Source organism: Gadus chalcogrammus, chromosome 3 (assembly GCF_026213295.1).
Source record: "Gadus chalcogrammus isolate NIFS_2021 chromosome 3, NIFS_Gcha_1.0, whole genome shotgun sequence".
Taxonomy (NCBI): Eukaryota; Metazoa; Chordata; class Actinopteri; order Gadiformes; family Gadidae; genus Gadus; species Gadus chalcogrammus.
Window position 1 is genome coordinate 18,686,307 of NC_079414.1, and position 69,050 is coordinate 18,755,356.

Consider the following 69,050-nt stretch of genomic DNA (forward strand, 5'->3'; position numbering starts at 1 on the left):
CCACACACATACATAAACACACTCACAAACGTCTACCATTGCGTCATATGTAGAGTTAATCTACATTGTTACGTTCTGCCACTTATAAGCTTTTACATTGAGTGGCTACACTGACATTTTTTGTCAAAGAGATTTGAGCAGAATTGAAAAACAATTTGATCTGTTCCTCACATGCAATAAAACCTGATGGCATGTTCCTCTTTCCTCCTAACATATTGTCAAGACACATAGTGTCTTCAGATCAGAAAGGGACTATGGAGTGGATGGCTCCACGATAGACATCGATTGACATCAACGCTTTTTAAAAATAATTATTGTAAAAGCACATTTTAACATTGCTACACTTTATCGACATTAAGTACAATGTCATCAAAATGAACAAACATATTACCTTATTTAAGAAAGGGACGATTGAGTGATTAGCTCAACAATAACTGCAAATACACTTGTATTGCTGTACTATTTTGAACTGAATTAATAATAAGAATATTGATAATAAAGAATTGAGTTAAACACTGAAGTTGCACTGGAGTCCCTGTTTTATCTATAAATCATATAAAACCCATCATGACAATATGTATGTAGAAAGATGCTGAAGATGAAGATGCTGACCATACTACTTTGTTGTGCAATTTGAGGTCCCCCTTTTTGCCTTGTCTGTTCATGAGTAGAAAGTAGATCAAGGGCTAGGGTTCGGAACACCACGTTCCTTTTGACTTCTAAATGTCTCTAAGCCCAACAGTAAGGCAACACATTTTACATGGAAGATTCTTAAGGAGTTAGGATCAAGATTAAGATTGCTTTTTATGAAGTCATTACAGTATTTCCTCTCCACAACAGGCTTCGGGTCGTCTCTCACGTCTCTTGCTTCTCCCAATAAGTCCTTTTTAGCAAATGTCACCTATCCACTGCTCAGATGGGTTCTAAGATACATAATACGCCCAGTTAAAATTAAACATTCTTTCAAAAAGTCAGATTCTTGTACATGAACAATCGAACCACATTAAATGCTTTTAAATGAATTTGTTAATAACATTGAACCATCAATGGAACTCGATTAAATCCAATTTCACAGTAATTGTTTCATCTGGACAATGCAACCTTTTACATGATAAAAAATTACTGATTCGAATCCCCTTCTAACATTGCCACTTCGTTCCCATATGTCCAGCTTGTAATGGTATTTTGGTGTCGGCCAACAGAGGGTGCTAGAGCCTTTATTTCAGTGCCTGTTGTATCAATCGTGAACGCAGTGGCGGATTATGTTGGTCATTGGCCCCTATGCTCTATTTGTGTGAGGCCCCCTTACTGATCGCGCAAAATAACTTAAACTTCAAACAAAAAAATTATAAATGTGCAAAAGCGTTCTAGGAATATTTCATGGCCCACACGCACGCACTTGGGGCGCACTGGCACACACACACCCATTGAGACAGACTGTACTAAAACAATTATACAGAATGATACAGAAAATAGTGTGAATTTGCTATAGTGCAGCGACCGACATTCACAGCGCAACTGCAAGCTGGTAACAGCTTTTAGCATTCTAATGGTGTTTTCGAGATGCCTCGTACACCACCCACACAAGTTGCTCTTGTGACTGAATTTCCTGGCTTTTAGCACTCATAGCTTTCCCGTTTGTCTTTGTTAGGCATTGGGTAGTCATTGTAATTGTTAGCTACATTAGCCTCTTTACTTTGTATTTAACACACAGCAATTTGTTAATAAAAAAACCAACATTAAAATGACCAGCATGGTAGAAATACAAAGAAATACATCTCTTTACGGGCGCAGCCATTTTTGTTTGTCGAATCGTACGGTCAACCTCACTGAACTCTGTTGACTCTCAGAATCCCGAGTGGGACGGACCTAAAGGGGGTGTGCCTCGGTGAAATGCCGCAAAAAAGCTGGGAGATTTCCCACTTTTTGCAACTTGTGCGGGTGGTGTATGAGGCATCTCGAACAAACCATGAATGGGAAATTTACTTTCGGAACCAGAGCTGTTCAAAAAGGGGGCGGTCACTGTTGCGCTCTATTGCTGTTGCCGGCAATCGAGACAGTCATACCGTTGGAATTTTGAACGGATGCATAAAATGGTCGAAGCACCTGAAATAGTTTTTCTTCCCAAATAGCTGTCAGGTTCAGTTCAGCCATTAACCATGAATCAAGAGTTGCGTGCTAGCCCAATATATTTAAATATTATTAGAAAAAGATTCCACAGTGGATTGTTTTGGTTTTTTGTTTAAACAAGTTATTATAGCCTTTCAGTGTAGACATTGCAACATTGCAAAAAAAAAATTTTACCCATTTCTTATCCATTTATGTCTGGATCTCAATTTCTGGGAGCCAGTAAAACAAAAAGACAAAGAAAACGCATTTGAAAGTTTTTACGGTTTAAATAAGCATTTGGGATATGTATAAATATCTTAGTTTCTTTATCCTTTTAATTCAATTTATATTGGAATGGTTGAAGGGTACTCAAATATATTAAAGGATGCGCCCTATTCAATGGTCTGCCTTCGATTTCAAGGGTACCATTCTTTATAGACAGCCAACCAGCTAATATAATTATAGGCCTACCACCTTCACATGCAAAGCCACTTATTCTTTTAATCAATGCATATTATCTGTTGTCTGTAGAAGAATAGAAAGCAAGAGACACAGCTGTGGCTTCAATGTCCCCTGCTTTATATGAATCCCGGAGGAACGAAGGCAGCAAGCAAAATAAATGAAATTACTTATTTCCATAAAACAATTAAAGGAGAACCTTTATGACAGCTTGTCAATCTTTGTATTGATTTATTGGAGTCTTCTGGAACTATATGGAACTCACTTTGGATTTAGATGAAAAAACAATTTGAAATCTGCTCATGCGCACACCAAGGTATCCCCGGTCACAAACTGTTCCCAAGATTTACTATTTATTCATTCAGCAAATGTTTTTTTCTCTAATGAATTTAGGCAAGGCAACTTTATTTATGTAGCAATTTTCATACACAAGGTAGAGTCAGAGTGCTTCACATAGAAGCATCGTCATACAATAAAATTAAATAAAATAAAATAGATAAGTAATAGAAAACAAAGGCAAAGTAAAAGAAAAATGCATTGTAGAATGTCCAATGTATTTAAGATTTGGCAGAAAGCTTAAGCAAACATAAAAGTCTTAATTTAGATACATGTCATTATGGAGCAGGTGTCACAGATTGTACAGGGAGGTGAACCCAAGTGCAGCGATCAGACTGGGGGTAGGTGCAGAAGGAACCTTTACTTTGTCAAAACACGCAGACAGAAACAAATCTACAACCAACAAGGAACCAAGAAAATGAGCAGAACCTAGGTTACTAATACATGGCACACAGGTGACTAATTAACACAGGGGGCCAACATTAGACTTACAACACTAAGCAACAAGAGTTAGCAATAGGTATTGAGTGTGGTTGGGTCAGGCTGGTTACAGGAGGTATTGGAATCTTGCTCAATGATGCCGAAAGGGTAGGCTGTGGTCATTGGAGATTGAACCAAGGACCTTTCAGCTGGGAGTCAAACACCTCAGAATATCCTTAAGCTTTAAAACGCTTTTTAGTAAACATAGTATATGTATATATGTATAGTATTGATTCTTTAATAAAATAACATTTATTTTAATTTAGGCAACAGGATTTTTCATATTATTTACTTACTATTACTTACCACCACACCATTTAGTAGATAAGGTTCACACAACTTGCATAAATACATCTTACACTAATCCGCCACTTGTTCACATTGTACATGTATGCCTCGTTTCCACCTAGTGGTGCGGTACTAAACAGGCCGTCCGTTGATTGGTCGACCGAATTGTCACTTCCGTGGGACAGAAGAAGAACAAAAACGAAACAGCACCCGCAAGGTATTTCTGCAAAGGCTATACCTTCGTTTATTGAAGAAAATGTCCCAAAAAAAATTTTTTTGCCGTCCTTCTTGGACGTCCTCCATTGTTGCTCTTTGTTTAATGTGTCGCGTTCTTCTCATTTAATTGATTTTAGCAGGCTTCACTGTATCACGCTGCTATGGTGCCAAAATGCTTACGTAGCTACCCGCGGCTATCGCCATCTGGCTTAAACCCCGCCCTACCATAACAAAGTGTACTGTCAGCAGTTGAAACGTGAGGCAGATTTAGCATAACCGAGCTGTCCCGCTCCGAGCCGCAAGGTACCGCCCCATTTTGCATGTTCACCCAAAGAGGGTAAGGTGTCCCAATTCTTGTTTGGATAGAGGGGTACGAACAAGTGGTAGGCCTCAATGTCCCTCAAAATGAAGGTTTCTCCGAGTGGCACACTCCAAGTGGCCTGGTGAATGATGCGTGTTCTTTAGTATTTTATGACTTTATGATGTTATTATGTATGATAGATTGATAGAGTGAAACACATGAGTTATGAACGATTTGCATGATAATACCACTATTTCCATAGTAGGCAATTTGATGATTTGCTGTTGAGAACCGCGAAAGGATGCCTACAGCCCACGCAACAGAAACCACCTCTTCTGAAGACGGCATTGTGAGATTCAAAATGTCCTGAAACAAACTTGTTGCATGTCTATGTAAACGCCACTAGTGTCTACTGCTGACGTAGCAGGCTCTTAAAGGGTTGTCCTATTTCACTAGCCTGGTGTTGCCAGGCTAACCTCTCTGTTTATTCACACTTTGACCAACGGGCCAGACCAAAATGCCTCTGGACGCAATTGGATAGGCCTACAACCAATCATCGACCCCAAACGGTCAACGCAGCACTAAGCGATGAATAAACATCAGTGACATCTTTCTTCTTAACAAAAGCTTTAGGTGCACTCGTTTGTTCTTGTTTAAGTGAAAACATACCATCCGGTTTGTTTAATACCGTCTCGACAGCGGAATCAACAGACTGCTCTACATCAGCAGCAGCCATCTTTGTTGTTGTTGTTCCTTTGCACCTTCATCTAATTTATTCAGCCTCATATTAGATACAATGTTGAGATTGGCTGGTCCATCTCAAAACTGGCAGCAATCTTTTTAATTGTAGAGCAAATTAAACATCAGCTCGCGACATTCGCCTGTTTCCCAGGCTACCTTTTCACAGGGGAAGATTTCAAGCACTACCCCCTCGTGACTCCGTTCCAAAGGGCAAGTTTAAAGCAAGTGGGGTAAAAATAAAATTGGGATTAGGCCTGAAACTTGCCGGACCAAACCTTTTTTTCCTAAGCGGTGTAACACAGTGGTACCCGGCCTTAAAGTTTCAGAGTCGCGTTTAACTTTCCTGAGACCACCCATTGTATCCCGTTTCGAGTTGGTCTTCCCTGCTACAGAGACAACTCTGAAACAGTGTTGCAAGGCCAAACGTGAATTGGCACAAATTTTTCCCTCTCTACCTACTGTGACACTTATATTTAGCCTTTTCCACTGACTGAAAATGTAGGCAGGTAACTTCACACATTTGTAGCTTTGAAATCGGAGCAAACAGCGACTTCCCTTTGAATTGGCCTGCTCGTGGTGTTACTTGACCTGCTGTAGTTAAAGTCACATTTACACACCCTGCGGAAAGCGTTGCGGTAGCTGTTGTTCATCCACCCGTACAGGATCGGGTTGACACAGGTGGAGCACATGGCCATGATATGAAACACAGTGAAAAGCAGTTTGAAGTCTTTCAGATCCAGAACACTGCTGTCGATGTCAATGGCCAACTGGACCGCGTGGAACGGCAACCAAGTCACGGCGAACACCACCACCACGGTCACCAGCATCTTCGTTGTCTTCCTCCGCCGTCTGTGGCGGTCGTTGCGACCTCCTGGGCTGCTGCTGTGCTTCTTCAACATGCTCCAGATGCGCAGGTAGGCGAAGGAGTTGACCGCCAGGGGGAGCCCGTACTGAACCAGCAGCATGCAGATGCTGTACATCATTCCGTCCATGCTGCTCCCGGGCCACTGCTCGGCGCACACCTCGATGCTCGCGCCGGGCGAGAGGTCCAACGTAACGTACTCCCGGAAGACGGCGAGCGGGCTGGCGAGCAGGGCGCTGACGGCCCACGTGGCGACGATAACCAGGGCGCACATGTCCTTGGACATCTTGGGCTCCAGGTGGTACACGATGCTCCTGTGGCGGTCGAGGGCGATGATGTTGAAGGTGATGGTGGACACGTGCACAGCCATGGCCTGCGCGCACGGCAGCACGAAGCACAGCACGCGGCCGAACTTCCACTCGCCGTAGAGGGTGTGCACGAGTGTGAAAGGGAGGCACAGGGTGTTCATGAACAAGTCGGACACGGCCAGGTTGACGATGAAGAAGTTGGTGACGGTCCGTAACGTTTTGAACTTGTAGACCACGTATATCACCAGCGCGTTGCCCACCACTCCGAACACTATGATGGTGATGTAGGCGAGGATGAGGACCACTTGCACCCCGAACAGCTGGGTGCTGTCCCCCACTCCCGCCAGGTGGTGGTCGTCCGGGGCAAGTGGAGTTCCTGCTGAAGAACATTGGTCGCAGGACTCTACGGCGTATTCAGGAGCTTCAATGTGTGTCCCATTGTGTGGAGGGACGGACTCCATCGCCATCTGTAGACGTCCCGAGTCATTCATTATTAGGAAGGCGGGCCAGTTGGATGATTACAGAAGTAGGACATCGCTGGGGAAACAAATGGAAATGAATATGATGTCAATCATTTCCTCTGGAAAAGCATTAGAAGACATCAATAAACCACATAATGGACTGTAATAATAATAATAAATGATAATAAGCCACATGCAACTCTGGAAGTTAGCTAGGGAGAAGATGATTATGGGGATGAAAGCCACAAGGCCCTCGTGATAATGGACGATAGTGATGAGGTTAGAGCGGCACCGATTAGGCCTACATCACAATTTATGACACTGGAATAAATAAGTGGATAAAAGCTTCATGCAAAAGCAAATAGACCTAGATAGTCCTTCATTTGAGTCTTTTAGATAGTATTTTACTTTTACTTATAGCTCAAACAAAAGAATAACGACATTAATCATGGGTCTGATGGTTTTGTGGCGGTAGCTTACTGGATATTCTACCTATAGTAATATAGTATAATAATGGGCCAAACTGCAACTACCTGATTTACCTGAAAAGGCACAGAATAAAGGTTATGTCTGATACGGCTGAGAAACACAATTCAATCAAATCGAAGTAGGTCACATCATTGATGTGTAATTTAAAAATCGAGAACTCACCTTGATATGCAAAAAAAAAAACGAAAAAAGGGGAAAATAATCACGGCTAATTATCCCCTTTTTAAAATGTTGCTTCCGCTTGCATCTTTTCGCATCCCCGATTTCAAGTGACGTTAACAATGAAAAGTAGATCAGGACTCGCAACGGAAAGATAAACGAGTGGGAAAAACGCACCGCGGTTGAAGACTCCAATCAACGAGTCAGGAAATTCAGAGGGTCTGAGGCGCTCTGACTGATGGAGACGAGTGGGTGCGTCTGTGCCTGCGAGTGTTAGTGCGTGCGTCCTGTTCTGTGTGTGTGTGTGTGTGTGTGTGTGTGTGTGTGTGTGTGTGTGTGTGTGTGTGTGTGTGTGTGTGTGTGTGTGTGTGTGTGTGTGTGTGTGTGTGTGTGTGTGTGTGTGTGTGTGTGTGTGTGTGTGTGCGTGTCGTTGCACTTTTGTTGAGGTTATTGTTCAAATTAATTGACAAAGATTGTAGGCTACTTTAATTTACTCTGCTTGTTGTGGTAGCTTTGCTATGGGGCAAATCCGTATTCCCTGAGAGAGTAAAGTAATTACAGTCACAACGAGAGTCTATCGCACAATATAGAAGCATGTCGTTGATCCATATCCAATTATTGATATGCCACTAATTGGTCTCATAATTAGATTGCCACCAAGGCATCACGTGCTTCTTTGGTAATCGAGTTACCCAGTCCACTGGCCTCGCTCACTCTCTTTTTTGTTTGTTATCAGAAGGCCCACTTTTCTTTGATGAAAGCGGGCAGATGGTGAAACAGCAACCAGGGGCCCCCTGAATGAATCAACATGATCAAATTCCCGGGTATGGTCCCCATGTAATGCACTGAACCAGCGGTGGCTGCTGACCTTGTGCTGATGTCAACGTAAATTGTGAAGTGAGAAGCTTCTTGTCACTCTACATCTGTTCCCACCAACACACCAGCACACTAAAGCCAAATATAGTCTGAAGAGTGGGATGTGAATGTCCCCTTGCTGCTGGTGGAGGGTCAGCCAGTACGGCCTGTACAGCAGATGCTGGTCGCATCCCATAATAACAAACTCCTCCTCTAGCCACATGAACATTCTTTAAATTGTCCTTATAGTCTTTGAAAGGATGGATTTCTAGCCATACCTTTTGTTCAATACCTGTGTTGTGTTGTATACATTGTACAAACATGATGCCCATGCATATATGTTGGACTGATGATAATTATGGTGGTTTGGTGTGGAATTTATAATGTATGTATGATATCCTAATATTTTTAACAGGTTTGCCATATTAATATCAATCCGCAACACACAAATTTGAGACAATTTGATTTTGTTTGGTTTTCACTCTTTGCTCTTCTCTTTGTCATCATTTTGTTGTATTGCTGTTTTCTACTGTTTCATTTACCAGTATCTCTCTGCTATTGTGTTAAAATAACTTAAAAAGCATCCTGGATCCGGGCCTGAGCATCACAATCACAATCTGAAACTCAGAAAAAACGTTGTTGACGAAACAGGATTGTGACGCCATTTTGCAACCGAATATTGGGGAAAAAAAAAAATTTAGCCAAGAGAACAGTGTCATTAATTAGCCTAGTAAGTAGACCACGCCCCTTTTCTGGTAGACACACCCTCATGTACTCAGGAATGAGGAAGTAAAAGGGGGACCATTGGATTGATGTTTGTTTGGTAAGAAAAATCACGGTATAGATATAGAGCATGATTTTGAAGTGAAATCAGGCAAAAGTTTCCCTCAGGTAAGTATACGGTTTTGTTCTGCAAACCTCTCCTATGCGTGACTCATTGAATCTCTGGATAGCTGACGACAAAATGTATTTAATGTCTTGAAGTGGATTTCAGGTATGTAGGTGTTTTGGATGCTACTTTATGAATGTCACAGTGTGACATTCATAAAGCAGCATCCAATATTGTTATTATCCAATATTGTCGACGGATCTGCAGTGTGACAGTCACACTGCAGATTCCGTCGACAATATTGGATATGCTCAGTTTTCTGTCTTCCTTTTTCATCCTTTTTCTGTGCTGCTATTTTCTACAGAATCATTAACCTGTACACCTCTTCTATAGTGTTGCATTTATTCAATACTATTAATTTGAGCATGACCCTGGTATCATAATGTCCTCTGCGGCCTCATCTGTACAAACCAACCGTTAGAAGGCACTCTCAATGTACAGCCCTAAAAAAAAAAAAATTGATCGATAAGAGAAATGTAATATGTATGATAAGTTGAAAGATTAAGATAATATTTAGCGTTTTATAGCTTATCCCCAGAGTAAATACGAAACATGGGAAAGCAGGATCTAGTTACTATGCAACAAATAGCTGGAACAAACTCCAAGGATTGAAGACTTGCCCAACTCTGACCAATTTTAAAACAAGACTGAAGACTTTTATGTTTGCTTTAGCTTTCTGCTAAATCTTAAATACATTGCACTTTCAAAAAAAGTCCTTTTTAACTTTACCTTTATTTTCTATTTTTACCAGAGGGATACATGATCTGAGAAAGGATAAGGGGTTGAGACCCAAGTTCTGTCTGGGTTAGAGTCCCAGAGAAAGGACCAAGTTCCTTTAGGTCGGGTTGGAGAGAATGTTGATCTGATCTTAAACGCATTGCACTTTCTAAAATGCTTTTTTAATTTTGCCTTTATTTTCTATCTATTTTGCAATTTTTTTTGCATGTTTTCTATTAATTAATTTTATTGTATGACAATGTTTATATGTGAAGCACTTTGAGTCTGCCTTGTGTATGAAAAGTGCTACATAAATAAATTTGCCTTGCCTTAAACCTGCACCATTTCAATTTACTTTTGCATCCAGTGGATTCAGTTGTAGCTACATTAATGCTTTATCGTTTTTAGATGATCATCTGTGATTTTCCCAAGGTGGGAACCACAATAAAACAAATGATAGAGAAAAACTTCATGGATGGATTGACTCGTGAGTGTTGCTTCGATATTTATTTTAGAAAACTTTTATAGTCAAAATGTACCTGAGAAAAGAAGGTAAATTTGTCTATGTTGTTTTTTGTTGGAATAGTACGCGTGTCCCAGGTCCCCGGGAGCAGTGCATACTTCCGCAATCCACCAGTGCTCAGCGGCCAAGCCTGGTATTACAGCTGTTTTAGCGGGCTGTGGACGGGTCCCCACCGAGGTCCGGAAGTAGATATCGCCGTTCACTCCAAAACAAGTGGGGAACAGGAATGTGTCCCAAGTTGAAAAATTTCAACTATGCGCCAATCAACGTGGGCACCGCCCACATTCCCACGGCACCGTGTATATAAGGCGGCGCAAACCACCGCCCATCCTTCCTTTTCTTTCAGCAATTTGTACTGATCAACGAAGAGATATGACTTCCAACGAAAAGATGACATATGGCAGCGGCGTGGGCGAGGCCACGGACCAACGGCCCTTTTCAGGGCCACTGGAGAGCGCTCCTGTGAGGGCTGGCAGGCCCTTTTCAGGGCCTCAGTGCGCCTCCTGTCCCGCTTCCCTGGCGCCGGGTGACGGACACTGGGCGTGTTTCAGGTGCCTCGGCGCTGAACACGCCGCGGCTGCCTTGCTTGCCAGCGCCTCCTGCGCCGCCTGCCGCGCGCTGCCTGAAGAGGGGCTCCTCTCCAGGCATTTATTTTTCTCCCCGTCTGTGTATTTCGCTGAGGCCATCGACATCTTCGGGGCCGGAGTTCCGGACGCCCAGGACGCCGGCGAGCACTTCGAGGTTGACGACGTTGCCTCCTTGGACAACGTCTTTCCCGGCTCTGCGTCCGAGTTCTCCCGCCCCAGGGCTTCCACCGAAGCCACCATCGTCCCGGGGGAGAGACCGCGCCAGATGGCCGATCTCTTCGGTGAGATCATGGGTGAGGCGGCGACCATCAAGGGTATCCCTATGCCAGCCCCGCCACTCGCCCCCATGTCGGATGACATGCAGGACGAGTGTTTTCGCACCCTGTCTTCCTCCCGGTGGGTTACCCAGTGCCCCCTGTTCCCACCGGTTCAGCACATTTTCACAGCTGCGGGTGGGGACCCCTCTACTCTGAAGGCCCCGGTGAGGGCCGTCACTGACTTCACCAGAGTGGAAGGGTGGGCTGATACTCAGGCAAGGTGCATCCCTCGCCTGGAGCCTTCCCTGGCAGCGCTTCGCTGTCCGGGCGCCGGATGGCGTCCTAACGAGAAACCGCTGCCCCCCGATCGCCTCCAGAAGCAGATTGCCGGCCTGACGGACAGGGTGTTCGTCTGTGCCTCGCAGTCTGCGGTGGCGGTCAACAACATCGCCCTGCTCTCCTCTGCCATGGTCTCCTTGTCGGCTTGCAGGGAGGCTTACGGCCCGGAGGAGGCCGCGAGATGGCTGACGGTTTCCTGCTTCTCCAGCGCCATCCTTCAGCTGTGCCAGCCGGTAGCCGTTTCGGCTGGCCCGCATATGGCGTGGGCCACCATGATCCAGAGGGCCATATGGCTCTCTCACACCGCGGTTCCGGAACTAGAGCGTGCCTGCCTCGTCCAGGGCCCATTAGCTCCGGATGGACTATTTTTGCCCCGGTTCTCGGAGTTGCTCGCTCACCAGCAGTCCGTCCGTGAGAATCGTTCCCGGTTCGGGGCGATTCTCATGGGCTCCTCCCACCAGCAGGCCGGGAGGTAGCGTCTAGACAGCTCGCTGTTTGTACAGCGACTAGCTCTGTGACGTCTACCACGCTCGCTGAGCCTCCTCCCTTTCATGGGATGCCCCCCTTGGTCCACACGCTGTGTGGAGGCAGTAGGGGCAGAGGAATACGGGTTATTCCTGGACAGCGTTCCTCAGCTGTCAGCTCGCCCTCTCTCCGACCGCTATGCGTGTTGGCTAGAGCGGTGCGTTCTACCATCATGGTTGGACAACACGTTGAGATCGGGTCATCCCATACAGTTCAAGCGCCGTCCCCCACCCTTTATGAGGTCGCCGGATCCCGGCTACGGGATCCGGCGGCAAGCACGGCTCTGGCAGCAGAGGTGGCCCATCTCTTGGAAAAGGGGGCGATCACTGTCGTCGTCGTCCCCCCCCCCACGAGTCACATCGAGGGTTTTATTCCCGCTACTTCCTGGTTTGCAAGAAGTCAGGGGAGATGAGACCTATTCTGGATCTTCGCGTGTTCAACAGATTCGTTGCCGCGAGGAAATTCAGAATGCTCACTATCAGAGCGCTGCTCCGATGTGTGAGAGAGGGCGACTCGTTCACATCCCTGGATCTCAAGGGTGCTTACTTCCACGTCCCTGTTCGGCAGGCGCACAGGAAATTTCTCAGTTTTGCCTTTATGGGGGTGGCGTACGAGTACCAGTGCCTGCCATTCGGCTACTCCCTTGCCCCCGCGCACCTTCTCGAAGTGTGTGGAGACGGCGTTGGGACCGCTCAGGCGTCAGGGAAAGAGGGTTCTCTTCTACCTCGACGACCTTCTTATTCTGAGCAACTCTGAGGATGCTGCGAGAAGGGACACCATGACAGTGATAAACCATCTCTCTTTCCTGGGTTTTGCCTTCAACTGGGAGAACAGCTTCCCGCTCCCCAACCGGCAGATAGTCTACTTGGGGCTTTGCCTAGACTCAGCCGACATGAAACGCTATCCTGTTGGCGCACTCCCGCTTTCGCGTTCTCAGAAACGTGACCGCGCTGTCCACCTGTTAGGGCTGATGGCAGCCGCCCATCCCGTGGTTCCCCTGGGTCTGCTCTTTATGAGCAGACTCCAGCGTTGGTTTGCTCGCCAACGGTTGGACCCCGTGCGACACAAGCTCAGGGTGATCTTCCTACCTACCAGACCTGGAATATTGGGGAAACCCCCCCGCCCCTCTCAGGTGTGTTCCCCTGGGCAGAGTGACGTCCTACGTAGTGGTCTTCACGGACGCCTTGTTGACGGGTTGGGGAGGAACGTGCCTCTCTCACTCGGTGGGAGGCGAGTGGCGCACGCCCCCTACAGTCCACATAAATGTGCTTGGACTCGTCGCTGTGAGTAAAGTGCTGTTGCTTTTCTTTCACCTGGTGCGTGGCCACCACGTTCTGATCAGGACAGACAGTGTGTCGGCGGCGGCGTACATAAACAAACGGGAGTGCTGTCCACCAAAAGGCGGTCGAGCTCTTACTTTGGGCTCATCAGTATCCCCTCAGTCTGAGAGCCCTGCATATCGCGGGCGCCCAGAACTTCGGGTCGGACCTCATGTCACGCGGCGGTTGCATCCCGACATTGTCAGACTGATCTGGAAGAGGTCCGGGACGGCTCAGGTGGACCTATGCGCATGCGGGGAGGACACACACTGCAGGTGGTGGTTCTCTCTCAACCCTCAGGATCTTCCCCCGTTGGGGGTGGATGCGTTGGCGCACACACCTTGGCCGCGGGTTCCCTTGTATGCGTTTCCTCCGCTCCAGCTGATCCTTCCTCTTCCGGAACGGGTCAGCCAGGAGAGATTGTCCCTGATTTATAGTGGCTCCGGAGAACCGCCCTGCTCTGTGGTTTCCAGAGCTGGCGGCGCTCTCACGGACGGCGGCGTGGCCGTTACCGTTCAGACCGGATGCGCTTTCACAGGCCCATGGGACGGTGCACAACCCGCCCGATGTATCGGGACGGTTGTTGGTCTGGCTCCTGAGAGGTTGATCCTGCAGGGCAAAGGTTTGCCTGAAGCGGTTATCAACACTATCCAGGGTGCTCGTGCGCCCTGGATAGTGCGCCAAAGGAGTCGTAGTGAAACAAATGTTGTTCCGGTCCGGCATCCGAGAGGGCTCAGTGCACGGCTCCATTCACGAGTGATAATTAATCCGCTTTCCTTTCTTTAATAGGTCCATGGCTCAGACCTCCCGCTTATGATGCTATACTGCTAAGAATGCTAAAACACAAGAGTATTTCTGCAGCCGATGTTGCCCTGCGCCATTGAGCAGTTTTCATAGGAATTAATGGGTGACCATGTTTTAGTCAGCTTTCCTTTCTTTAATAGGTCCTTTGCCGTGTTCCAATATCCACACTATCCGTACTTACTAGCCTAAGTTTGAGTACGTAGGGCGTTCCGATCGGGCGAAATGAGTGTACTGAAAGGACCCGGATGGTGTACTCAAAACGGTCAAATCGTGAAGTGTGTGGCGATGTACACTTTTCGTACTCAACGGCAGCCATCTTAGCTACGTAGCGGAAGAGGGCTAGGCCAGGCTGAGCCAACGTCGGCGCATTTTCCACATGGCCTACATTAATAGTCATTTTGTAGTTTTTATAGTTTTATAGCTTTTTATAGCTGCTAGGCGTAAAGAGTTCACCGTTCAAAGCAGGATGTTTATTGTGGGGAGGAGCCGCAGCGGCAGTCGTGATCGTAATTTCCGGTTAGTGCGCCACGGAGTATTCTATTTGGAACAACACTGACATCTGAAAATTAGCGCACTTAGTGAGTGCGGATATTTTACTTCGTTTAAGTGTACTGATGGAAGTATGGATATTGGAACACGGCACATGTGTGTCCCCTCTCAAGGGTCAACGGGTGGGGTAGGGTTATTAGTTTGTGCTGTCAAACAACCTGTATTTAATTCCATCCTTGCCTTGAACCTAGAAGCTCCAGCTAGGTAAGTGGCAGGGCCACCATCCCCCATCTATGCACAATTCAATGTCGAACGAAAATGTTATCTGCCTCAGGGTCACCTCAAACACAATAATAACTCTAAGATACTTTACAGCGGGGCTGTAGAACCATGGAAGAAAGAAAACGATGGTGGGGATTATATATCTTCGAGGACATGTGCACTGGTAGTGGATTGGCTGTGATAACGATGATCATCGTTACAGATCATAGACCCCCGCAACAAGACCTCCTACACAGACCCTCGCAACGTATTGAGATTTTGCTCAGCACTCAGTATTCAGAATTATCCCACAACCTAAAACGTAGGCAATGTCTTCCCTCAGAACTCTGTCTGCGTGTCTCAGTTCACAGATCAGAAGAGATGGCTAATTTAAATCTTGGCTCAAACTTCAGTTCAGTACATCATTTGAAAGAATATGCCTAATGGGGAAATAAAATAGGTATTTATGCTTGATCTCCTTTGATCAAAACATTTGAGAATATCAGTGCAAAGAGAATGTTTCTCATGCCCATTTCCTGTGGGACTTAAACCTCAAATACTTTCCTGCCTATGCCTGGCTATATTTTTTGGCCATATCAAGTTTATCTTTGTTTGAGAAAATTCATCACCACAACACTTTGACCTACACACTGCAAGCAATTCACATGCTCCTAACTCTACGGACATCTCACTGAATGGCAGAGTGGGACGCAGAGTGGGATTCGGAGGACCAGGACACCAGGTTCACCTAATGGTCATTCCTGTCCACTTCACTCACGTCAAATTCTCAAGTCATTTTTTGTTGTGTCTCTGGAAAAGAAAACCCACACACAAAAACAAACAGTATGTGCAGGAAAATAATGATGAAGCACTTTCCATTGTTTAATGCCTGCACTGGCTTTTCAGTAGAGGCCTGTAATCCGTTTAACTTTTGTATTTCCACACACACACACACACACACACACACACACACACACACACACACACACACACACACACACACACACACACACACACACACACACACACACACACACACACATACTTTCCCTGAGCCACTGCTAATGGCCTGGGGCGGTCTGCTACATCCACACCTCTACATACATCTTAATTACACCCCATGGATGCCCTGCCCTGCTCACCACCTGGCATTGAGAAGATGTGCCAGACTGCAGCTGTCCTGTTTATTATTCTAAACTCCTCGCAGTCCATCAGGGACATCAGCACATTGGTTGGTGATTTGGTTGTTCACTTTCTGTTCAATGGAAATATAATTGTGTGTGTGTGTGTGTGTGTGTGTGTGTGTGTGTGTGTGTGTGTGTGTGTGTGTGTGTGTGTGTGTGTGTGTGTGTGTGTGTGTGTGTGTGTGTGTGTGTGTGTGTGGTACTGTTGATGATGTTGCAACATGAAGCAGATTTGACTTGGAGGGAATATGGGGATAATCTTCCCTTCAGTCGGTTCTGGGAAGTTGGAATGTCGGAAAGTTGGAACAGCTCACGATTTCATCGTCGTTCACACAGGGATAAACAGAAGACTAGCATGAACACCGGGAAGCTAGTCTGTGAGCCAATACACAACAGTAATACAAAGTACTTATTTCTAGAAGTATGTTGTGTTATTATTTCTTTCATACACCATGCCTGTGTTTCTAGGTAAAATCATCAATACACATTTCCATTGGTATATCAGTAAGGGTCAGTAATGCATGTCTTATTATTGTGAATCAGCCTAATGCATCAATACACTGTGTGTCCATCTAATCATTTGAATGTGAAGGGAAGATCAGTATCAACTCAGATTGGATTTGACATGTGATAGTATGTATGTATGTATGTATGTATGTATGTATGTATGTATGTATGTATGTATGTATGTATGTATGTATGTATGTATGTATGTATGTATGTATGTATGTATGTATGTATGTGTGTACCATGTGTACCACATGTGGAGATGTGTTATTGGCAAAGTAATCAATTCCCCTTAATTTAGACAACATTCAATCATTTGCTGCATCCTCACTTATCCAATAATCGTTTTTTTTAAATCCCTTAGCACTATCTCTGTATCTTTATCAGAATGAAATGTCCTCTCAGTCACAGAGCATCAAAATAGTACATTTTAGTTGAGTTACTATTTAATCAAACTCGAGTGCAAACAAAACCGGGAACAGTTTACTTGTTTGGTTTGAATCAGCTGATCAGTGTCAACGTACTAAACTGAAAAGTGTGGGTGGGTGGGTGGGGGGGGGGCAGGTCGTGTAATGTTCACGGTCATCTAGTGCCAAACACGCATTATCTGTGGTTGACAACAAGCTCATAGCCACATCTGCATTGTTGAATGCTATTCTAATTATGGTTCTGAATGGCTTCTTCCCCTAGAAAACGAATTTGCTAAGGGCTGTGAACACTGTGCTGATTTCATCATATGGTATTCAAGTGGAGACTCACAAAAATATGATTAGGTGCCCTTTGTACTTAAGTTTTACTTCCAGGGAAGAACACATAATTTAGTGAGATTGTGGTTGGCTTTATTTTGCAACAGGAAAAAGTAGCGTCACAGGTAGAAAAAAAATATTTTTAATGAGCAATCAATATTGGTCGCTAACATCACATAAACAACGGGACATATCAAAAGTCTAAGGTCAGTGCACTTGTTCTAGACAACTTAAAAAAAAATCGAATTTGTTTGAAATCAAACTAATGTGTTATCAACTGTGATTCAAGGCTGAATTAACAAGAATATTGTTTTTGCATAGACCATTACAATGTATGGCTCTACTTCTGTACGGAACATTTGTTTCTACAGCTCTATTGAATCATTTACTTTTAAAGTCGTAGAGTTGAATTCATGAGCTATTCATTTCTACCCTTTTGTTTCAGTACTCACTTTTTGATCATGTAACAGTGGGGATGAGTGGCAGGTGAACATTATCATCACCAAGCCAAACAGGTCATTTGAGTTTGTGGTCAGAGCGTTCCTCTTCCAATCGTATTACCAGCTCAAACCGATGCATGTATTTCACTAGTGCCATGACCCGGAGTTGGACAAAGGTTTAGTGAAGTGAGTTTAAAGAGACCTGTGACCTCACTATCTCATTACCGGTGCCGTTGTTGAGACTGAGATTCATGTTCATTCCCTGCAGTGGCCACTATGAGGTCATCCAGAGGATGAAGGAAACGAGCAGGAAGATGACGCTGGTTAACGACGCAGCGGAGCCCAGATACAGCATCGCCCCTACGCCAAGGAGAGCCGTGAGGTAGGCACTGGTCCGGCTACACACCGTCTTCCTGACCGCTGTGCAAAACTACGGGAAAGTTACAAGGAGTTGGAGTTAGTCAAGGAAAATCGCATTGCAAATATGTTGGATTTAATTGCAGCTATGATATCCCCATAGTTTTGGAATAAAAATGGTGGGCCTTTATCATCCATATTTTAAACAAACGACACTAGATGGGGCTGTTTGCCTACATGACAAAGTACACATTTGGCACCTTGCCTTTACCAAAATCTGTAATATCAGAAGCTTGTTGCGGTGACTGCGACTGGATGCCTGGACTCTCCTTATGGTTAACCGACCAGCACCCAATCATCTATTTAATATTTTTAGCCTGTATGCATTTATGTAGACTATGTAAATTATGGCACCCACTGCATTCCTGGCCATCCCTTGAAGGATGGATCCCCAACTCTGTTCCTCCTCAAGATTTATTCCTTGCCAATGAAGGGAGTTTTCTCTTGCCCTTTTGGGAGCTTGGGTCAGGGGGGTGTCATAAATATTTGGCCTGTTAAGCCCTTTGAGTCTGTAATTGTTATTAAGGACTGTACAAATAAAATTGAATTTAATTGAAATTGAAGCTTTATATCATATACTAGTATCATTGTTTTGGTTGATTATCATGTAAAATGATCGTGTATACATGTTTTACACAATTTTCATAGAAAGAGCAACAATTCCCTTTCACCAAAATGCAGAGTAAATCAGCTGTGCACTTGTGCACGTTGTTCAAGACATTATTGGTCAACGCTAATCCTTAGAAATAGCTGAGAGCATTAGTACCACACAATGAGTTCCTGTGTGGATGGAAGTCTTTAACCCTGACCCTACCGTCCGCATTCAAACCTCCTCCAGGTCAAAGATCGGCACATACATACAGGTACATTCAATACAAGGTTTACGAGTTTAGGGGTCCAGAAGAAGCAGTTCTCTCGCCGTCAACACTCGCTCTGCTAAAGGCATACAACAGCAGCGGTTCGCTGGTACCTGGTAGGTCTGGTAGCTGATGACCAGGCCGTACCGGCAGTACATGACGTAGTGCTCACAGTTGTACCACAGCAGGCTGTAGCTGATGGAGCCCAGGAGCTCCTCCGCCCTGCGGGCCACCTCCTCCGCCCCCAGTGCCGGCTGGTTACACACGGCGTCCATGTGGTTGACCAGGACCTCCGAGCCGTAGGCGAAGTCCGCCACGGAGTCCACCCTGACGCTGGCCGCCTTGGCCACGACCCCTAGGATCAGCCGTAGGTTGGTCACCATCTCGCTGATGGCCGCTTTGTTCTGGGAAAACACGGGGAGGATGTCCGGGATGAGGTGGGCGACCCGGTTGTCCCCCAAGTAAATCCCAAAGTGGGTGAATAGCGTCCTGGGGACCTCGAGCAGGTCCCCCCGCGTGTACTGGGACAGTTCGTCCTTAGAGACGCATTCCTGGACTGTAGAAGCGGTGAAAAAGATGTTGAACAGCTGCAAGGGGAACATGGTGGTGGTGCTCGTGGTGGTTCTGCTCCTGTTTGGTGACCACACCTGGACAATATATTGATGGGGTGATTGGGAGGAGCTAGTGTGATTCCAAGGATTAGATATTGGTCAACCTTTTCAGTGTGATTTTCTTTTTACAGAAATAAAGGAGCTTTCTCCAATCCTGAGGGTGTTTGTTCGATGTCAAAACTCTGAGCCCTGTGTTGCCAGTGTATTAGGGTCGCTGCATGGTTCCAGTTTAGCATTGGCAATTTCATCATATAAATCCCTTGCTAAAAGTTAATGTGGTTTTATGTATCCTAAATGAAAAACAATAGGCGCAAAGTACAACTCAACCACTTAAATATGTTTACATTTTTCCTTAAACATTTGTTCAAGGAGCATAGTCTAGCAAATTAAAAAAGACCTACCCATATTGGGCGGATTTTGACTGGCCACATATAATATAATAGAAATATATCAGTATTTGATATTTATTGTATTGTTTTTTTTATGGGTAGCCTATGGAAAAAAACCTGTGGTTGAAGCAGTGTTGGACACAAAGCACACAAATAAAAATATATGATTTATTATTAACAACTGTACAGCATTGGCTTGTAGGCAAACAATTATCATTTTCAAATACCCAACAGTATGTGTTTACTATACAATCATTCATCAAGGTCCAATTTTCCCAGACTGCAGCAGATAATGGTAGGCCAATATAATCATTTCAAGCATCTTACAAAAATGGGAAAAAAAAAGTATGTAAAACTTCCTTCAATTAAGAGTAGAATGAATCCACATTCGATGATAGTCAACTTTATCCATTAGGTGAATTTGGGCTATTTTCTAAAATTGCTGAAGGACAAGGAAATGTTATTGGACAATCAGAAAAATATACATTTCACAAGGTGTCAGGAGATGAATAGGAAGTACAATTTTGTACTTTTCGATTGAATTGTCTTTGCATAATGTTCACTCTTATTGTTGACTAGGATTATTTAGCTAGCCATCCATAGAGTAAAGGGGATTATAACGGTTGGTAATGTAGTTGAAGGTAACAAGCCGTAGCAGACAATGGAGGTTATTCCAATAAGAACTGCGACGATGATGCTCCTCCGGTCTCTGATGACAGATTTTAACCACTCGCAGAACTGCAAAAAAAAGAAAGGAAAAGTTTATTTATGCATCTTTACGCAGTCAAAGAAACAACAACTCATTCACAATCCCGACTCGCACGTTCCCTTGACACACACACACACACCGACACACACACACACACACACACACACACACACACACACACACACACACACACACACACACACACACACACACACACACACACACACACACACACACACACACACACACACACACACACACACACAAATGTTCCAATGACCCATCTAATGAGATTCACGAACCCACCCACGGACAACGACAGCTTAAAGTTAAATAAGAACCAATAACCATCTATATTAAATCTCAACCATGAAACTTGTGCAACACGATAATGCAAATGTTTGCAATAACCTCGTACGTCTGCACCGCTAGCATTTACAGCGATCCAGATCAGATGAACATCTTTGATTATGCGCTGAATAATTCGAATGAAAAAAGTAGCCTGCCTATTTAAAAGTCAGAAAGAATGCTAATCATTGCTATACCTTGTCTGTCTGCAGGCTTACTGCAGATCCATATCTGCAGTATGTTGCAACGTGTTCACAGTTATTCCACAGCAAACTGTATGGGATGGCACCGATGAGTTGCTCAGCCCTCTTGGCCACTTCTTCATTGAGAAGTGCTCGGGCGCTCATCCTTGAATCCATTGCGTTAACCAATATCTCAGAGCCATATGCAAAGTCCTGTAACGAGTCCACGCGTACCGTTGCGCATCTAAACATGCAACCCATAATAAGCCTCTGGTTTGTTATGACGGTGTCGATCAGCCTTGCGTCATCTGTCAGGACGGGGAGGATGTCAGGGATGAGATGGGCGACCCTGTCGTCGCCTAAATAGATTCCAAAGTGCGTAAACAAAGTTCTGGGAACCTCGAGAAGGTCTCCTCGTTTAAAGCGCTGCGAGTGGCTTGGTTTTGCGCGCCCTTGTTGCTCGATATCCGACCATTTTGATTCGAAAAAGTTCAAATTGGACAGAATGGTTAGCTTCACCACCAGAAATGTAAATAAATTAAGCATGGTAAAGGGTTTGCAGAGTCGTATTCTGAATGATCTGGTCGCTAGTGTTTTTTTTTCATCCTGCAGCAGGGCGAGGAGGAGACGTGAACTTGAAGGAAACCCTAAACCACTGATAGGCCATTCCCCAAGCCGCTCCTGGGCCTTCCCTACACGTACTTTTTTTTTTCTTCTGCACCAGGAACGTTTTCTTTCTTTAAGCTTAGCACGGAATTTTGGTATTCTGAAATGCCAATTAATCAGATTAAAACAAACAACCGTGCATTTTGACCCACATTTAATACACGTGCCAGATAAACATCAAGTGGGAAGATTTACCAATGGCAACATGTTAGTTATTTTATGGTTCTGGTTGAACATTGGGAACATATAGTTTACTTTTACTACAGGTTGCATTGAAGGGAATTTGAAGGGAAATTATTGATCCGTTTGTTCTTCTACTCATGACTACCATTCGCCACAAGGATTATGAATGGAAAAAAGGAAAAATAGCCATTGAAGGTTATGTTTTATTAATTTCAGCCCAAACCCGATGGATATGATGAAGAAGGCTGCTTTTTCAGTTTTCTTTTAATAACAATTTATCCATTAATTTGTGATTAAGTTGTGATTATTATTATATTATTATTATTATTGTAACAATTTAAGAACTGGCAACGTTTAGATTAAATATTGGATAGCTTGAATATCAGCTATCAGATTTATTGGATAGCTTGAATATCAGCGGTGGAACATGCTCTTATTCAATGGCCTATATCAATGTGTTTAAAGTTAAGAATCCGTGTAACCCCCGAGTAAAAATGCTAAATTCTAATCACTTACTGTATACCCATTACCTATTCAGAAATTGGTGTATTGAAAAATCAAGAAAGTTTCAGCAAAATATTTTATATTTTTACACGTTAGCCTATAGTTTAAAGAGAAAATAAGAAATAGAAAAAACACAACCAGCAGAGGCCGTACACAAAAGCATTTTGTCAAAACACACATTTGGGCCCACGCATGCAAACAGCCTTCAATGTAGGCCCTAGGTCTCATGTCTTTATGTTAGACATCAGAGTGTAGTCTGCACAGTGAGATATGGTTGGGCAAATATTTAGGTCAGGAAAGCTAGTGATGAAATCATGACAGATCGGTAAGTATCAAAAGCCACTTATTTCTCTTGTCAATCCAGACATTTTATTGAACAGAATATTCATGAGGGAATTCAACCCGGTTATCCAGCAGTTTCTTAAGCAACTTTTCTTTCTTACTCACAAACTGTGAGTTGCTAAAACAAATGGTTAAAGGACAGTATAGCTTTAATATCAACGTTTTAAAAACGTGTCTCTTCAAACCATTGTTTGTTAACGTTGTCGGGATAGGGGGCGAACAATCTGCCCGTGTTCAGCTGAGGAGACTTACTGCCTTGACCACAAGTTGAACCCTGCAGTGGTTTTACAGCAAACCTTTGCCCTCAGTCTCGTGTAGATTTACTCCGCCGTGACATGACCCCTCATACACCAGTGACCACTGGGGAACTGTGAAAGAGGCCCTCCACAAGAGATAAACATTATGAATGTGAAAATATTCTTAACAGAATTGTTTTGGATTTTGGATTTCGGATAACACAGTCCCATCCAATCCATTTTATGATACAGGTTTTTATTTTATGGCTTGCAGCGGCTGGAGGAAATAGCACAACCGTGAGATGAATGATAGAAACATATGTTGTAGTATTTATAGTAACTCATTCTGATCTGCTAGCATGTTGCTGTATCAATGCTATGACAGTCAGAAAGGCCAATGCTATGGTATGAGGCAAAAACTGAACAGAAACTTTTCATGCTTTGGAAAGATAAATTGTCCTCCTTTATGTTCATCAACGTATTTGTAGATTTAGTTTTTTTTAAGTGGTCCTTAAAAGCCCTTAGTGAAATATTTACTTCTGGCTTGGATATCGGGAAGGTTGAAAGTTCAGGGAGGGAATTCTGGCAAGATTCCAACGTTCCTGAACCAACTCCTAACCAGATTTGTGTGTGTGTGTGTGTGTGTGTGTGTGTGTGTGTGTGTGTGTGTGTGTGTGTGTGTGTGTGTGTGTGTGTGTGTGTGTGTGTGTGTGTGTGTGTGTGTGTGTGTGTGTGTGTGTGTGTGTGTGTGTGTGTGTGTGCGCATCGCACAATTGTTTAAAGCTATTAGTGTGAATGATCATCATTGTTTCAGTGCTTGTTTTGATTATAGATGTAAGGCTCATTCCAGACAACAAAAAAGTACATACAGTACATTGAGATGAAACTAACATACTAACAGGACATGAAAAAAACGATTTTGAATGTATCTGTTAACCTGTCTGAAGTTGAGTACTTTGAAAACAATACAAGGTTTCTGTTGAAAAACACATTCCTCTGTAACACTGCCTATTTGTAACTGCCAAGACCTAGTCTAGGGGAGGAGTGGCTCCTTCTCTGCCTCGCTTTGGAAGAGAGAAACGGACACTTCCCATCTGGTGCTCATCCATAAAGACAACGGTTCAAAAAAAGTTCAAACCTTTTTAGGTTCACGGGCCGACCAGTTCATTCCTGGGTCAGCAAGAACTTTGGTATTGCTGCTGTATCCTCTCTTAAAACTGTGAGGGCCCACAGTAGTCAATGTTAGATTTATGGTTCAATGTCGGCAGCGCAGGGGTTGAGGTTTGTACGGTTGTACGTCATCTCGTGTTTCTTCACTGTTCCATTTACTTGAGTAGAACCTGTAGAACAGCATACATTCATTCACACCATATCGATTGGAGTGTCAATCCAGTGATACATTTATGTTCAATAATTGTAGGGTTGGACCCAATACTGCAATTAAATTCAAATTACATTTGAATTAAAATGCTGGATTGTGATAGCCTGACATTGCGAGCCATAATTGCAAAATGCTTCTGAACGCAATTGGATGGATTTACAACCAATCTGATCAAAGAAAAGATTGACACATCAGCAGCAGCAATCTCGGTTGGTTATGAAAATTCTTAATCTATATAATAATCTAATTTCAATTTATTTTCAACATGTTTTATTATACACACTATAGCACCCTTCCCTTAGTTGCCAATGATATGCAAAAAAATAAAGGACAGTAGAATTCAATATATGTTGTTTTTAGGGGTAACTTGTACAAAGGTTGTAGTGTTACAGCCACTAGTGGCACTTAAAAGCATGGCATGGAATCTAAACGACATAATGGAATCCAAACTGTAAAAAAGTATTATCCGATGTGTTTGAAACCTGTGATGAAGGAAATAAAGTGCTTTATTCTCAATATTCATACATACGGCTGTTTTCTGTACTTTAATTTGTTATGGAATGAAACTTCAATGAAAAAATTATAGAAGGATTATAATTGATCAACTGCATTGAAATTAAATGTCTAAATCTGAATGGCCATTTAGTTAAGATTTATTGTGCAAAGGTCAACATGTCTATCTGGCGAAAGATTGCATGGTACAGAATGATACATAGAAATAGTACAAATTAGTCACTTCAGTCACATTTACACAATTCACAACAACATTTGGCCTATTTTCAACATTCGATTATGGTCCTAACTAGGAAATCTGGAAACAGACAGTAAGGTGAGTAATCATCATGCCAGGAAAGCTGAGTCAGGTCATGCGTGGGATGTTTACCTATGAAGACCTTAGCACTCTGAGTCCTCTTCCAGATAAATATATAGCAGCAGAGTCCGTTCTGCGCTTCATTCCCCGAAAAAGGACAAGGAGGCGAGGGACAAAGCAAAAATGAATTTGTTAATATTCGGAGCACTGGCTGTGTTTCTCCCCATCACATCAGCAGTAAGTTTCTAAGCTTGAGCAGAATTATTTTATTTTTTTATGTCAAATACCAACCTAGAGTAATATCAACCTTATACAATGTATTCACTTTTGTAGCAGAGAGGGGACAGCTCCGCGCTGAGAGGATGTCAACCAGATGTAGACTTTGTAAGTATCCTGCTGGACTTAAATCACTGAAAACATTCACCAACCACTGCTTTAAAATTTTAAATGTTCTTTTAGGGAAGGTATTGCCCGACTACCTGTGGAGTGGCGGACTACCTGTTTAGGTACACCCCTGATGTATATGACGATTTAGATGATATGCTGGCTAAACTGGAAAGCATAGGTAATCTGACACGGGGAGCCGAGGAGAAAGTGGTCTTCATGAGAGACAGGGCCACGTCGGCGCATAAGTCCTCACAACCAGGTAAAAATGCGATGAGGTCAAAGGCCTGGTTATATCTAGGGAATGGATTCTAAAGATATTGAGACATTTGTTTTTTATAAGCTTAAAATGCACATTTGTGAGAACATCCAGATTCTTCTACTGAAGGACGTTAGTTTTTTTGTTTTTTCCACAGATCTGTACTACAAAAGATCCACCAGCATGCTGGACGACGTCACTCGTTTTGAGAAGGTCATCCTCTCTCAGGAGCAGCAGATATTGTGAGCCGACAAATCAAGCTTTGCAATTGAAATGAAATCACAAACTATCCCGTCGCTGACCTCTACTCTTTTGTCCTGTTTGGCAGTGAACTCCAGAATTTTGTTTTAGCAAATGACCGGCAAATGCAAGAACTCAAGCAGCTCACCCGTCAGCTGGAGGCCACATGCAGTGTGCCGTGCAAGGACACGGTGGAGATCCAGCCAATCACTGGAACAGGTAACATAACCCGGGGCCCCCAGGTCCTTCCCACCACATCTGAAGCTGTGTCACAATCGTGCTCATGTCCTCGTTGCCTTGTTTAGCTAGCACCTCATCAATATTTGGCCTCAAATACGATGAGTAAACAGTGAGATGCATTCCACTCGCCCACTAGAAAACCTTGTACTTTGTTTCCATGAAATCCTGTGTATCTAAGTAACATGGCCAGCGGTTTACTCAGGGTTAAATGTCTGTACTAGGAATCCCTCTTAAAATTTAACTCTGACAATAACCTAACAGCCCAGATTCTAAGATGTTCTGTCGTTTAACGGATGATAATAATCAAACATGAATTTTTTAAAATAACAGTCATCATGCATTTGTCATCACTCAGACTGCCAGGATATTGCCAACAAAGGAGCCAGTGTCAGTGGTCTGTACTATGTGAAGCCGGCGAAGGCCACAGACCAGTTCCTGGTCTACTGTGAGATTGACACCTTTGGTCGTGGCTTCACTGTGATTCAGAGGGTGGGTTTCATCTCCTTCTTTATTGGACAGTACCAATTGTTCACATCAAACCATAATGTGATAGTAATGTTGATGGAACAGAAGAGCCAACATGTTTATTTTTATGCAAGTTATTGTCAACTGCTTGAGTGTCCTGCTTAACTCTTCAGGTCAATGAAACTGGAGCCCAAAGAAACATTCATCAGCACATCAATTTGTCTTTACTCCACAAAGGAAATACTGAGCATTATACTGAAATTATGAATAAAAATGACATAGTTGATTGTAATAAAGTTATGAGTAGATATACTCATAACTCATATAAATATCCAACTAACACTATGCTCTAATGTTCTCAGAGAAAGAGTGGACTGGTGGACTTCAACCGAAACTGGATCCCGTACAAGGAGGGCTTTGGATACCTTTCCCCAGATGACAGCACAGAGTTCTGGCTTGGCTTGGAGAAGATGCACCTTTTGACCACCAGTGTTACTCTCCCATATGTCTTGAGGATAGAGATGGTTGACTGGCTGGGCAACAAAAAGTATGTCATAGTCAAAGTTACCTAAAAATCTTTCAAAGTCCATCCATGGTTATCATGGTAGCTTGGCGCAACTCGAATACCTCAACTCGAATCTTTCTCGCCAGGTATGCCGACTACGCCATGTTCCGAGTTGGACCAGAGCAGGATAAGTACCGTCTGACCTACGGCTACTACTTTGCCGGCGATGCAGGAGACGCCTTCGATGGCTTTGACTTCGGGGACGACGCGAGTGACAAGGCCTACACCGTTCACAACGGCATGCAGTTCAGCACCCCCGACAACGACAACGACAAGTACGACGGCAACTGTGCCCGCCAGGATGGCTCCGGATGGTGGATGAACAGATGCCATGCCGGCCACCTCAACGGCAAATACTACCCGGGTAAGGACCTGGGAGCTAACCCCTTCCTTGAGCCCATTGAGGGACCATGACAGTTTTCCCTCCCTTCCACATGTCAATGAATCACTGTATTGGGCATTTAGAATAAATTAATATGACGTTAGAATTCACCACCTCATCAATTACATCAGTTACCCCCTCCCCCCCAGCTTTCCAAATGCGCACAATTGCTAGTACTTCACATATTATAAGCATGCGTGTGTGTGTGTGTGTGATCGTGTGTTTCCTGTTTTGTTTTTTTAACCCTGTTGCCTTCCTCCCCTTGATTTAGACGGAACGTACTCGGAGAAGGATGCCGGTTCCTTCGACAACGGCATCATCTGGGTGACGTGGCACGACCGCTGGTACTCACTGAAGGAGACCACCATGAAGATCATCCCCGTCAGCAGGATCAGCACAGACGGAACACAGCAGTCTGGGGTCAAGCAGTTTGGAGGGCTCTAGGATCCCCTCGTCCCCACTTTGAAAAACACGCCAATCTGGGAGCTACAATAAATGCGTTACATGTTTGTAGTTTTTCACCAGCACCTGAAAGTTAAAATGACATAATTATTGAAAAACTCTGCATACTCACCGCCATACCTAAACACAAATCAACACAACACAGTCTCTCTCAGTCCCGCCCCCTCGTTCTCTGTTTAATGTCATTAAACACACAAAAAAATTACATAATGTGCTATGTCTTGTGTGCTTCACTGGGTGCCTGAAGGATGTATTGGTGATTATGTCTTGAGGCCACCAAGGGTTTCATTATGTAAATGCGTATTGGCACTTGATTATATAAATATCTTTATTGTATCGACAGCGATATATTACTTATTGTAAGTCGCTTTGGATAAAGGCGTCTGCTAAATGTCTTGAATCTAAATGTATATATTTCTTTATCCAAAGCATTTACAATTAGTCAAAAGTGGACACTTTTGTCCTAACTGACTTACAAGCAAGGCTGAACAAAAAAGCATTTAAGCTTACAGCCAAACTATTTTCAACACATTTTATCACACACACTCATCCACCCTTTCCGCAGGCGTTGATTCCACTGGGGACACGTCCCCACCAGTTTTCGTCGAGATTCATTTCGTACCTCATATCTGTAGCCTATCATGTCACTCGGTGCGGAATAGTGTTTGCTCTGCGCGCTTGTTGCGCTCTTGTTATGCCACCACAGAGGCATATCAACGGTTTTGCTCCAGCCACTTAACGTGCATCCGATGTCACAATAAGAATACCCTCAAGCCGATCGATGACGATAGAAACATTAATTTTTTAAGCTTGGGGATGTTTCGGCGCGTGAACGACTTCATGCCTGTCTACGCTTCAAACTCGTGCATGTTGCAGAAAATGGGCAACAGCGCCCTCTAGGGTCACACTTTTCGGTGGCTTCTCTCCCCATAAAAAGCTACAGTCAGTGTTTAATGACCTTGATTTACCTTTGAGCATTTCCTATTATAGGCTACTGTATGAATGCTGTTTAGAATTAACGTTTGTATCAAGAAAGAAAGAACCAGCGAGGGACGATCTTGATCCCGCACTCCTTGCTTGACCGCGATCTAGCATCTAGGATCGATTGCTCTTCCTCAGGTCCCCGGATGTTAACACTGAATTTCATACATTGAATTTGCGGGTGACTGGCATGTTGAATTTTGGGACGTTGAAAATATTGAAGTTGAATTTTTTAACGTTGAATATTTGATTTTGAATTTTAAACATTGAAAAATAAAGGTGAAAGTCATTTGTTAAAAATTTAAAGAGTTAAAATCCGAGGCAAAAATCAAGATACTTTATTTCAATGCATAAATATTCAGTGCTTAAAATTCAATGTTTTTTTTTTCAAAATCCGATGACACAGATTTACTTCAATACAGGTCATGTGTGGGATGTTTACCCATGAGGACCTTAGCACCCTGCCTCCCGTTCCAGATAAATAAATAGCAACAGAGTCCGTTCTGCACTCCATTCCCCGAAAAAGGACAAGGAGGCAGAAATACAAAGAAAAAATGAATTTGTTAATATTCGGAGCAATGTTTCTCCCCATCGCATCGGCAGTATGTTTCTAAGCTTGTCCAGAATTATTCTCTCTTTTTTATGTCAAATAACAAGATACATCAACCTTATGCAATGTATTCACTTTTATCTTTTGTAGCAGGTAGTGGCCAGCTCCACGTCGAGAAGTTGTCAACCAGATGACACCTTTGTAAGTATCCTGCTGAAGTTAAATCACTGAAAACAACAAAGTTCTGAAAACATTCACTGCTTTAAAATTGTGAAAAAAACAAAGCATATTTATGTTGTTGTAATGGATTCCATTTTAGCATTTTAGGCAGCAGGTTAGTTTACTGGTTAAGGTGTTTGAGGAACTCAAGCAGCTCACCCGTCAGCTGGAGGCCACATGCAGTGTGCCGTGCAAGGACACGGTGGAGATCCAGCCAATCAATGGAACAGGTAACATAACCCGGGGCCGCTAATTCCGTCCCACCACATCTGAAGCTGTGTCACCCATCGTGCCCATGTCCTCGTTGCCTTGTTTAGCTAGCACCTCATCAATATTTGGTCTCAAATGCGATGTGTAAACAATGAGATGCATTCCACTCGCCCACTCAAAAACGAATTTATTAACATAACAGACATTATGCATTTGTCATCATTCAGATTGTCAGGATATTGCCAACAAAGGAGCCAGTGTCAGTGGTCTGTACTATGTGAAGCCGGCGAAGGCCACAGACCAGTTCCTGGTCTACTGTGAGATCGACACCTTTGGTCGGGGCTTCACTGTGATTCAGAGGGTGGGTTTCATCTCTCTCTTTATTGGACAGTACCAATTGTGCACATCAAACCATGATGCAATAGTGATGTTGATGGAACATTGGATGGAATAGAAGAGCCAGTATGTTTATTTTTATGCAAGTTATTATCAACTGCTTGAGTGTCCTGCTTAATTCTTCATGTCATTGAAGCTGGAGCACAAATAAACCTTCATCAGCACATCCGTTTTTTTCGTCCACAATGGAAATACTGAGCAGCTTACTGAAATTATTAATAAAGTGACTTAGTTGATTGTAACAAAGTGATGAGTAGATTACAGAAAATGTCCAAATTAACACTGCTCTAATGTTCGCAGAGAAAGAATGGACAGGTGGACTTCAACCGAACCTGGGTCCCGTACAGGGAGGGCTTTGGAGACTTTTCCCCAGACGACAGCACAGAGTTCTGGCTTGGCTTGGAGAAGATGCACCTTTTGACCACCAGTGTTACTCTCCCATATGTCTTGAGGATAGAGATGGTTGACTGGCTGGGCAACAAAAAGTATGTCATAGTCAAAGTTACCTAAAAATCTTTCAAAGTCCATCCATGGTTATCATGGTAGCTTGGCGCAACTCGAATACCTCAACTCAAATCTTTCTCGCCAGGTATGCCGACTACGCCATGTTCCGAGTTGGACCAGAGCAGGATAAGTACCGTCTGACCTACGGCTACTACTTTGCCGGCGATGCAGGAGACGCCTTCGATGGCTTTGACTTCGGGGACGACGCGAGTGACAAGGCCTACACCGTTCACAACGGCATGCAGTTCAGCACCCCCGACAATGACAACGACAAGTACGACGGCAACTGTGCCCTCCAGGATGGCTCCGGATGGTGGATGAACAGATGCCATGCCGGCCACCTCAACGGCAAATACTACCCGGGTAAGGACCTGGGAGCTAACCCCTTCCTTGAGCCCATTGAGGGACCATGACAGTTTTCCCTCCCTTCCACATGTCAATGAATCACTGTATTGGGCATTTAGAATAAATTAAATGACGTTAGAATTTTTTTTTAACCCTGTTGCGTTCCTCCCCTTGATTTAGACGGAAGGTACTCGGAGAAGGATTCCGATGACTTCGACAACGGCATCATCTGGGTGACGTGGCACGACCGCTGGTACTCACTGAAGGAGACCACCATGAAGATCATCCCCGTCAGCAGGATCAGCACAGACTGACAACAGCAGTCTGGGGTCAAGCAGTTTGGAGGGCTCTAGGATCCCCTCGTCCCCACTTTGAAAAACACGCCAATCTGGGAGCTACAATAAATGCGTTACATGTTTGTAGTTTTTCACCAGCACCTGAAAGTTAAAATGACATAATTATTGAAAAACTCTGCATACTCACCGCCATACCTAAACACAAATCAACACAACACAGTCTCTCTCAGTCCCGCCCCCTCGTTCTCTGTTTAATGTCATTAAACACACAAAAAAATTATATAATGTGTTATGTCTTGTGTGCTTCACTGGGTGCCTGAAGGATGTATTGGTGATGATGTCTTTAGACCACCAAGGGTTTCATTATGTAGATGCTTATTGGCACTTGTTTATATAAATATCTTTATTGTATCGTCAGCGATATATTGCTGTTTCTCTTACCTCTGATAAATTTACTTATTGTAAGTCGCTTTGGATAAAAGCGTCCGCTAAATGCCCTAAATGTAAATGCAGATTTGTCTAGTCGTTATCCAAAGCATTTAGTCAAAAGTGGACGCGTTTGTCCAAACTGACTTACAAGCGAGGCTGAACAACAAAGCATACGTTTACAGCCAATCCATTTCTATCAAAACAACCAGCTTGCAAAAGAAACGGTCAATAGACGCCGTGTGTCAACATAGAAACCACAAATAGTGCTCAGCACAATCTGATCCTGTGTGGAACATTTACACAGTAACAGACATACGGGAATCCATGGGGTTTTCATTGTAGCTGCCAAGCTCCAAGGGGACAGCATGAAGAAGAGATAGGGAGGTAGAGGGGAGTATCAGAGGATGTATGTTTGCTGCCTGTAGAATGGTTGATTGGGGGCACATGAAATAATAAGTGAGCTTATTATTATAATGATTGAGCTATTGGGCGTGGGTGGAGGGGGATCCATTGAAAGCAAGGAGAAGAACTCATGCACACTGCTACTGAGCGAGCGGAACAAAATAAAAGCAGAAGTGTAACACTTGGATTGTCAAAATCCGAAGGTTTTTTTTGTGTTTATCTAAGAACAACGCACAAATACAAAGTGCACTTCAGTTGGATGAATTCTTCAAAAGTTATTTGATGAACTCTCTCAGCTAATCATTTGCCTAACTTCACGTTAACAGGGACAGTCAATGTTATCCAAAAAATATTATTTGTTCTCTTCTTAAGGTATTTGAGACTATCGCCTTAAAAAAGGAAAATAAAACTGTTGAACCATAATGACATTGCATTACCATGCAGTGTTTCCCTCCTTAGGGGGCGTATGTTTTTAAAGACGCTAGTGAGATCCTCATTTGACCCGGAAGCGTACCAGACACCTCATACGTTGTTTACTTCCGGGACGATGGGTGTTCGTTTTTGCGCCGCCTGTGAATGAGATTCTCTGTGGAATATTAACGCTACAAAAGACTGAGATTATTCGTTATAAAAATCCCGCCTCTTTTAAAGTGCTTATTGTACGTTTAGTGAACGCCAAAATGACCGAGGTAATACATCAGCCAACTTCTCATGACTTTTAATTTGTTCTCTTGTTGATGCTACCGTTCCTTAGCATGCTTTTTCCGGAGCAAGAGTACCACCGAAGTGGTGATTCTGTATGCTATGTTTAAGATATGTGGTAGTAAATTATGCCAACAGCGATGTCTGTCTATCTATAGGGAACTATTATTTTCATAACGAGGTGTTTCTTTCAGGATGTGCAAAAGCACTCGGTCCACACGCTGGTCTTCAGATCCCTCAAAAGGACTCATGATATGTTTGTGTCGGATCATGCGAAACCAATCGCACTGGACGATCACAGGTAAGCCCCGCTGTTGGTAATTTTCATGAGTCCCTGACTTTTTATTAATTTAACATAATATTGATTTCATTACTTTTTGTGAATAACTTATTCGTAATGCCGGCTGCTCACATCCGTTTCTTGTTATCGCAGTCACAAAGTGAAGATGTCTTCGAAGTTAAAAGCGGATTATGGCGCAGTGTTGCACATGCCCGTACTCAAGGAAGGGAAGGACAGACCGATACACGGCGGCCTTCATGGACACCAGACAAGCACAGAGTCAGGTGTGTTGACAGAATAAATAAATCCTCTATTTCCTTCTTCAAAACCCCGTTGGATCACTCGCAATCTTATCCCTCACACTAGTGATTTGGGTTTAATCAAGTTTGTCTTTTAGGAGACGACCCAGAATACCTTGTGACCGGGACACACGCCTACCCATCAGGACCTGGTAAATATTATACACGCGTGCAATATTATATTTCATAGATAACATTGTTGTTTGCTTACTGTGTTTCAATGATGCGGATGTTTGTTAATAGGAGTTGCACTGACTGCTGAAACAAAGTTACACAGGATGCCGAGTGAAGCAGGAGTCCATTCAATGGCCTTGACCCTGCCTCCCTCCCAGGCCAGGTACACTTTAAGGCTAGCTTACTGTTAGTAAAACATGAAGCTATTATTTCCTCAAAATGCACCAATTTTTTTGACTGATTTATATCATTTTCCTGTGTGTGTGCCTTCAGACTAGATGCCGGCCGCACGGCTGCAAGTGTCGGGGACATTCACAGACATGCAGGAATAGCGGAAAGGTCCCAGCCCCCAATGTCCTCTTTGGTAATTTTTCTCAACACACCACATCACATTCATCTTGACCCTCAGCACCGTTTCATGATGAGCTAGGTGTATGGTGAAAGTGAAAGTGTATTATCGTATCATTGTCTGTAGGTGCACATGGAAGCAGGCGGCACCAAGACCTCTGCTCTTGTAAGGAAAGCACCGACCATGCCCAAACCTGCGTGGCACCCGCCATGGAAGCTGTTCAGGGTAACGTGTTTACTTTGTACTTTGTACTGTGACACTTCTCTTGTCACAGTTCTTGTATTAAAAGCCACTTGTAGGTCCCTTTTTATTTAAACTACTCTCACAAATCTCAGGTCATCAGTGGTCATCTGGGCTGGGTGAGGTCAATAGCAGTGGAACCAGGCAACCAGTGGTTTGTCACAGGCTCTGCTGACAGAACCATCAAGGTACGTTGAGACTCCCAGCACAAGGGTAAATCAAACATGTTGTTGTAACTGCAGTGAAATGCAGACCTGAATTGAGAGCATGGCTTAACGGTTAGATTTTCGCCTATTGCAGCAAGCACCTCTCTGTCAACAAGTTTTTAATCTCAAGAGGTCTGGAGATTATGTTTGTATTTATTAACCATTATTTAGCCTGGTTAGTCTCACTGAGGCTAGCCACCTCTTTTACAAGCCAGCCTGACAATAAAACATATTCTATCAATAAATTATTTATCAATAATACTTTTTATAATACGTCTGATTTGACGTGTGTGTTATGGTTGGTGTTTCTTCCCAGATCTGGGACCTGGCCAGTGGGAAGCTGAAGCTTTCTCTGACGGGCCACATCAGCACGGTGCGCGGGGTGGCGGTCAGCTCCCGCAGCCCCTACCTGTTCTCCTGCGGCGAGGACAAGCAGGTCAAGTGCTGGGACCTGGAGTACAACAAGGTACAATGTCTGGCACAACCCCCTGTATTGTAGTCCAATGCTACTCTGAACTAAGTTGTGGACACTTCTATTGTATTAATTTTCAATATTTGGCCAGTGGTATTTATTAAAATAAATAAAAAGGTAAACAAATCGATTTTGGAAAAATAGGCCTAGTTATAAGACAAACTAACGCATGCTGTTATATTGCCCTGGTACTGTATGTAGGGCTGCTCGATTAGGGAATAAATCTGAATCACGATATCTTTGGTCAATATTGAAATCACAATTATTCAAATTACTATTTATTTTTTGCTTGATAAAATGACGCATTTATTCAGCACTTCTCTCCAAACAGACCCTATGTAACTGGGAACTTTGTAAAATTCCCTTAAAACAAGCACAAAATGTTCAAATAGAAAATCATGTGCCGATATGTATCCAGCTGTTTCAAAATACAATTAAAATAAAATATATTAAACTTGATTTAAATTAGTTTGGAGATCGTTTGACCCAAAAATCGAAATCCCACCGAAAATTTGATTAATTGCACCTCCCTAACTGTGTGTGTGTGTGTGTGTGTGTGTGTGTGTGTGTGTGTGTGTGTGTGTGTGTGTGTGTGTGTGTGTGTGTGTGTGTGTGTGTGTGTGTGTGTGTGTGTGTGTGTGTGTGTGTGTGTGTGTGTGCGTGCATTAGGTCATTCGGCATTACCACGGACATCTGAGTGCCGTGTACGGCCTGGACCTCCACCCCACCATTGACGTGCTGGTCACGTGCAGTCGAGATGCCACAGCCAGGGTAAGCATGTGCACCTCTGTCAGTCAGCCTCGACCATATGAATGTAGACGATGGGGCAGAGTCACCGTCGACCACATTAACGCTTTCAAGGTTGCTCAAGCTTATATAATTATTTTGTTTATATTTATTATGTAGGCCCTGTATCATAACTTGATTTGCATTCAATTTGGCATTGTGAGTAATATGCTGGGCCTTTACATATACATTAAAGGGGACATATTATACCACCAGGTGAGTGTGATAAGCCATTTCGAAAATCTGCCTCTTCTGACATCACAAGTGGGCGTGTCCACCTGGAGGTGCGCTGATCACACAGGGGGTGGATGTTTATCGTTTGATGTGCTGAAGATGTAGCAATGATTCCATTTCAACACATTCATGTAACTTGACATATTGCTACGCAGTTGCAGCCAATGGGTTTTAATCCATCTCTGCATTGGTGGTCTTCAGGTGATCAGATGTCAAATCAAATGGTTTATTTGTCTTGTGGTCTCTCCTCTGCACGTGTCCTCAAGGTGTGGGACATCAGATCGAAGGCCAACGTGCACACGCTCTCCGGCCACACCAACACCGTGGCAACGGTCAAATGCCAGGCGGCCGAGCCCCAAATCATCACAGGTAGAGACCCAACGCCTCTGGGCTGAGTCTGGCTATGATTGGATTCCTAGGCCATCTGATGCCGACGAATGTTTCCTCCATTTTCCCAGGGAGCCACGATTCCACCATCAGGCTGTGGGATCTGGTGGCCGGGAAGACCAGAGCCACGCTGACCAACCACAAGAAGTCCGTCAGGGCAGTGGTGCTGCATCCTCGACAGTAAGAGCACAGTTCGATATTTCTTTGTTGGGATTAGCTCTTGACAGAACACTCACTACGTACGCAACATCTGGCGTGGTGTAATGAACCGAAATAAATCCTTGTCCTAATGAAAGTAAATGGTGGTTGAAATAGATAACATGATTTCCCATTTGTTACAAAAAAGTAGTGTGATTTTTAACTCTGATGTAAAAAACGTTGGTCATTTTGATAGTCTTCATGTTGATTTTTTTAAGATAGAGGTCTGTCTTTGTCCCCGTTCCCTATAGATACACCTTTGCTTCTGGCTCTGCTGATAACATCAAACAATGGACGTTTCCGGATGGCAACTTCATCCAGAACCTGTCTGGCCATAACGCCATCATCAACACTCTGGCGGTCAACTCTGACGGTGTCCTGGTGTCTGGAGGTACAATGGTCCACCGTCTTCAATGTTTGTACTTTGGTGGGACTCCTGTTATTAAAGTTAGAGATGACAATATGCATTTCGCAAAAAGGGTCGCATTTCGTCAGCCAAAGTTAGCCAACGTGGTGATGACTGTTGGTTTGGGGCCATTGCGTACAAATGGTGACCATAAAACTAAACTTTCTGTTTAAATTCCTAACCCAAACCCTTTTTTTTTCTTTTTCTCCTGGGCCGCAGCGGACAACGGGACCATCCACATGTGGGACTGGAGGACGGGCTACAACTTCCAGCGCATCCACGCGGCCGTGCAGCCGGGCTCCCTGGACAGCGAGTCCGGGATCTTCGCCTGCATGTTCGACCACTCGGAGAGCCGACTCATCACCGCCGAGGCCGACAAGACCATCAAGGTGTACCGGGAGGACGACACAGCGGTAAGCTGGCCGTTTGCCGTGTTACTCACCCTGCTTTAGCTTTTGCTTTCGATTGTACTTTTTTATTATTATGTTTTTTTTGGAAGTCGATTTTCTGAAATTGTATTTCTTGCCCGGGAATAATATAGTGTTAATGATTACAAATATTCTTATACATATATATTTAGTCTTCATTATAATATATTTTACTGTTTTGATGCCGTACAGGACATACATTTAAGGGTTCAGGGATACTCACGGTTATTGACACAGAATATTACCACATTTTATTATTATTATTTTCTCCTAATTTGTGTCTTTTTATCTTAACATTGCATTAATCCTGTTTTCCTAATTTTCTTACTTTCAGACGGAAGAAAGCCACCCGGTCAACTGGAAACCAGAGATCCTCAAGCGGAAAAGATTTTAATATTTCCAATCTTTATTTGTTTTTTTATATCGTCGTAGAATGGTTCTGACAAAATCAGTGTGCTAGTGTGGGCTGTACAAATGCCAACAGTAAATTGATTGTGCCTAATGAGAAACTTCCCAAGACTAAAAGCTACCATGAAAAAAAACATATTCCCCTCACGTTTCTCTTCATTCAAGAAACCATTTGCAGTCTTCAGTGTACGACGTTAGTCCAACAAAGCGACCACCTTGGACCGCCAGGAATCTCCCGGTGTGTTTGTTCTTGATGATGACGGCCCTTTTGCAGCTTTGATCCATCTGGTCTGCCAGCAGAAGCCACCTCTCGGTCTCTACAGGACTGTCTGTAGTATACACACGGTCCCCCCTCTCCTCAAGATGGGCTGTAGTGTACTCATGGTCCTCACCTTGGTGAGAACCGGTTTTAGTAAACACGCATTCCTCCCTCTTGGGAGAACCGGTTGTATTCAAACAGTCCTCACTAGGTTGAGAACTGGCATCGTCCTCACCATGGAGATATCCTGCAAAAGGAAACATCACTCAAATTCAATTGACGCTGCATGTATCCAGTTTTTTTTCTTTCTTGTTTTCTATTGTCCCAACAGATCGCCAGTTGTACATAGAGGAAACTTAATCTTCCCCTCTTCCTGGCGTGCGATGTGACGTTTATATTGGTTCATTCATAATAAACAACAAGGAAGTTTGGACTATGTTTCATTGTTTGGATTTGTTCATGTTGAAGAGCCACGCCTACCAAGGTATCCGCTGGTGGCGACGTTTCGGAAGTATTTACAGCCGATCCCCTTCTGCTCTTCCCAGGAGCCACGCTCTCCTGGTTCCTCATGGAGCTCCACTTTGCCCCCGAGGTCACTGTCCGGGTCCATAGTCTCCCCCCCTGTCAACGGAAACCAACCCTCATCTAACACACAATATTGGAGAATATAGCTTTGCTACCACGGGTGTGGTTTCAGTTTGAGTCGGTCAATTGATAGGAATATGTACCAATTCCTAATGTTGATTGGATCACTGAATTGTCCCTAGCCGTCAATTCGATAATACCACTGCACAACCCTACTCTGACTACTCACCCTCTGTCCCTCGCCATGGGAAAAAAATACAAAATGTCATTCATGTGGACCTAATGAAATGGTCGAACAAATGTAGTTCCGTGATTAATCTGTTGGAACACCTTCATCCAAACAGGATCACAAACTAACACACACACTCAGACACACCTGACTCCCGGATGTAGAGCATAGACTGAGCGTGGAGGAAGCGGCGTCCCGTCTTCCTCTTCGGAGGCCGTCTCTCTCTGGGCTCTGGTTCGTCACCAGTCACATCCTCAGGAACCTCAGGCACGACCAGGAGGTGGCCGGCGTTGTACATGATCTCCGCTTGCAGGGACTGCACACAGCTCTCAAAATGCTCGTCATCCGTTTCTGCATTTCTGGTGGACCGTGATGGATGAGAGGGTTAAAATTGTGGTAGTCGCAGTTCGACCCATCGAATGATGCCCAGTCTCCGTAGTCTTACCTACAGCCATCCGAGATGATTTAGGCGCTACCCGCTTATTAATTACTTACATTCATCTGAAGTTACTAACTTTATCGTCATTGCTGCCGCCAGTGAAGAAAAACGGGAAACATGAATAATTCTAAATGTATAATATTTACGTTCAAGCTGAATTATTATAGATTATGAACAATTCATGACAAGCACATTTTCTTTAATTCTGTTCTCTATACAGCTTATTGTTTCCTTATGGTTTTCTGTGATGTGTCTCTTTTCTCCTATATAAATCCCTATATCCCTATATGCCCCCCCCGCTCCAGGATCCCTCTAGATCCCTCCTTGTTCTCCCCCAGGCCTTCCTCACCTGAAGTCCACCCAGAGCAGCCCAGCGGTGACCAGGCCCAGCCACTCGCTGGCCTCCCAGTCCTGGGCCAGCATGACGGGCACGGTGAGCACCTCCCTGGAGTCGGCGTAGCTCAGCTCCCGCTTGCAGTTGCGGGACGCCTGGTAAGCCGGGGTCATGATGGGACAGATGACCGCCGCCTCCTCCACGCCCGCAGCCATCCTGGTGGACACACACACACACGCGCACAAACACACACACACACACACACACACACACACACACACACACACACACACACACACACACACACACACACATACATATATACACATAACACACAATTGACAAACACACATACAGTACATAGACAAACACATACACACTACTGTGAATTTTAAATGCATGTAGGCTAATTAATGAGGCGGTAGGAGCCTGCAGTAAGTCTGCAGACTCAGTCACTCACTCATGCACACAAACTCTCACCTCCTCTTGAGGGTGTCCAGTTGCATGTTGTCTTGACAAGTAAATAAGTGGTTAGGAACCGAATTGTGTGTAGAGGGACATTTAAGACTCGGCCTGAAAATGATTTGTGCTCCCGCCCTAATGTCTCCAGCATACCACCACCTCCATTGGTCTTTATTCAGTATAAGTTGCTTTGGATTGTGTGCCTCATAATTTTATATATTGATACTTTGATAGATTGAACAATAGATTGAACAATCAGAGAAAGGAGCAGAGGGTGCCTTTAGGCTTCTTTTTCCCCCCTTCCCATCCACTCAATGTACCGCTATACTCACGCATCGTTGATGTTCCCGGTCACTCCTCCCTCGATGTCCATCCACACAGGCAGTCCGTGCTCTATCAGCCGGTCGTGTATCCTCTTCACCAGTGGCTGGTCGTCCCACTGGTAGGACAGCATGATGTGAGCCGGCATCTTCTCCGTAGGATCGAGTGGTCCGTCGGACGTCTCGGTCTGGGTATTTCAGGTGAAGGAAGGGTTGCGTGAGATGAGTTGTTTACTCAAGTTCTTCTGTTACAGCCGTTGCCTGGTGACGATAATGGCACCAATGGGACACACCTGCAGTCGCTGAACGAGGGAATTCAAGTATGCCTTTCCCTGGATTATAGTTTGTACCCTGCATTCACAAATGAAAACCACATTTGAAACCTTGTTTTACGGCTATGTTTCTGTGGAGGTGAAGTGAAATATAGCCCATTATGCATTATATGTATTCTAATACAAATAATGTATATTGCTAGGGCTTGGTTGGGGGCCCTTTTGCCTCAATGCAGCGTGGCATGGATTCGATCAGCCTGTGGCCCTACTAAGGTGTTATGGAAGACTAGGTTGATTCGATAGAGGCCTTCATCTCGACTGCATTGGTGGGTCTCATGTCTCTCATCGTCCTCTTGACATTACCCCATCAACTTTCTTAGAGGTTCAGGTCAGGTGAGTCTGTTGGCCAATCATGCACAGTAAACCAATGGTAATCAAACCAGGCAGGTATTGGTACTTTTGACAGTGTGAAAATGTGCCAAGCATCTCCATAGATCAAGCATGAAGTGCTCTAAAATGTCCTGGTAGAAGGCTGAGTTGACTTTGGACTTGATAAAGCACAGTGGACCAACATCAGAAGATGACATGCTCCCCGAATCATCACTGACTGGGGTAGCTTCACACTGGACTTCAATAAACTTTGATTCTGTGCCTCTCCATTCATCCTCAAGACTCTGGGACCTTGGATTTCAAATGAAATGCAAAGTTAACTTTCGTCTGAAGAGAGGACTTTGGACCACTGAGTGACAGATAGACCAGTTATTATTAAGACGCTTCCAACGTTGTCTGACAACGTTAGAAGCGAGTGGCTTGACACGAGGACTGTCTTGACACGAGTGGCTTGACACGAGGACAGTTGTAGCCCATTTCCTGGATATGTCTTTGCATGGTGACTCTTAATGCACTGACTCCTGCCTCAGTCCACTCCTTGTGAAGCTCCCACAAAATTTTTGAATGGCCTTTGCTTGACAATCCTCTCGATGCAGCTGTTATCCCTGTTGCTTGAGCACCTTTGCCTCCCCCTTTTTCGTTCCATTCAACCTTCTCTGAATATGCTTGTATAAAGCACTCTGAACAACCAGATTAATTAGCGAGGTCGTTTTGAGACTTACCCTCCATGGAGTCTTCCTCATGATTGTGAAGCTAACCAGACTGAGAGACCTTTTAAAGGTTAAGGAAACTTTTGTAGGTGTTTTGAGGTAATTCTGTGATTACAGTGTGACGCTTTGAGTCTACAACATTTAACTTTTTCACAATATTCAAATTTTCCGAAATACTGAATTTTAGGACTAGGGCTTCATTAGCTGGAAGCCATAGGCCTAATAATCAAAATTTAAATAAAAAAAAAGGCTTGAAATATTTATAATATGAGTTTCGCTTTTTAAATTTAATTATTGAAATGAATGAACTTTTCCACAATATTCAAATGTATTGAGATGCACCTGTAATATAACCTGACTCGCAAGATGAATTGCGTTCCACCTAGCTCCACTCATCCGAAATTCATCTGGCGGGTGTCACTTTATGGAAAGCTAATGTGTAATCTCTATCCAAGTCAGGAGAGGGCGTCCTCGTAACAGCAAACGAGGAGTCGACTGACTTGAACTATTTAAATTTGCACTTAAACTTGTGTAATAAAGGCATTGTGGATCCTTCTCAGATGTATTAAAAATAATTTTAATTTAAAAAAAAAAAAGACTTCGGGCAAACATCCATGATGTTTCGAAGACATGAGAACTGGCTGCTTCGGCTAATCTGGTTAAGAACCTAAACCCTGTTGTCTGTCTCGGTCACAGATGGAGCGCGGCTCAGCTGCCCCTGGACCATGTTGGCATGAGGCGGACACGCTCGGCGGCGATCGACCAGACGAGCAGCGGATTCCCGAATAACGATTTAATTATACCTCAATTATTGTAGGGTTTCGAATACAAAGTTGCGTTGGTGATTTTATTTTTCTATGGAATCAAGGCTCCGGGGTCGAGTCCATGCAACGGTTGGTGGAAATGCTGTTTCAGTAACGGGATGATCTTTGAGCGACACAATGGACGGTGCGCTCGCAAGCTGTCGAGTTGAGCGCGGGTCCGAGACGTGAGACATCTCTGGATTAGAAATCGGTCAGAAGAAAAATATGTAGTTTCCCTTGTCTTTGATGCCAGATTTGGCTATTTTCAAAGGAGTAATGGGTCACAAAAATGCAAGTTCAGCACTCCATCTACTGCTTGTTTTGTCGCTGTTGGGTACCCGTTCACTCGCACAGGTGTCCAACCTAACGCTGTCCATTGAGGAGGGTCTGCCCGCAAGAACCATAGTTGGGGATATCTCTGCTGCGTTGAGTGCGCCAAGTTCCTCCGGATTCTTCATCTCGGAAAGTAGAGATTCCTATGTTTTGATAGACTTGGAAATAAATGCAGACACCGGGATCATCTCTACGGCCATCGTTCTGGACCGGGAGATTCGAGATAAGTATGAATTCGTGGCCGCCACCCTAACCGGGGAGGTGATTAAGGTGAAAATCAAGGTCAATGATGTAAACGACCATTCCCCTGTTTTTCCATCGGATACGATCGATTTAGAAATATCAGAGTTAAGCCCCCCTGGATCTCGCTTTGAACTCGAAGGCGCTGAGGACCAGGATGAGGGGGAGTTTGGTACCCAGGGTTATAGGATCTCTGAAGCGGACATGCGAGGGCTGTTTCAATTGGAATATCGCAATGGCTCAGACAACCCCTTCCACCTTGACCTCCTGCTCACCAGCAGACTGGACCGAGAAGCTTTGGACTTCTATTCCCTGACCATCGAGGCGTTCGATGGGGGCATCCCTGCCAGGACGGGGACCCTACACGTTAACATCCACGTGCTGGACGAGAACGACCACCCGCCCGTGTTCAACCAGACCGAATACCACGCCTCGGTGTCCGAGGACGCCCCGGTGAACTCCACCGTGTGCCGGGTGCACGCGACAGACCGGGACCTCGGAATCAACGGCCTTATAACCTACGAGATCAACCGGCGCCAAAGTGACTCTGGCGAGATGTTCTCCATTGATGAAAGAACAGGGGTGATCTACATCAACAAACCGCTCGACTTCGAGACGCAGTCTTTTCATGAGTTGATCATAAGCGCGCGGGACAACGGCGTCCAGTCCGAGTTCAGCAGCACCTTCGTTGGGGTGAAGGTGCTGAACATCAACGACAACACGCCCACCGTCAACATCCTGTTCCTCAGCGAGTCGGGGGAGGCCGCGGTGTCTGAAGGGGCCGGCCTCGGGGAGTACGTCGCCCGGATCCTCGTGTCCGACGGCGACGCTGACCTCGGGGACAGCCAGAAGGTCAGCGTCACCCTGCAGGGCGGCGAGGGGAGGTTCACCCTGAAGCAGACGGACCACTTCCTGTTCGCCCTGTGCGTCGACGGCCCGCTGGACCGGGAGGAACGAGAGCGCTTCGAGTTGACGCTGCGGGCGACAGACCAGGCCGGCCCGTCGCTGAGCACCGAGGTGACCTTTGACCTCATGGTCACCGACGTCAACGACTGCCCTCCGCTCTTCGAGAGGGACGCCTACACGGTCCGCCTGGCGGAGGACGTCCCCCCGGGGACCTCCGTGGTGCAGGTGAAGGCCCGGGACGGGGACGAGGGCCCCAACGCCTCGGTCCGCTACTCCCTCCTGGGTCCGGGGGGGTCCGGCCCCCAGAGGGACCCCCTGCCGTTCACCGTCGACCCCTCCTCGGGCCTGATCGTCACGCTGCGCCGGCTGGACAGAGAAAGGGAGGCGGCGGTCCGCCTGCTGGTGGAGGCGGGCGATGGGGGCGAGCCGGCCCTGTCGTCCACGGCGACGGTCACCGTGGTGATCGAGGACGTCAACGACAACGAGCCGGTGTTCCAGCAGCAGCTGTACAACGTGTCGGTCCCGGAGCACAGCCAGCTAGGGAGCTGCTTCCTACAAGTAGGATGGGCTTTATGGTTGTGCTTCCTAGTCAATGTTTTGACATCCGTTGAGGATGGGTTATATCAGTGTCATACCACAGCAGGGGAGAAGACATCAGGGTTTTCCCAAATATATCGACCCCTACTTGGTGACTTTGAGGCATAGTGGCTTCTTGGCATCAGGCACAGATCAGTTTGCCAAAACCACCACATTGACACTTTCCCTCCGTCTCCCTCCCTCCATCGTTCTCTGTAATCTCTTTCTCCAACTTCTCAGACTCCATCTCTCCTCTTTCTCCAATTCTTTCGCCCATGCCCCTTTCTTTTCTCCCATTCCCCATCACTCTTTCACTCTATCGCTCTCTATGTGTCTACTATCAGTCCGCCCTTCTCTCTCTCTTCCCCTACTCTCTCCTCTCCTGACTCACTGCCTCTCTCTCTGCCTCTCTCTGTCTGTTTGTCTCTTTCAGTCATCTCACAGTGGACAAATATGTCCTTCATTCTCCACACAGACCACGTCATTGTTGTTGTCCTAGATGCCCTCAGCACGCTGGCTGCTTGATAGGACAGGTCTTATGGCTGAGCTACCACCTCATGGTACCAGCCTCCTTGCGAGGGACAAAAGAAGCCTTAGTCAAGCCTCGCTCACTCTCCAAACACGAGCTGACATGAACTCACGGTTGTCGAGGCAGAACCTCTACAGATCAAGCTGGGGCGATCCGGGTTAGATGACGGATAGATGAGCAATGTTTGCTACAGTCCACTGGGTAGGCCACATCTAGCACACATCTAGGTGGACACGCCCACTTGTGATGTCAGAAGAGGCAGATTTTCATTTTTATGAATACTAAACAAATATGTGCATTACATTAGAAATATGCTCTTGCCTACTGTGGATCCATTCTATCTGTTTCCTTATTAAAGAATAAATTAGGTTTAGCATTGCTGTGATTTCAAACCAGCTATGTATTCGTTTTACACATGAACACAGCCAACTCTCATCGATGAATATATCCGTTGTGCTAAACAGATAGCACAATAGGCCTATACATAACATATGTTAGGTGAGTAACTGATGCTAGGGGTTTCCAACACACATACAGTGGATTGAATGGCACTTCGCTTACCCACTCTATGTTCCCTAGCTAACCCCTTTGCTATAAAAAAAATTCATTGCTCATAGATCATAAAGTCCAAGAAAGCAACCAGGATCGGTAAAAGATAATTGATCGTAATCTAAAATTTTGTAAAGATGAAAGGCTGCGGTCCTGGACACATGCACACTTCGTGCTTCTATTGTGACACACACTGTCTCAGTGCTTCTATTGTGTTCATTGCCTCCTTCTGCCTTTATTATTATCATCTATTATTTCCTGAGAGTCAAAATCTCCCCCTACGATACATTACCGTTTATTTGTCAAAATGTTATAATCTGCACCAGGACTGTATATGAGTAATTTAAATATCAGTCAATGTCACTGTTAAACACAAGTATTCAACAGTTATTAGAGGACAATAACAGTCTTGCAGTCAGTATGGTTCCGCAATCAAAGTATTTGTGAATGAGTATACCTCTGAAACCTTTCGTCCATTTCCTGTGTATCTCAGGTTGTTGCCACGGACGCGGATGGTCCTGACTTTGCCTCGCTGCAGTACTCGCTGTCGGACGGCTTTGACCGGAAGGACCTGCACCCTCTGTTCCACATTAACGCAGACACGGGGGAAGTGTGTGTGTCCCAAGATATCGACCGCGACACTGGACAGACCTCTCATGATATTCTAGTGAAGGCCGTGGATCAAGTGAGTGTGTTTTCTAGTCATTTATCCGCAGCGCTTTTATCAAAAGGGATTTTCCTACAATTCAGTGACATGTCATCATGTCAGGAGCAGGTAGGGGTGGGGCAACTTGCTCTGGTTATAATTAAGGTTGTTGATATTCGGGTCAAACCCAGTGCCAAACCCTTGCCCAAACACAATCCTTCCCCAATCCCTATCCACATCTCCCAGTCCCATCAATGTCCCAGGGAACCCATGTTGGCTAGAAATCCTAGCAGTGTGTATGTATATAGACGGTCTTGAGAGGAACTATCAAACCTTTCAAATATTTTTTTTTAGGAATGAATTGAACATAAAATCATCATAGGTTATAACTCAGCAATCGGACCCCGTATGACCCCATGAGGGGCCCCCGGCCCGGAGATTGGGAGACACACTAACAGTCGAAGCGTTGACAGCCACTCATCGCCCTCTGCCCTGTGTCCCCCTCCGTCTCCCCAGGGAGGGCTGAGCGCTCAGACCTACGTGCACATCGAGGTGGAGGACCTGAACGACAACGCTCCGGTGTTCAACCCTGAGCAGTACGCCACCAGCGTCAGCAGCCACGCCCCGCCGGACACGGAGATCCTCACCGCCATCGCCACCGACCCGGACTCGGGGAGCTACGGCCGGGTCACCTACGAGCTGCTGCCCAGCGACCTGTCCGGGCTGTTCACCCTGGATGGGGACACAGGTAGGAGGAGGCCACCAGGAGAGGATCAAAGCTAGGGTGGGAGAACCCAGTGATGGTGGATGAGAGGTCATACGCTGAACGCTGAATCGTGTCAAGAGACATTCTTTATTTTTCTTTATTTTGCAGTAGTACAACATCTGGTGGTTGGAGCAGAATCTAGAGTTGTTGAGTTTGTTGGATGGAATAGCATGATACAGACTGATCTTAGTGTACAAATTAATTCAGTAGTAGAATGTTTCTCAATGTGACAAAAATTGGTTTTCATACTTTATTACATTCAAAACATGTAATAAAGGACAAGTGTGCAATCTTTATTAAGTAGTTATTTGCATAACATTATTCTATATATTGTAGTAATAGTACGGTAATTGGGATAAACGTATCACAATGTGGGCCGTATTAATGGTTTAATTGCTCACACAACATTGCCTGAACCAAGTGTGTACATCGCTCCACTGTCTTATCTAACGTGGACGTGCTGAGCTGGGCCCTCCTGCTGGGGTAAACCACCACTTACTGACTGCTTAATCCCTCCTGGCCAGACAGGTTCCACTGCCACCCCACAGCAGGGGTTGGGCAGTCAACCTGCTTAGTGTCACCACTGAAACACACATTAAACACACACACTTTGCCGCACCTACAATGTGTTCAATCCTAGTTATCGAGTTAACCATAAACATTGTCCCGTGGTGGCACACAAAATACTTTGTTTCCCAAGGTATGAAGAGTAAATTAGCTTTAGCACGTTGTTTTAATAGTGACGCACTTTGAAATGGACGGGCCCGCTACCTCACAGCAGAAGACCCCCATCCCAGTGGAAGGGCCCTAACACCTCCTGGGTTGTCAAGTCAATTTAGGGTGACAGGGTTTATGGCTAGCCCATCTGTCGCTGACATATGGGGGTGAAGGCTTCATCAGAGGAAAGTATAGGAACCATGGTATAACGTAGCATATGATGTAGCATATAATGTAGCATATACAGGCAATACTTAAAACCTCAACTCTAGTATCCATTGCTTTATGTGTACTGTTTTTATTTGTATTGTCTTATGGACTGTCCTGTATCTCTTATCTAATCTTCATTCCAGACCCTGTATGTGTTTTGTGTGTTGGGTATTGCTCATACGGTGTGTGTGTGTTTGACCAGGGACTCTGTACCTGCGCTCCACCGTGGCCCACCTGGGCACGGCCAGCGTGACGCTCTCCCTGAGCGCCCGCGACGGCGGGGGGCGGACCTCGGCCACGCCCGCCAGGCTGACCGTCAACGTGGTGGGCAGCGCCCAGGCGCCCGCCGTCTTCCAGCGGTCCCGCTACTCCTTCAGCGTGGCCGAGGACGCGCCCCCGGGGACGTCCGTCGGCACGGTGACCGCTGTCTGTCCAGGAAGTGAGTATGACCGTGTATGGAGACCGATGTGGCTGGGCTGCGCGTTGTGGATGCTAAGGGAGTATCCGCAAAAAACCTGCCGGTGCAAAATCTCTTTTGCATGTGTCAAAATGTTTTGTGTCCAAAACACTGTCCATCAATACTCATACATTCAGTTCCTTCATGCCACTTCAGCAACTGTCTGGAGTTAGTACTTTAAAAACACTCTATTTTGAAGTGGTTCCCCTGAGCGCTAAACAGCAATATCATCAGCATTTTTTAATTCGTCCTCTTGGAAGATCTTCTTAGAAAATACGTATCTGTTTTTGTTAAACGGGAACTCCATTATAGAGTCTATGGGTCGGGACATGGGTTCAGACTGGTTGTTAGTAGATGCGTATGACAGAAAGAGGAGAAGTCGCCTGATGAATATCCCAAGAAGTAGATTTTAAAGAGTAAAGTCTCTACTTTAATCTACCCTCCCTGGCTCAACCGATTACAGGCCAAACAACAGATTGATGATACATTTCCCATTCCGTGAACAATATCGCTAAGTGAAGTAACCACACAAGCCAGCTGTGTGCATGTATATGTTACATTCACATTTACACATTCAAATTAGTGCATTTAGCAGATGCTTTATCCGAAGCGCCCTAAAATACAATACGAAACAACAAAATATCGCTGTCGGTACAGTAAAGATGTTCATTGTAACAGTTGCCAAGCACTGACAGTTGCTAGGCTTTTTTGTATATGACTTTCCCCGTATACAACAAAGAAAAAACGTTTCACAATCCGTACAATGGTATATTTACTCTGCTGTAAGTATTTTGTACTGCAGAGATTATGGCTTCTTGATAAGTTGTCACGTACGCCACCTCAATAGCAGAAAGCTAGCCTAGAAGTAGTTCAAGGTTCTCTAATCAATTAACAGATTAGCTCTTCAACTTAAACATCAACACTGTGTTTACAGAAGAGGACAAGGAGGCGGGGTAGGGAACGTTTAAATCCACTACAGCTTAACTCCTTCCTATCTTTACTTAGTAGTTACAACAAAGGGATTTGGACCTGACCGGTAATTACTTAAAGTGCCGACTGAATGTGTTTGTGTGTGTGTGTGTTAGTGTTTGTACAAGCATCACGTTATTATCAAATCCAAATATCCTAATAATCATTCCGAATAACATCTCCATATTGTATGCATACGCATGGAAATTAATATTTACTATTTAATAAATGCTTATATCCAAAGCGATTTTCGGAGATAACATGTAATTATTGATCCTGCTCTGCCTACCTGGGGATAGTAAGGCAAAGTCCAGTCCAGAGTCCAGTGCCTTAACCATCAGACCATCCTACCCCCATGGCTTGAGACGTAATGTTGGTGTCTGTGATATGAACCCTGTATCACCCTGGGGCCTCCGTGTCTCCCCAGGTTCCCCCGAGCCCGTCACCTACTGCGTCTCCTCTGGGGACCCCCAGGGCTGGTTCTCGGTGCACCCGGACTCCGGCCTCATCAGCACCCGCCGGGCCCTGGACCACGAGGCGCAGCGCTACGCCCTGCTGGTGCTGCAGTCCTCCAGCGGCCTCCTCTTCAGCAGCACCCAGGTCAACGTCAGCGTGGCCGACGTCAACGACCACGCCCCTGCCTTCCCCGCCGCGCGGGAAGCGCTCACCCTGTCCCGCAGCACGCCCCCGGGCGCCGTGCTCTTCATCGCCCACGCGCGCGACGCCGACAGCGGCGCCAACGGACGCGTGAGCTACCACCTCACCGACCCCGGGAACGACGACGCCGGCGAGAAGACGCCCTTCGCCGTCGACCCGGTCCTGGGTACGCTGACGTTGGCCGGGAGTTTACGGACAAGCGCCCGGCGGGCGTACGCTCTGGAGGTCGTGGCGAGGGACGAGGGCCGGCCGCCGCTCGCCGCCCGGCTGACCCTGGAGGTCACCGTGGACCAGGCGGGCCCGGAGGACGACGCCCTGGCCTTCGAGTCGCTGGTGTACCAGGTGGAGATCGGCGAGGGCTACCGCAAGGACGCCCGGGTCATCCAGGTGAAGGCGCACCTGGGGGGGCCGCAGGGGGCCCACGCGTCCGGCGGCCCCGGGACCACCGGGATCACGTACTCCCTGGAGCCCGAGCCGGGGTTCCCCGCTCCCCCGTTCCGCGTCCACGCCCGGAGCGGCTGGCTGTACCTCTACCAGAGCCTGGACTACGAGTCGGAGCCCGGGTACGGGTTCAGGGTGGTGGCCGCCGCCGGAGAGGACGACACCAGGAGCAGCGCCACGGCCAGCGTGAGGGTCCAGGTCCTCGACGCCAACGACAACGCGCCGGTGTTCGGGAGGGAGGCGTACTACTTCACGGCGTCAGAGGGCAGCGCACCGCAGGGTCTGGTGGGGACCGTCCAGGCCACTGACCGGGACGCCCAGAAGAACGCCGAGCTGTCCTACATGCTGCTCTCGGACGGGAAGTACTTCCGTATTAACACCAAAACAGGTAAGGAAATGTTAAATATAGTGATAATATTGCGGTCGATATTAGTGATGTGTGCAGGTTCAGGTAAGATGTTGAATTAGTGGGTAATGTGTGAAAAATTCATATACAGCGTGACTGATAACACAGAGACAAAAGAAAGGGACGGCAGTGGGATGTGTTGGCCACAAGAGGGCGCTAGAGAACCGCAGTACATGTTGATTAGCGCTTCGTCTCGGATCCAGCAGTCCTGTTCTGTTAAAGAGGAACTTTTGAGGGGAGACAGCATAGAGCCTGGGCTGAAAACCGCATATTATGGATCCATAGGACATTTGTATTGTTTTTCTCAACAATATCTCAAAACGTCAAAATACAAAAAAACAAAAATATAGTGGTTAACTAAATAGGCCAAACACACAAACTTCTCCAGGAACCCCCTAACAATCAATCATCATGTATGCCACTGACTAAGACCCAGCCGATGATAGCAAATAGATAGAGCTTGGCCTTCTTGACCGTAAACCACAACCTGATCCCTGCAGGGGAGATCATGAACTGGGTGGCGCTGGACCGGGAGCAGCACAGCCAGCACAGCCTGAAGGTGATGGTGAGCGACCACGGCCGGCCTCGGCTCAACGCCACCGCCACCGTGCACGTCTCCGTCACCGACGTCAACGACAACCCGCCGCGCTTCACCCACCTGCCCTCCACCAACGAGCTCAACGTTCAGGTAGGCCATGCCCACGCCTGATTGGCTGCTCAACAGGCACAACCTGAGGGTCTTTCAGGAGGTCAAAGTGTCATCGTGAACGCCAAAAGAATACGTAGCTCTGTAAGGTTGGATTGAGGAAAGAGGCTGTTTAGTTTTAATCTGACTCAACTGTTCATTTGTTAATCACCCTGGGGTCCTTGGCTTTATCTGAAGGATGTACAATTAGATTAGTTGAATCTAATCTAATCTAATCTGAAGGATGTATAACCAGGGGTCCCCTCAAAATATAGAGTTTCGTTATATTTTATTTATCGTTTGTATAATTATATTTGTTGATTTATACAATTTGAATATTGACACTTCAATTTACCGGAAATTATATTTTTATTATTATTATAATTTTTTTATTTTATTTTTGTTCTATGCTAGAATATTTTATTATTAATATATATTTTATGTACTATATTTGTTTTCCAGTATTTACATGTTAAATAATACAATAGCTACATTAGCCACTCTTACCATAGGCTGTAACTGGTGATGTGGTTGTGACTCCTGCAGATGTGGGCGGGCCTTCCCCCGGGGTCTCTGGTGACCACCATGTTCGCCAAAGACCCCGACGCCGGAGAGAACGGCACGGTTACCTTCTCTTTAAGGACAGGTGAGAGGATCGCCCAGGTTCAATTATTCAATGATGTATCGATTTATTTTCCAATATATTGCCTCGCATATTGTTTGCCACTGCCTACTGAATTGTGTCTGTGTGCGTGTGCGTGTGTGTGTGTGTGTGTGTGTGTGTGTGTGTGTGTGTGTGTGTGTGTGTGTGTGTGTGTGTGTGTGTGTGTGTGCGTGTGTCTGTGTCTGTGTCTGTGTGTGTGTGTGTGTGTGTGTGTGTGTGTGTGTGCGTGTGCGTGTGCGTGTGGTGGGGGGGGGGGGGGTGATCTAGAAGCAGATGGGCTGGGAGTGTTTGAGATTGACCCTCAGAGTGGTGACATCACACTGAAGGCAGCGTCTCTCCAGCCAATCGTGACGCACTACACCCTGGAGGTCATGGCTAAAGATGGAGGACTCAACTCTCTGGAGGAAGTCGCCATCGTTCATGTGCAGGTACTGGTCACTTGCATGTGTGTGGGTGTTTGTGTAGATGTGTGGGTGCGTGTGTAGGTATGTGTGTGTGTTTTTCTGGGTGTATGCGTGACGGGTGCGTATGTGTGTAAGAGTGTGTGTAGTCTACTGGATATACAGTCTCAATTTATTATACTATTATTTTTAAGAAATTCAATTTATTAAACATATTTTAATCATTTTATTTAATTGTATTATTTAATTGTATTCAATCATTTATTGATGTGTATTAATGAATAGATTTTTGCTAATTTAGTGATTTAATATATCTACTTTTAAATAAATTACTTCAATTAAATGTTACATACATTTCTATGTATTTGTGTTTAATTATTCTTTTGTATTTCATAGAAAAATAGTTTTGTACTGTATTTATGTCCTTTATTTTCTGTAGATAATGGTATTTTTTCGTTTGCATTAACTTCCTGTCCAGGTCCACCGAGGAGCGTCTGTGTTCGACGGCTCCCAGCACCAGATCGCCCGCCGCCTCAGCGTGCGTGAGGACGCCAAGCCCGCCGCCACCGTCGGCTCGGCCGCCATCATCGCGGTCGGCGCCAGGTTCCGCTACTCCATCGCCGAGGGCGACGGCAGCATCCACTTCGGCGTGGACCCCTCCTCCGGCGACATATACGTCAACCAACCGTTGGACTACGAGTCCGCCGCGCAGTACTTCCTGGTGGTGCTCGCCCTGGAGGCGGAGCCCCGCGAGCCCCCCGGCCTCAACGTGTCCGTGCTGGTCAGTGTTTCCCTGGAGGACGTCAACGACCACACGCCCTGGTTCCCCGACGACCTGGTCACACTCGGCCTGAGGGAGGACGTCGCCGTGGGGACATTGGTGTTTGCGTTCCATGCTAAGGACGCAGACGGTAGCCTGGGCAACAGCGACCTGCGCTACTCCCTGAGCCACGACCGGGGCTCCCACTCTGAGTCGCCCGGCGGGCCGTCGCCGCCCTTTCCCTTCGCCGTCGACCCCCGCACGGGCAGGCTGACCGTGGTGGCGCCCTTGGACCGCGAGACCACACCCAGCCTGGCCTTCACCGTCACCGCCTTCGACCGGGAGCAGGAGGGGGAGGGGGCGGGGCCCGGGGGAGTGCGGAGGCAGGCGTCTGTCACGGCGCAGGTCTTCCTGCTGGACGTCAACGACAACCGGCCGGTGCTGGTGTCTGCGGACGCCGTGCGGGTGGCGGAGGACGCGGAGGTGGGCGGTCTGCTGCATCACGTGGTGGCGCTGGACAGAGACCTGGGGGAGAACGGACGCGTCTCCTACAGCATCGTGGACGGGGACAGCCAGGGGGTCTTCAGGCTGGAGGAGAACACCGGTATGAAACATTGTTGTACTATATGCGTTCAGACATCCACCCATGGTGATACAGTTGGAGGTCCCTTGTCTGAGATAAAACTATGGATCTAGAGCATGGTTCTATTTTATACGGAACAGGCTGTTCACGGGCACTGTGTGGCCCAGATTTGAGGGAAGCAGTTCCTCAGACTCACGTGATGTTGAAGTTATTTGGAGAAGAAAAGAGATGGTCAACTGTATTTACTATCGCTTACCATCTTTTCTTTGCAGTTAGAGCAGTTTACCGATAATTCTAATAACTTTTCCGGAACGTTGCTCAAACTTTGATTTTATGTTGTGAATTCTTCTCAGACTCAACTTGTAAGTCTGAAGAATGACCTCATGTTAATCAGTAGGAATGGACTCCCTCCGACGGTTATTAATACATTGACGTCCTCCCAGGGTTCCTGTATCTGTCCTCTCCCCTGGACCACGAGGTCAGCGCCTCCCACCGGCTCATCGTCTGGGCGGGGGATGGGGGCGTGCCCCGCCTCTCCTGCACCCAGACGCTCACGGTGCTGGTGGAGGACGTCAACGACCTGCCGCCCGTGTTCCAGCGGGAGGTGTACGCGGCCAGCGTGGCCGAGAACAGAAATCCCGGGGAGCCGGTGGTCAGCCTGTGCGCCACCGACGGAGACTCAGGTAGGAGGAGGAGGAGGAGGAGGAGGAGGAGGAGGAGGAGGAGGAGGAGAGGAGGAGGAGGAGTGGTGGAGGAGAATGAGGAGGAGGAGGAGGAGGAGGAGGAGAAGGAGGAGGAGAGGAGGAGGAGTGGTGGAGGAGAATGAGGAGGAGGAGGAGGAGGAGGAGGAGGAGGAGAAGGAGGAGGAGGAGGAGGAGAAGTAGGAGGAGGAGAGGAGAGGAGAGGGGATGATGATGATGATGATGATTATGATTGAGGAGATGAAAGGAGGAGAAGAGGAGGAGAGATGGAGGAGGAGGAGACGGGATGATGATGATGATGATGATTATGATTATGATTGAGGAGATGAGAGGAGGAGGAGGAGGAGGAGGAGGAGGAGGAGACGGGATGATGATGATGATGATGATGATGATGATGATGCTGATGATGATGATTATGATTGAGAAGATGAGAGGAGGGGAAAAGGAGGAGGGGGAGGAAGAGGAGACGGGATGATGATGATGATGATGATGATGATGATGATGATGATGATGATGATGATGATGATGATGATGAGTAAGGGGATGAGAGGAGTAGGTGGAGTTGCTTTATTGTTGCTTTTTTTATGAGAAAGATGGGAAGGAGAGAAGTTGCGTGTTGAGAGAGTGCAAGAGAGGGAGAGGGAGAGAGAGAGGGAGGGAAGGGAGAGAGAGAGAGAGAGAGGGAGGGAAGGGAGAGAGAGAGAGAGAGAGAGAGAGAGAGAGAGAGAGAGAGAGAGAGAGAGAGAGAGAGAGAGAGAGAGAGAGAGAGCAAGAGGGGAAAAGTTTGGAAGTGCATGGGACCATAACATGTTCTATTCTACAATGTAGTGATATGGCTTAATATATAATAATTATAAATGACATATTCTGTCAATAATGATGCAATATGATACATTACTATGTTTTGAGAGCATATATTGAAGGGAAAGAGGGAATTGGATAAACTCGTATCCTCCAGAAACCCCTAGATGGCAGCACCTAAATATTGTATTTAACGATTGCTCTTATTGGCTATTCTTATTTTCATCCAAATGCCAAGGTAATTAGAAACAGGCCATCATCTATTGGGTTACAGTTCTTTTCCCCAAAACATGGATGGTAGGATATGATTGTTTGAAAGGAAGAAAGACATAGATGCTATAAACTGCATCATTGAACACATCATAATGGATTATAGAACCTATAAAGCGAGGCATGTATAGTGGTGAGGCAAAAATTCACGACATGGATAACATGTCGACTATACTGTCACCGACAAGAGCAACAGTGCATCACAATGGGAATGATCACTTTCCTCCCATATTTCCAGAGGCTTGCTGCACCTTCATAACCAGGAAACCCAAAACAAAGATTTCCCCTCTCCTAAGTCGTTATGTCCGTGTGCTGGCGGAGCTGTACATCACACCTCCAAAGCCTGATCCTATTGGCTAAGCCACCCGCTGCTCTTGTTTATTTTAACACATCGTCCACCTCCTCCAAATCCCAAATCCCATGTCCTCTCCACCCGTTGACAGTCTGAGTCCTGTCGGCACCTGGGGGTGTCGGTGTTGGGTGGTGTTGGTGGTGCCGGGGCGGGGGGATGTAAGGTAAAGGGGGTCCGTACATCAGGAGTTTATCCGTACTAGGCGGACATTCTTGGGAGTTCGAATTGTCCAAAAACAGGGAGATTTTTTGAAAGGTCCTTTTTAGTGTGTGTGTGTGTGTGTGTGTGTGTGTGTGTGTGTGTGTGTGTGTGTGTGTGTGTGTGTGTGTGTGTGTGTGTGTGTGTGTGTGTGAGATGATTTTCATAATACAAACCATCTGTGGTAATAGGCCTGTGTTTTCATCTGTCCATTCAAATCGCCCTGTCTGGAACGTGTGGCAGCCCCCCACCCCCACCTCCGTCCTACTCCATTATCATCTCTGTTTATTAGTTTCTGTTTTATTGACCGGAGATCTCAAAAGACGATGAGGTTCTGGCCTTGGTCTATTCGGAGCAGTCTGGGTCAATTTGAGGTAGTCAGCCCTGATGTGTGACTCCAGGGTCTCTGACAGCCTGGACCGTGTTACTCACATCCAACAGTGGAAAGCAGTTGGTAATACATCTGCATTTTCCGTCACTGATCATCACGGTTTATTTGCGATAAGACAATAAGAAAGAAAGGTTGTCAAAACATTATTGTTCTGTAGAATATTAAATGACTTTGATGTTAATCCACATGATGTGTGTAGATGTGGTATATTTACACATATAAGTTTGATGGGCTTTTGTGCCTTTCTTTTTGACAAGTCGACCGATGGTCGTGTTTATCCAACGTGATTGTATGTTGTAGGTTCAAATGAAGTCATTGCAGATGAAAAGAAAACTGGGGAATGTTTTATGTGATGAAACCATGTTTCCTGCTAGCTTTGCATGTCAAGCTAACTGTAACCAGAACATGTCGATTTTTGGATTCATGTTGCTTATTTTTTCCCCACAAAATTGATCTAAATCAAATCCCTAAAATGTACCCTTCACAAAGTTATATCTCCTCTTCCGAACTTTTCTTAAACACTAAAACGCATTTCACACCATCGTTCAAGAGAACAGCGGAGACCTGTTCACTGTCCACTGTAGTAGACTACCTCTCCTAGCTACTATACCCGCCCCTGACGGACAGACAGGGGTGTAGCAGCTACGCTATAGCTACTACACCCCCAAGGACTTACCGGGGTCGGGTTGGTTGGGGGTTGGATATTTTACCAAACATTTGTGTGGAGGTCCTGTGAAAGTGGGCTGATCTAAACCACATGTATGGTTCACTGACAGCTGCTGGTTAATGGTTCACCTCACCGCCGTAGCGCCGCAACGTGCTCTGCCCCTGTGCCTGTGCGTCTGAGTGTGTGTGTGTGTGTGTGTGTGTGTGTGTGTGTGTGTGTGTGTGTGTGTGTGTGTGTGTGTGTGTGTGTGTGTGTGTGTGTGTGTGTGTGTGTGTGTGTGTGTGTGCTTGTGCGTGCCCGCGTAAACTAGCTCTACCTAAACACCCCTACCTCCCATGGGTAAATATACACACATTTCAAGACGCAAGGTTGGCTTGTTTTGAACCCCGACCACTGGATGGGTGGGTGGGTCGGCCGGGGCCGGGGCTGGGGGGCCGGGGGGCCGGGGGGGATCATATGGAAGCTCAGAGTCCTACGGTCACAGAAAAAGGAGCAGTGCGTTTTCTGAGTGAGGTGCATACAAAGTGGGGGTCAACCCGGGGGTAATGCTGTGAAAACAGGGACCAGATTGAGCTACAGGAGGGCTTATAAACTGGCCTGCAGCCCTACAGCACAGGCCTCGGATAAATTACAGACTTTTCTTTCACCCTGACACGAGGTGAGAGATTATATCTGGATGATTTATTCTCCCGGTTCTGGTTTTAATCGGGCAATCAGATAAGGGCTTTGTAAGATTGACGAGGCCGTCAACATTGACTGACCTAATGAGGTGCAAAATGGCGACCCCGGAGTTTGGGTTTTTATTAATGCATGTTAAAGCTAACATTAAACGCAGTAAACGTCAGGGGAATTTAGCGTCGCTGACAGGATTGAGAAGGCGGCCCGGAGTGGGCGTCATGGAAACGCCTTGCCTTACTGTGGTAGAACGGGTGTAGACTTGACTGCTGCTAATCGCTTGGCCATTTGGTGGGGGACACTTTGAACAAAAGTGTCTCAGACTACCACCAAGTGCATGCTTTCAGGGCCCGGTCAGCCCCCAGTGGGAATGGAACCCCCAACCCCGGGAAGGGTTAATGTTATGCTCGATCAAACGTACGACTTAACAGTTTGTTTAACACACTCGCTGAGGTGAAACAAATACACATATATCGAATTTTGGGATAAAGTGGAATTGTTTGTATGTTTGTCTTTTGTGTTGCATTGTGCTTTTTTTTTAAAAATGTGTATCTGTTGTTTGACCCCATTTGACAGCGAGGTCTCAACAGGTCACTCCTTCAGCGAGTGTCAGTTTATTGATCAGCTCTACACAAACCACCCTCCTGCAGGAAAGAACGCAGAGATGCAGTACAGTCTGCTCCCCGGTCCCGGCTACGACCTCTTCAGCGTCCACCCCCAGACGGGTCAGGTGACCACCACCACCCAGCTGGACAGAGAGCAGCAGCCGACGTTCACCCTCAGAGGTAGCCTCCTCCTTCTAACCCCCTCCCCCCATCCCCCCATCCCCCATGCTTCATGAGCCAGAGTTAGCAGTAACACGCTACTTAAATAATGTAGCCTAACTTTTTGCTTTTTTTCTGTGTAACAGCACTACTTTCTAAATTAATTAATAAAATTGTGGCTATTTATCTAAGATATAGCTGGTACTTGTGTTACAAAAGAAACTACAGAGCGACGTACAGTAAGGTTTAACGCATGCAGTAACGGCGCAGGCTTCGGATCTCGCTGAAGGATGCAAACACGTACGTCAGGCTGTGGACATGGTGCTGATTAAACCCAGTGCAATTTTAGCTCTCTAGCCACTAGAATATCTTACCGCTTACACCGTACAAACATTGTTGGACAAACTCAAAGACCGTAGCCGAATGTTAAATACGGTCCACCGCATCTTTCGACCGTTTCTGTCTTTCATTACATATTTCCATGTCGGAATGTTCTACAAAAGACCCAAAAGGGGGGAAAGAAAGTGATCCTGCTTCTTCTGTCCTTGGTTTCCCCCCCCCCACCCCACCCCAATCCCGCCCCTAGTCTCCCTCCCTCTCGCTCACTCCTTCCGCAAGTTTTTCCTCTCGTGAACATCAGTGAAATGTGTTCCTAAAAAGTTAGTTCCACCCTCTTGCTCTCTCTTTGGCCCAGCTGGAGTCGTAAAGTATTCAGGGCCCAACCTCTGTGCAAATGTAACACTGTTGACCAGATTGATTTATGTGGAGGAAACGCTACAGACGTTTTTAGGGGGAGGGCATAGCTATACGTCTAAACCTTCTGCAGTTCACCGGGCTATCTGCCCCCCCCCTTTGCTTTTTCCACGGTTTGTTTTCCCTCTCTGGGGCACGCCATTACAGTGAGAGTGTCCAGCAATATATTTCTAGAGATGAATTATTCTCAGTTGTTTCGTCTAATGATGCTTACGGAGGTCGGTGTTGCGCAATGATCAACAGTAATTTGTACGCATGAATGTGATAGAGAGAAAGAGAGAGAGAGAGAGAGAGAGAGAGCTAGATTGAGCGAGAGAGAGAGAGAGCGAGAGAGAGAGAGAGAGAGAGAGAGAGAGAGAGATTAAAGTAACTGCTCTTCAGTCCACTGTGTTGATTTCCATTTGGTTGAGCATCAAATTTATCGCTGTTGCTTTTACTTTATTATTATTACATGCTTAACGTGTATGTATTTCACGGAATAGTTGCTGAGCGCATAAAACATCACTTCACCTTGAGCCTCGAGTTCTGCTTTCCATGAGCCTATAAAATGGAGCACTTTGCCTGCTGTTGTTAATGCAGCATTTATTAGTCTTCCAAACACGGCACGACACACTTAGTTTTTCTTCCAAATAAAAACCTCCCCACTGAAATTGTAATTCAGAATGTAAATCATCTTGTAATATGGTGGCGTGCTGCTTCATGTTAAATTCTTGTGTGTCTTAGTCTCTGCTGTTGTACTGTCTAATAATATTGTTCTCACATCTACAACCCCCACAACTTCTACACCTGGGACTCATGGTTCAACTTGTTCCAATCAGTGTCTCTACTCACAAATCTTTTTATCATTTGTTATCATTAATGTTAGGTATCACAATTTTATGACTCTTCACATCATCTAACCTTCATCTCCTTCACCGTGCTTCCTTCTCTTCTTCTCCTCTCTCTCCTCCTACTCCTCCTTCATCTATCTCTGCATCATCTCCCCTCCTCCTCCTCCTTTCTTCTCCTCCTCCTTCTTCTCCTCTCTTCTCCACCTCATTCTTCTCCTCTCTCCTCAATACCCTCTCTCCTCTCTCCTCCTCTATCCTCTCCCCCTTCCCCTCCTCTCTCCTCCTCCTCTCTCCTCATTATCCTCCTCCTCTCTCCTCTCTCGTCCTTCTCCTCCTCCTCTCTCTTCTCTCCTCCTTCCCCTCCTCTCTTCTCTCTCGTCATTATTCTCTCCTCCTCCTCTCTCCTCTCTCCTCCTCCTATCTCCTCTCTCCGCCTCCTCTCTCCTCTCCTCCTCCTCTCTCCTCTCTCCACCTCTTCTCTCCTCCTCCTCCTCCTCTCTCCTCCTCTCTCCTCTCTCCTCCTCCTCTCTCCTCTCTCCTCCTCCTCTCTCCTCACTCCTCCTCCTCTCTCCTCTCTCCTCCTCCTCTCTCCTCTCTCCTCCTCCTCTCTCCTCTCTCCACCTCTTCTCTCCTCCTCCTCCTCCTCCTCCTCCTCTCTCCTCCTCCTCCTCCTCTCTCCTCCTCTCTCCTCTCTCCTCCTCCTCTCTCCTCTCTCCTCCTCCTCTCTCCTCACTCCTCCTCCTCTCTCCTCCCTCCTCTCTCCTCCTCGTCTCTCTTCTCTCCTCCTCCTCCTCCTCTTCCTCTCTCCTCCTCCTCTCTCCTCTCTCCTCCCTCTTCTCTCCTCCTTCCCCTCCTCTCTCTTCTCTCCTCCTTCCCCTCCTCCTCATCTCCTCTCTCCTCTCTCCTCCTCCTCTCTCCTCCTCCTCTCTCCTCCTCTCTCCTCCTCCTCCTCTCTCCTCCTCCTCTCTCCTCCTCCTCCTCCTCTCTCCTCTCTCCTCTCTCCTCCTCCTCCTCTCTCCTCCTCCTCTCTCCTCCTCCTCTCTCCTCTCTCCTCTCTCCTCCTCCTCCTCCTCCTCCTCCTCCTCCTCCTCCTCCTCCTCCTCCCTCCACAGTCCTGGCCCGTGACGGTGGCTCTCCGGGCCTCTCCAGCACCACCACGGTGGAGTGCTCTGTGCTGGACGAGAACGACAACCCTCCCCGCTTCGTGCAGACCTCCTTCCAAGTCAGCCTGCCCGAGAACCTGCCCCCTGGGGTGCTGTACATCGGCCAGGCCTCGGACCCCGACCTGGGGGAGAACAGCACCATCCACTACTCCATAGACGGTAAGGAACTCCCTCCCCAACCTTCAGAGTCCGACATACCTACCGGTGGGGTCGGTGGTGAGGATTCCACTCCCTTCCCAGATCCCTGGCAAGCGTCATCATCGATCACATATATATAGGGTTAAACCTTTTTTTAAATATATTTTCATACCCAACTGAAAATGCTTTAGTGTTTAATAAGGGGAACACAACACGTCATGAACAAGAAATACAATTCATTTGAAATAATAATGAGTCTCAATGGAATTCAACGGATTCTAACAAAAATCAATGACACATTTAATACGGAAAAAAGGAACCATTCCATTTTTTTAACGAGTGCCAGATAGTGCCATCAGTGTCCTCATGTCCTGTGTCCTCAGGTCCTGTGTCCTTATGTCCTGTGTCCTCATGTTCTGTGTCATCATGTCCTGTCACTGTGTTCTCAAGTCCTGTGTCCTCATGTCCTGTGTCCTCAGGTCCTGTGTCCTCATGTCCTGTGTCCTCATGTCCTGTGTCCTCATGTCCTGTCACTGTGTTCTCAGGTCCTGTGTCCTCATGTCCTGTGTCCTCATGTCCTGTGTCCTCCTGTCCTGTGTCCTCAGCAGGTGAAGGGTCCCGCGGCGGTCGCTTCGCCGTGGACGCCCTCTCCGGCGCGGTGAGCTCCACGGAGGTCCTGGACCGCGAGGAGCAGGGCTCCTACACCCTGACCCTCCGGGCCACCGACGGCGGGCCGCAGCCCCTCAGCTCCACCGCCCAGCTCCACCTGCGCCTGCTGGACCAGAACGACAACGGCCCCTCCTTCTCCAGGGACCACTACCACGCGGCCGTCGCCGAGGGTCTCCCTGCCGGCACGGCCGTCCTGGAGCTCAGGGCCACGGACCCGGACCAGGGCCCCAACGGGGAGGTGAGCTACAGCCTGGAGGAGGACGGCGGCAGCCAGGGGGCCTTCGCCGTGGACGGGGCCACGGGGCTGATCCGCACCACCCGGCCCCTGGACCGCGAGAGCCGGGCCCAGTACACCCTCCGGGCCCTGGCCACCGACGGGTGCGCGGTGGGACCCCAGAGCGCGGAGGTGACGGTGACCGTGGAGGTGGAGGACGTCAACGACAACGCGCCGGCGTGCCCCCGGGACCCCGTCAGCGCCTGGGTCGCCGCCACCAGGACCTGGCGCCCCGACCAGGTCCTGGCCACCGTGAGGGCCACGGATCTGGACCAGGGGGAGAACGGGACGGTGCGGTACGCCTGGTCGCAGGGGGACGGGCTGTTCGCGCTGAACCAGGCGTCGGGGGAGATCCGGCTGAGGCGGCCCCTGAGGGCCGGGTTCCCCGGGAGGAGGATGCACGTGCTGGCGGTGGACCGGGGAGAGCCGGAGCTCACCTCCACCTGCCTGGTGTTCGTCCATCTGAGGGGGGGCCTGGACGGACTGCTGTTTACCAAGAAGGTCTACAACGCCACCGTCATTGAGAACAGCCGAGCTGGTAGGATTGTGTTTTTCTCGCGTGTTTTAATCACCTTCAGTGATTGTTCTTTGGGGGTTAATTGATCGGATGTTTAAATGAATGTTTCCGTGTCTTTAAAGGAACCTTTGTTGCTAAAATCGAGGCTGTTGACCAGGCAAACAGTGGGCTCAGGATTGGATACAGCATTTTCAGTGGCAATGAGCGTGAAGTCTTCGCCATAAACGGAAACACAGGTAACATATTTTAAACCCTACATTGTTATGCTCTCTTAACAAGTAAAAATTAGTGCGCTAAAATAACACTTAAATGATTCAAGGTTAGTGCTAGCTAGGCATTGTTAGCATGTTTGTTGAACTCAAGGATCTCAAGGCTTTGTTGTGTTTACTTCCTTGTTTGAATTGGATGGAGTACTGAACATGCCTCTTTTACCTTCCTCTTTTATTTTCTTTATATCCAGCTAAAAAAAAACATTCATGCAATCTCTTTTGAACTTTTGCATTTCTTTGTTTATCAAACAATTGAGCTCTATAAATCTATATCTCTGTTGTTTCTCCGTTGTCTGTATTTTGATTGGAATGGGATCAAAACAGTTGATTCTCGCCCGCCCTGACGGTCAAAGCCTGGTTTTGTTTGTTCTTCAGTTCTCCGTTTTGTTTTTGCTACATTTCATCCGTAACATAACCCCCCCAAATCTCCCATCGATCATGCACACACTGCGACGATAGATTGTTAAGGGGTTTCGCTAAATAGTTGTGGTCGTGAAAATGTGGTTGACAGCAACAATCTTGGAACCCTTTTTTCTTCCTCCACCAGGTGAGATCACAGTGCAGAAGCCCCGAGGTCTGGACTTCGAGGAGGACCGCCTAACCCAGCTGGTGGTGCTGGCGGACAGCGGGGCGGAGACGGCCCACAGCCGGGTGGCCATCACCCTCAAGGACGTCAACGACAACGCCCCGTTGTTTGACTACGCCTACTACCGGACCGCCGTGTGGGAGGGGCAGGTGCACAACACCTACATCATGCAGGTACTAGCCTCAAGAGACAAAAGATGTTGGTCGGCTTAGCTCAGGAGCGGGCTGAATTGTAACCGCAAGGTTGCCAGTTCGATCCCCTGTTCCTACTAGCCCGTTTGTCTAGGTGTCCCTGAGCGAGACACCTAACCCTCACTGCTCCAGACGAGCTGGCTGTCGCCTTGCATTGTTGGCTCCGCCGTCGGTGTGTGAATTTATGCAAGAACTGTTGTATGCGCTTTGGATAAAATTGTTTGCTAAATGCCCTAAAACGTAAAATGTAAATGTAAGATACCGCAGGGAATGCTCTGTTTACCCTCATAACTCAAGTGTCTCCCAGGCCCAAAGTCTTGAGTTATAGCCAAATGGAATGGCAGTTTATTGTGATTTCAAGGCCATGGGCTACATTGGCAAAATGTGAGTTGGGGTTAGAGCTTTTTAACCAATTTGGCCAAGCGTCCACACTAACCAAGATTTTTCCAACAACATGGATGAATCTGAAAATGCGTTGTGATGTGATCCAGACGCTGGTCACCGGCCAGAGGTTTCTGGGCATGCACATGAGAGAAGGCAGAAATGCTGGTTTAGTGGATAAAGAGTGATGACAGTGAAAAATGCTATAAAGCGGTCGCAGTTTGAACACGTCCTGAAACGATCTCTCTTGACTTGCTCCTTTGTTCTCCCGCAGGTGTTTGCGTCGGATGCTGACAGCAGTATGAACGGTCTGATCGAGTACTCAATTGTGTCTGGGAACCAGAACAATGCGTTCGTATTGGACCCTGCGCGTGGCATATTGGCTACAAACGTCTTACTGGACCGGGAGATAACACCTTTGTACAGGTAAGATTCAACCCGTATCTAATACAAGCAGGGGCAGGATAGTGTAGTGGCTAGGGTGATGACTCCCAGACGAAAAGTCCTGGGTTCGATTCCCCATGGTCCGCAGCCTAACCGAGCCTGTACCCGCTCCATCTGAACTTGTATCTGAATTCACTGTAGCTTCACCTTTGGATTAAACAACCCTGAATTAAAAAAAATAGCCAAAACATTTGAATACACTATTTGTATTTTGCCACATTTTGAGTCATGGTGATCTTTGTGTCTCCTGGCCTTATGAATGAACTCAACACACGTCTCCCTGCTGCAGGCTGGTGGTTCAGGCTGCAGACAGGGGGAGCCCTGCCCTCAGCGGCACCACCATCATCAGGGTCCAGGTGGTGGATGTCAACGACAACAGCCCCGCTATCCCGCCCATGACGCCGGTCGTGGTTGCCGAGAGTAAGAGCATAAGTCATAATTCATATCACTACTGCCATGAAGTAAACAATCCAACAAGGAGGAAATCCTACTGGCTTTGTGTTTTGATTCTTTTAGCTACTTCACTCTGTGTTATTTATAGATACGTTTTTTGTTGTTTTCTTTCATGTGTCTTTTTTGTGGTTGCTTGTGGTTGCTGTAAGTCACTTTGGACAAAAGCACCTGCTTAAATGACTAACCCAAAATATGTCCAGTTGGCTCATTGCCCATAAAACACAGTTCTTCTGTTCAAACTGACATTCTCAATTATTATCCAACACCGATCCAACTCACGTGTCACGATCTCGTAGCGAACGATATCCAACCCGGATCTAAACCACATTGTGACCCTATGGCGTCTGCTCCAGATCTGCCCGTGGGCTATGTGGTTACCCAGGTTACGGCCAACGACGTGGACCTGGGCTCCACCATCAGCTTCAGCCTCCTGGACCACGGCGACTCCGACTCCGCCTCCGGCTGCTTCGCCATCGACCGCTACAGCGGTGTGATTACGCTCACCCGGGCCCTGGACTACGAGGAGCGCACGGAGCACGTCCTGGGGGTCAGGGCCTCGGACGCCGTGCACCAGGCCACGGGGGAGGTGCTGGTCACGGTGCTGGACGCCAACGACAACGCTCCCGTCTTCGAGCGGGTGTCCTATCAGGTATGGTTGTGATCGAACAACACTGAACCCCCCCCGCGTGAGTTGTGTGAGTGTTTTCATTGCATGATCAAAAACAAAACCATTGTGTTAACATGTTGGCTCCGATATGTTGATGGGTCGCTCAGTGCCTTGGTATGAGCGCTTTGGTCTCACAGTCCGAAGGTTGTGGGTTTCAGTCGTTTTGGGTTGGATTTCCACCATGTGATCGCCATGGTGGGCTGCTGAAACAGTTGATTATGAAATGCTACGAGATGCTTGATGTTTGATATCTCAACCAGGTGGAGGCGTCGGAAGAAGCGCCGGCCAACACCCTCATCGCAACACTTTCAGCGACCGACTTGGACTCTGGGGTCAACGGGAAGGTCTCCTACAGGTTGCTGAACTCACCTCCACTGAGTTTCAACATCCATCCAGACAACGGTAAGATCACTGCACTCCCAGTCCAGCCGGTTCCCCCAGCAGTCTGACGGATTCTTAAGTGCTCCATTCTTCCTGGTATCCGTCACGCAGGGCCTGAAGAGAGTTTGTGGTCTCTCTCGCGCTTTCAACAAATGCGCTGACAGCCCCCAATGTGTTTGTTTTAAAAAAGAGCCAAAAGAAACACAATGGTACATTTACATAAAACAAAGCGCGCTTCATTGGTCTGCATCGTCCCGGTGCACGTTACAAAATGTGCCATAACTGGATTACTTTAGCCTGGTATTGAGTGCCTGTCTGGTAGGTATCTTCTTATATTCCTCTTATATGCTCCTCCAGTTAAATCCATTTCCTTGGCACAGCAGACACCAGCTTGTGCCACGGAAAGGGTGCTTGCCAGTAGAGAGGTTTTTTTTCTCGTTTGAGAGGCTCTGCACACAATTTGTAAGGACAAGCAGGGTGTAATTTTGCCAATTGCACAATTTCTACATTGTTCGTATCCTAACAGACCCAGGGAGCGGAATAAGGCTATAATTAGAGAGGTATGAAGATCTTTATTGAAGCAAACAAACAAAAACACAACAATGTCTGTCTCCAGTTATAGGAATTCTCTCGCTTGAACCCTTTAAAAAAAATAGGCAACAATATAGGGTTAGTAATATATTTTATTCCTAAGTGAAAATGGGTACTCTTTTGAGATGTTTTACAAAATGTTTTTTTAATTACCATCTGCTTTCAACATTGTTCAAGCGTATTTTGCATCAAACAATTATTTTCGGAATGAGTGCATTTAAATATCCGTATGATAAAAATTAACCATCTTTTCCAGGATCTGTGTTCACGACCGAAAGCCTGAGGGACATCCCCCACAGCAGCCCGATCCAGCTCCTGGTGGAGGCACGTGACGGAGGCGACCCTGCGCGCTCAACCATCACCTCTGTAGACGTGGTGGTGCTGGACGCCAACGACCACGCACCGGCCTTCCATCAGGACACCTACACCGTCAGCATACCCGAGGACACCTCTCCGGGCACCACCCTACTCACCCTGTCCGCAGAGGACGCAGACTGGGCGCCGGACAACACCCACTTGGGTTTTGCCATCGTCAAGGGCAACGAGGAGAGGAGGTTCTTCCTGGAGGTCAACGTGCTTCAGTCGGGGGTCCGGCCAGACGCCGTCGGGAGACTCGTTTTGTGCGGCCCTTTGGATCGCGAGACCCAGGGGAGCTACACACTGACCATCAGGGCTACCGACCGCGGCGCGCCGCCGCTCAACGGCTCCACCGTCGTCATGGTAACGGTGACGGATGTCAACGACAACGCCCCCATGTTCGTGAACACAGAGTACCATTCCCAAGTCAGTGAAGACAGCTTGGCAGGTACCAGTCTGGTCCAGATCAGCGCTCATGACCCTGACATGGGCGTCAATGGACTGGTGCACTATGAGATCATCTCAGGGAACGGCAAGGGTCACCTCGGGCTGGATCCTAACTCTGGCGTGATATCGGTCAACGGCTCCCTCGATTACGAGGAAGAGAGTAAATATACACTGACTGTCCGGGCGTCCGATGGGGGCATATCTGAAGACCGCAAAGTGGCGTTTGCGGTGGTTTTCGTCACTGTGTTGGACGAGAACGACAACACCCCCTACTTCATGTTCGCCACGGTTAACTGCTCCGTGTCCGAGAACCTTCCGGCCTTCAGCCCCGTCTGCTCCGTGTTCGCCATCGACCACGACTCGGGAGCCTACGGCCGGCTCACCTACTCCGTCCTGTCCGCCTGCTTCACCGACTACGGCAGCGGCAGCCCCGAGAGGAAGGAGGCCTTCGCCGTCGACTCGCTCACGGGGGACATCAGCACCCGCCAGACGTTTGACTACGAGCTGGAGAGGGAGTTCTGCCTGTTGGTGGAGGCCAGGGACAAAGGGGGCAAGGCGGCCACGCTCAGGGTCGTGGTGGCCGTCCAGGGGGTGGACGAGTTCAGCCCAGTCTTCACCCAGCGCCAATACAACTTCC

General features: G+C 46.5%; 8 protein-coding genes across 8 annotated transcripts in view; 5 read left to right on the plus strand and 3 right to left on the minus strand.

The window, feature by feature from the left end:
* LOC130379591 (PDZ and LIM domain protein 3-like) overlaps positions 1–3,956 on the plus strand; it is an 11,711-nt gene extending 7,755 nt beyond the window's left edge. The window contains exon 9 of the mRNA XM_056586528.1: positions 1–3,956. This exon is cut by the window's left edge and continues 243 nt beyond it. The gene's annotated coding sequence lies outside the window, so the exon portion shown is untranslated.
* A 1,439-nt stretch (positions 3,957–5,395) lies between these two features.
* npy2r (neuropeptide Y receptor Y2) lies at positions 5,396–6,591 on the minus strand. The gene has a single exon (XM_056587249.1). It carries the CDS (start codon positions 6,589–6,591, stop codon positions 5,443–5,445), a length of 1,149 nt encoding a protein of 382 aa, XP_056443224.1. The 3' UTR covers positions 5,396–5,442.
* Positions 6,592–17,303: 10,712 nt separating this feature from the next.
* Positions 17,304–19,544, minus strand: si:dkey-30k22.5 (lecithin retinol acyltransferase family protein). Its single transcript, XM_056586564.1, has 2 exons — positions 19,039–19,544; positions 17,304–18,081 (listed from the first exon to the last, which is right to left on the minus strand). The coding sequence occupies exons 1-2, from the start codon at positions 19,525–19,527 to the stop codon at positions 17,926–17,928; spliced, it is 645 nt and encodes a 214-aa protein (XP_056442539.1). The 5' UTR covers positions 19,528–19,544; the 3' UTR covers positions 17,304–17,925.
* A 364-nt stretch (positions 19,545–19,908) lies between these two features.
* lrata (lecithin retinol acyltransferase a) lies at positions 19,909–21,823 on the minus strand. Its single transcript, XM_056586562.1, has 2 exons — positions 21,180–21,823; positions 19,909–20,663 (listed from the first exon to the last, which is right to left on the minus strand). The coding sequence occupies exons 1-2, from the start codon at positions 21,708–21,710 to the stop codon at positions 20,511–20,513; spliced, it is 684 nt and encodes a 227-aa protein (XP_056442537.1). The 5' UTR covers positions 21,711–21,823; the 3' UTR covers positions 19,909–20,510.
* Positions 21,824–25,413: 3,590 nt separating this feature from the next.
* On the plus strand, positions 25,414–28,495 carry fgg (fibrinogen gamma chain). The gene is made up of 9 exons (XM_056586525.1): positions 25,414–25,524; positions 25,621–25,671; positions 25,747–25,933; positions 26,088–26,172; positions 26,259–26,389; positions 26,766–26,899; positions 27,238–27,422; positions 27,527–27,804; positions 28,094–28,495. The coding sequence occupies exons 1-9, from the start codon at positions 25,471–25,473 to the stop codon at positions 28,264–28,266; spliced, it is 1,278 nt and encodes a 425-aa protein (XP_056442500.1). The 5' UTR covers positions 25,414–25,470; the 3' UTR covers positions 28,267–28,495.
* Positions 28,496–29,743: 1,248 nt separating this feature from the next.
* On the plus strand, positions 29,744–32,077 carry LOC130379610 (fibrinogen gamma chain-like). The gene is made up of 7 exons (XM_056586552.1): positions 29,744–29,867; positions 29,966–30,016; positions 30,135–30,264; positions 30,472–30,605; positions 30,941–31,125; positions 31,230–31,507; positions 31,670–32,077. Exons 1-7 carry the CDS (start codon positions 29,820–29,822, stop codon positions 31,801–31,803), a joined length of 960 nt encoding a protein of 319 aa, XP_056442527.1. The 5' UTR covers positions 29,744–29,819; the 3' UTR covers positions 31,804–32,077.
* Positions 32,078–33,113: 1,036 nt separating this feature from the next.
* On the plus strand, positions 33,114–38,891 carry plrg1 (pleiotropic regulator 1). Its single transcript, XM_056586507.1, has 15 exons — positions 33,114–33,305; positions 33,513–33,619; positions 33,752–33,882; positions 33,996–34,049; positions 34,141–34,234; positions 34,345–34,435; positions 34,547–34,645; positions 34,756–34,848; positions 35,183–35,332; positions 36,008–36,109; positions 36,625–36,727; positions 36,817–36,925; positions 37,195–37,334; positions 37,569–37,762; positions 38,112–38,891. The coding sequence occupies exons 1-15, from the start codon at positions 33,297–33,299 to the stop codon at positions 38,169–38,171; spliced, it is 1,536 nt and encodes a 511-aa protein (XP_056442482.1). The 5' UTR covers positions 33,114–33,296; the 3' UTR covers positions 38,172–38,891.
* A 4,373-nt stretch (positions 38,892–43,264) lies between these two features.
* The window catches only part of dchs2 (dachsous cadherin-related 2), a 28,431-nt gene continuing 2,645 nt past the window's right edge, over positions 43,265–69,050 (plus strand). Inside the window, exons 1-20 of the mRNA XM_056586424.1 lie at positions 43,265–45,025; positions 46,615–46,806; positions 47,284–47,515; positions 48,663–48,899; positions 50,314–51,372; positions 51,891–52,078; positions 52,622–52,721; positions 53,007–53,167; positions 53,619–54,504; positions 54,927–55,166; positions 59,189–59,323; positions 61,998–62,207; positions 62,795–63,667; positions 63,769–63,882; positions 64,463–64,674; positions 65,348–65,499; positions 65,807–65,937; positions 66,324–66,619; positions 66,898–67,039; positions 67,866–69,050. The exon at positions 67,866–69,050 is cut by the window's right edge and continues 2,645 nt beyond it. Of these exons, the coding sequence (XP_056442399.1) occupies positions 43,265–45,025; positions 46,615–46,806; positions 47,284–47,515; positions 48,663–48,899; positions 50,314–51,372; positions 51,891–52,078; positions 52,622–52,721; positions 53,007–53,167; positions 53,619–54,504; positions 54,927–55,166; positions 59,189–59,323; positions 61,998–62,207; positions 62,795–63,667; positions 63,769–63,882; positions 64,463–64,674; positions 65,348–65,499; positions 65,807–65,937; positions 66,324–66,619; positions 66,898–67,039; positions 67,866–69,050 (8,506 nt within the window). The remainder of the gene's footprint in view (positions 45,026–46,614; positions 46,807–47,283; positions 47,516–48,662; positions 48,900–50,313; positions 51,373–51,890; positions 52,079–52,621; positions 52,722–53,006; positions 53,168–53,618; positions 54,505–54,926; positions 55,167–59,188; positions 59,324–61,997; positions 62,208–62,794; positions 63,668–63,768; positions 63,883–64,462; positions 64,675–65,347; positions 65,500–65,806; positions 65,938–66,323; positions 66,620–66,897; positions 67,040–67,865) is intronic.

What these genes read in the sequence shown, in the direction of transcription:
- npy2r (XM_056587249.1), bottom strand. Translation starts at nt 6,591, where the DNA reads ATGAATGACTCGGGACGTCTACAGATGGCGATGGAGTCCGTCCCTCCA.
- LOC130379610 (XM_056586552.1), top strand. Translation starts at nt 29,820, where the DNA reads ATGAATTTGTTAATATTCGGAGCAATGTTTCTCCCCATCGCATCGGCA. An exon ending in CCAGCCAATCAATGGAACAG is followed by an intron (nt 30,265 to 30,471) that starts GTAACATAACCC and finishes GTCATCATTCAG; the next exon opens with ATTGTCAGGATATTGCCAAC. An exon ending in GCTTCACTGTGATTCAGAGG is followed by an intron (nt 30,606 to 30,940) that starts GTGGGTTTCATC and finishes TAATGTTCGCAG; the next exon opens with AGAAAGAATGGACAGGTGGA.
- fgg (XM_056586525.1), top strand. Translation starts at nt 25,471, where the DNA reads ATGAATTTGTTAATATTCGGAGCACTGGCTGTGTTTCTCCCCATCACA. An exon ending in GTCAACCAGATGTAGACTTT is followed by an intron (nt 25,672 to 25,746) that starts GTAAGTATCCTG and finishes ATGTTCTTTTAG; the next exon opens with GGAAGGTATTGCCCGACTAC. An exon ending in GCTTCACTGTGATTCAGAGG is followed by an intron (nt 26,900 to 27,237) that starts GTGGGTTTCATC and finishes TAATGTTCTCAG; the next exon opens with AGAAAGAGTGGACTGGTGGA.
- lrata (XM_056586562.1), bottom strand. Translation starts at nt 21,710, where the DNA reads ATGCTTAATTTATTTACATTTCTGGTGGTGAAGCTAACCATTCTGTCC. An exon ending in TAAGCCTGCAGACAGACAAG is followed by an intron (nt 20,664 to 21,179) that starts GTATAGCAATGA and finishes TTTTTTTTGCAG; the next exon opens with TTCTGCGAGTGGTTAAAATC.
- si:dkey-30k22.5 (XM_056586564.1), bottom strand. Translation starts at nt 19,527, where the DNA reads ATGTTCCCCTTGCAGCTGTTCAACATCTTTTTCACCGCTTCTACAGTC. An exon ending in TCAGCTACCAGACCTACCAG is followed by an intron (nt 18,082 to 19,038) that starts GTACCAGCGAAC and finishes ACTTTCCCGTAG; the next exon opens with TTTTGCACAGCGGTCAGGAA.
- plrg1 (XM_056586507.1), top strand. An exon ending in ATCGCACTGGACGATCACAG is followed by an intron (nt 33,620 to 33,751) that starts GTAAGCCCCGCT and finishes TTGTTATCGCAG; the next exon opens with TCACAAAGTGAAGATGTCTT. An exon ending in CTGCTGACAGAACCATCAAG is followed by an intron (nt 34,849 to 35,182) that starts GTACGTTGAGAC and finishes GTTTCTTCCCAG; the next exon opens with ATCTGGGACCTGGCCAGTGG.